This window comes from Acanthochromis polyacanthus, chromosome 11, assembly GCF_021347895.1.
Source record: "Acanthochromis polyacanthus isolate Apoly-LR-REF ecotype Palm Island chromosome 11, KAUST_Apoly_ChrSc, whole genome shotgun sequence".
In the NCBI taxonomy this organism is placed as follows: Eukaryota; Metazoa; Chordata; class Actinopteri; family Pomacentridae; genus Acanthochromis; species Acanthochromis polyacanthus.
Genome location: NC_067123.1, coordinates 36,872,895 through 36,942,427, shown reverse-complemented (window position 1 = coordinate 36,942,427; position 69,533 = coordinate 36,872,895). Strand labels below are relative to the sequence as shown.

The window sequence follows — 69,533 nt, the reverse complement described above, 5'->3', positions numbered from 1 at the left end:
CTTGACAAATCCCACCAGGGTCCTTAATTTAATATATGACACTCATTTTGCCAGAATTGCCCTTCTAGCCTCAAGGTCCCATGTCATGTCTCTCTCAGAGCCATATTTTCATTTTCCTTGACAGTATCAGTCTGAGGCAAATCTGTAAATCACATTAACTAAATTATACATTTAGCGAAATGTATTATTCAAGGATTAATTTGTCACTGACAGTTTGTTGTTTCACAGAATATTAACCTTAGGATGACTTGATTTTTTCTTGTATGCTTTGATAGATTAATCTTATAAATTATTTCATGCTGTTCTAAAATTCATTTTTAGAAAATGATTCTCTGGACAGTCTAATGGAACAATTTTGGGCTCTTTGTTCAATCCGCCGCCTCTCAAACATAAGCCCTCGCTCGTCTCTCGCGTTCTCCATCAAGCTCGGCTTCTTTTAAAGAGGTGTCCCACAGCGCTGATGACACCCAGACATAAATATCCTCCTCACCAGAGCACTTTTCATCTCCCGGATTGACCCCTTTCCTCTCTCTCCTCTCTCTTTCTTTCTCTGACTCTCCCTTTTTGTGTTTCTTTCCCCGTTCACATCTCTCCCTATACCTGCTCCTGTGCAGATCTACCTTTTTTCCTGGGCTTTGCTTTCTTATCTCTTTGTGTCTCACCTCCTTTTTTCAGTGTAAAACTTCCCTCCACTATGCTTAACAGAGCACATCTTCACACCCCGTTGTCCTGCATCACACTTTCCTCCGGCTGTTTTTCATTTTACTTTAAATTATTCATGTACCTGGCTAAACTTAATAACACTTCAGAGCCTTTTTGGAAGATTCCTTTATTGAACGGAGCTAAAATGTGAATTCCTAATACCAACACAGAGGAGTGATACAGAACCAAACTATGGCTCTTTATCATGTGGTATAAATGTTCAAGAACTGACTGTGCTCGTAGCTGTCGGTTTTTGTGGCACACAGGCCACAAAATCAAACATTCAGTGACTTTTTTTATTTAAATAAGGCTTCACAGGATTATGTCACCTATATACAGTCATGGAAAAATGATTAGACCACCCTTGTTTTCTTCAATTTCTTCTTCATTTTAATGCCTGGTACCACTAAAGGTATATCACCTGAAGAATACAATGAACACGACAAAAAATGCAGCTGATTCCATCATACTTTATGTCCTATCTGACATGCTGAAGCTTTATTTTATTCCCAGGGTATATAAGAGGACATTTCATGTAATCAGCAGCACTGCACATGTAAAGGTCTAGAGTGGTTTCCTGCCTAAGAAGCTACAAACCAGCCTGTCTGCCCCTACAGTAAAACATGGGGGTGGATCAGTGACCTTCTGGGGCAGTTTCAGTCTGGGTGGAACAGGACAAATGAACCAGGTCATCTTGAAACAGTCTTCTTCCATCAGCTGGAAAACTCTTTCCTGGATTTTCCAACAAGATAATACCCCTTCCCACATGGCAAAGTCAGTTAAAGCCTGGATGGAGAACCAGAACACTGGAACCATGGCTTGGCTGCTCAATCACCAGATCTAAATCCAAATGAAAACCTGTGGAAAATCCATCAAACGCAAAATGGAGAACCACAAGCCCAAAACAAAGCAAATTAGTTTGAATTAGTGCAACAGGAATGGGCTGCTGTGATCAGAAGCTGGTGGAGAGCATGAAGAGACGCATGGCTGCCGTCATCAGAAACAATGGTTATGAATCAGACTAACTCCTGTGTGGATCATGAGACTAAAACAGACAGAAAAGAAAACATGGAATCCTAAAAGCTGTTTTTGGCAGCACAATGCCATAGCTATTGATGTAAGAACTGAAGTGATTTTAGTTTTTATCAAGAAAACTATGGAAAATGTCTGATATCAGCTCTGAAATTAAACTCTTATGAGCTATTTTTGTTGTTTTCATTATATCTGTCCAAACAAATGCACCTTTAGTTGTACCAGTCATTAAAATGAACAAGAATTTGAAGAAAACAAGGGTGGTCTAATTATTGTTTCCATGACTGTATTCAATATGACTGTACTTGCATCAAAGAACATAATGTCTGTCTGTGCTACATTATTATTATTATTATTATTATTATTAATAAACTTAAAACCAAAGGGGTTCAGCTCACTATGAAGGAAGATTTATGGGTTACTAAAGTATATTGAGCCTAAAATCGGAGCTTTAATGTCACAACCGTGGCTCTCTTAAGCTACTAGATCACCATGGTAACAGATGCTGCATAGCTAGCCCGCTCTGTATGAGGTTCTGATCAGAGTTTCTTTCTTGACCCTCTTTTCCGAGAGCAATATTGATTTCCAGGTGAGTGAATATGTTACATGAGCAAACCTGTTGAACTGTGCATTCGTAATGCCACCGAATGAAACCGTGCAGTCGCAGTCCTGCAAAACATGTTGCCGTGGGAACCGACATGCATTCAGCCGGTGAAGCATAAATGTGTTTCTATGCTCGGTCACGATGTGCTCTAAGTACATTTGACACTCCTGGGACTGCAGCTAATAGAAGACAGATTAGAAAATTGATTAGTCCATTGGTATTTATTACAGAACATAATCAATACTATTAGTCTCATGTGTCCTTCACTATGAGCTTCCTGAGTATCATGTTTAAATGCATGAAGTTTAAAGTTTAAGAGCTATAATGTGCAGCTGTCACATTAGAAATAAGCGACTGCACTGAGTGGACTGAGTAGCAGCATTCCTCTATTGCAGCACTTTTTTCCATTATAAATTTTTATATTCCTCATCGCTCTCCATTATAACAACCTGTTCCTCTTGACTGAAGTAGGAGGCCTGCCATCGCTCCATTTTGTGTGGAAAAAGAGTCAAACGATTCATTAAACGTCCCCTTTTATGGGAACACACACGGAGTCGGGTGGAGAAACGTGGTCATCAGAGAAAGTTGTGATTTCCATTATCTCCGATTGGGGTTTCAGGTTTTATTGAGACAATTAATGCAAAGAAAGTCTGGCTATTTCACATTTGCTTTGCAGCACAGCCCTCAGGATGAAAAATGGTGTTTCACATTACTCTGACGGGGAACGTTTTAGCTCTGACCACAGCCAGCATCATGATGGGGACATTTGGATTTGACTATCAAAACCTCTCAGGTCTACTTTCTGTCCCAAACTCAAACAAAACAAAAAATATGTGCTTTTTTCCAACAACCTTTGTTTAATCTGAGTATTTTTTTTATTTAAATAAACAACTTTTAGGGGCCTGGAGAGCAAAATTCTCCCGTTATTTACTTTAAAAACTGGAATTTTGCATTGCAGGGTGTGTTTTTCTTCATATTTGTGGTGTACACAAACCTCAAAACTAAATCTATTTTATTGCTGTCACCACTTTTTTAATGAATTTTTGTGCACCACATATCTAGAATAAACTCCCAGTTTTTGCAGATCAGCTTCAACTTTCAACAGACTTTTCTGTTAGTCTTTCACTCAGTCAAATCTGAGGCCTTTCAATATCTTACGCTGCAATTTTAACTTTCCATTTGTATTATCTGTTTAGTCTTTTGTGTTGAAATGTATTTCCTATATTTCTTCCATTTATTATTCCTTTAACATTTTATCTTGAAGCTTTTTATGTTTGAGATTTGCTACACAAATAAACCTCCCTGCCTCACCTGTAGCCACGCCCACCAGTGATGTCACAGGTTACTGGAGAACGCCTGTATACCACTGCATCCACAGGAGACCCCTGGAGTGCAGCAAAGACAGGACTTTCAGGGGATGTCGAATTATAATTAAACTAAAAATCACTGGGCTAAAAATGCACCGTGGGTCCATGTAGCTGTAACACATGCGTTACTTCAGTAGCAATGGATTATTTCTATCCTACATTTGGGTTATTTATTACTGTTGGGTACTAAAATGAATATTATTTCACCTACTGTTGTACACCACAAGCTAATATTTTAACATGAAACTGTCACAATTTTTTTTGTGAGTTGTACGAAATGATGCGCAAATAACATTCACAATTGTTAAGAATAAACATATTATTAACAGGCAGTACAGAAATCAGTGTCCGACCTGAGCGCGGAACACGGACGGACATCGGCGCCGATGTCCGTCCGTGTTCCGCGCTCAGGTTGGGTTGGACGGTGATTTCTGTTCCATTGCGCGCTCATTTCCGCTTTTGATGACGTATCGTGCTGAGACGATTACTCGAGGCTTCGTTAGCTGCAGCCCTTAGCAATTTTAGGGCGATCTTTCTGCATGGAGATTGCATGTTCTCTCGATGGATGGATGGATGGATGGATGGATGGATGGATGGATGGTAGAGATAATTATATTTTAAACATCTAGCTTTGAATTTTGCTAGCTGGTAAAAATGTAATTGGTTTGCATGGAGAGAAATCTTTGCGTTTCCGTAACGGGCCATGACAGATGAGATTTGAGAACCACAAACATGAATTATCATTTTATCTTTCTCCCCTTATGAGTATAAAACATCCTACTGTCATATCTAACAGAATGTATAATATAATGATTACTCTACATAATGTGTCCAAACATCTCTGCAATATTTCTGGTTGTGCTGTTGGTCGGAGATAAACTAGCACATTTTATAAACCTAAGGATTAATAAGACAATCAGGAGCTCAAGCCATAATTGAAATGATTACAGGTTGCAGAAATTTCAACCACTCGGTGTTTGTGTCTCGGATTTTAAGTCAGAGTGAAATAATCTCCATTATAAGTGTCCTTTGAAAATGAGCGATTATATTAGTCATAATATTATACAGCGCTGACTGATGGTGTTTCAGTAAAAAGGTCGTCTTCCTGATAAACCGGTTCACCGTTTTATTCGTTAAAATACAGTTTAGGTTACCGTTCACCTTTAAGATTCCAAAAGAGAACCCATTTTCAGCATGATTCACAAATACCTCCGACACAGACTGGCTCAGGCTTCTTTTTTCTTCTTTTTTTCCCCTCCTTAAGGCGTCAAACGTCTTATTCTGCCAACCACACATCTCTGGATCTCAGCAGGAGGCCCAGATTGCTGACCACCACAGCCCAGTGATTACCTTGGCAACACTTTCTCCAGAAATTGTCAGAAATCTCCCTGTGATTCACAAAACATTTTCTTCCCTCCATTACCCGTGACTTCTAAAGTTGTGCAGTTACTACCCACGGCGTCGCCACAAGCTGTTTGCACCCACCGTCGGTCTGCATGCATCTGGAGCACTCGCACTGATGCATTTGCTTTTGAGGAGCACAGCAACAATATATCACAGGAATACTATTATATGATGCGACACGGACAAATAGAGGCTCTAAATGTAACCCTGAGTCAGACATTTCTGTTTACATTTAGTGTTCAGGGAGGCATATATATGCAAAAAAAAGCCAGTCGAGTCAATACAAATGTTTGGCAGCTGTGTTGTACTGCCCTCAACAGTCCAAAGAGTGAAACTATCCACTGTGGAGAGCAGCAGAGACATTTTATGGGGTCGGTGCTATTGATCCGTGACTGTAATAGCAAAGGGGATTTCTTTTTGTTTTGTTTTGTTTAACATTTGATGCTCTGTGAATTAATTACATTTGGTCTCGCTGAGCCTGAGGCAGCTGGACATGCATGCAAACAGGTCAGATTAACATGTTCTATGACACTGACACTAAACATATGGCCCGAGGGCAAAAGTCAGGCCTGTTACAGTGTGTGACATGACCACCAAGCAAATCTGACACAGCTGCACTGTAAATTTGTAAAAAAACAAAAAAACAAAAAGAAGTTTTTTTTTTAGGTAAAATTCGTTTTAACCCTCCTGTTGTCCTCATTTACAGGCACCAAAAAATATTGTTTCCTTAGGGTTAGGAAGGGTTAGGGTTACTAACCCTAATCCAAAAATTCAGCAAAAAATCCCGAAATTTCTGGAAATTTGTAAAACCTTCAGGAAGAAAATTCCAATGATTCCTTAAAAGTTTCAGTGAAAAGTTGTATTTTTTTTTTTAAAAAAATCCCCCAAATTTGGCATAAAAATTCTCCACCCCCATGTTTTACTGTAGGGGCAGACAGTCTGGTTTGTAGCTTCTCCAGGCTTCCTCCTAAACAGTAAGTTGGCTGGAGTGGACATCAAATGAAAATTGGATCCATCCCTGAAGAGAACCTTAGAACAATCATCAACAATCCAATCCTTGTGATCCCAGCAAACAGTAACCGGGCTTTCCTCTGCCTTTCCTTGATGAAGGGCTTCTTCCTGCCCTGTGTGACTTCAGACCAGCTTCAACAAGTCGCTTTCTAACTGTCCTTGCACAAGAAGTCCCATTTCTCCACAGTGTTCACTCATTTTTAAGATAACTGGAGGTCTGATGACGATTCCTGACACAGGAACGGATGAGTGACGGTCATCTGGTGGTAGAAAGACGTTTCCTGACCAGCTAGCAGTTTGGTAGAACCATGTTGGTCTTGTTTTTTCTTGGTGTGATGAACGGCTGTCTTGGAGATCTTCAGTTTTTTTGGCTACCTGTCTCTCACTCAAACCAATTTCCAGCAGTACCAAGATGGCTGCCTTTGTGTCTTCACATAATTCTTTAGTTTTAGGCGTTATGTGAGAGCTGACAACTTGTGAGTTGTGCTACGGCTTGAATGTCAGCAGGAAACCACTCTAGACCTTTACATGTGCTGCTGATGACATGAAATGTCCTCTTAGATACCCTGGAATACAATGAAGCTGAAGCATGTCAGATAGGACATAAAGTATGATGGAATCAGCTGCATTTTTTATCGTGTTTATTGTATTCTTCAGGAAATATACCTTTAGTGGTACCAGGCATTAAAATGAAGAAGAAATTGAAGAAAACAAGGGTGATGTAATATTTTTTCCATGACATTAGAGTACGGTTGATTGCTCAGGATTCAGTAACCCTTCTTTTTAAGAGGACAAGTGGACCTAAAGCATGCCGGCAAAATTCCTTCGAGCGGCATGACAGGACAGAAAAAGAAATCCACTCACTGCAGGAGTCAAGGATTTAGGTTTTTCCTTTAAGTTGTCATCTGTCAGCATCTCCTAATAACAAATCCTGATATCCACCGTGAAATTAGTGGAGTGCACTGTCACTTTTTGGCTTAACGGGGTTCTCCGGCCTCAAGTTCAGTCAATGTGGTACCCGAGCTTCCACTGCATCCATGTTTTATCCAAGCTACAGCAATACGAACTACATGAAAATTTCAAAAATGACAAACACTAGTCCTGAAATATCTCATTGGAAAAGCATTGAAGAACTTAAAAGTGCACTGCTGTGACCCCAGCTTCTCAAATGTTATATTTTTAGATTTTCTTAGTGTTTTAAGATGTTTTTTTTTAATAAATAATAATTGGTCATTTAAAGAAAGTCTTGGCTCTTGCAATCTGGGATGACAATAGAAAGAAAATAAAGAAAAAAGGAATCAGATTGCTTTAGTGAAATGCATTACCATACCAATAACACTCTTATATTATACATGGTGTAATTCGCTGTTTGCGGTCTTAAAAACGTCGTGTTCATCCGTCTGTCGAGGCCTTTGTTCCCTTAATAAGCACCCTTGCTGCTAAAGTTCGTTTGTGAATAGCTGACATAACATTCTCCCTGAATTATCCAGCCCCATTTGAAGCTTTCGTCATTGCCTATTGGTACAAAAACTCCCTGTATAGCAATAATCCACTAATTCTTTACACCGAGTATAACTGCTAAATGTGCACCAGATGCTACGCCTGCCTCTCCCTTTATACCTTCATAACCACAGGCCCATTCAGGGAAGCATTTCCTCCATTACGCTCACAGAGACAGCCAGCAGTAGATGACACCCATATTACACATGAAACGGGTGAAACTGCAAGTGGATTACACGCAACTAATAAGAAAAACAAGAGTCCAGTCACAGCGCCAGACAACAGATGCAGCATTGATGTGCCACCAGATGAACACCAACTGTGTCCCGTAATACCACGCACCATTACATCTTCTGTTTGGCACACAGGTCCGTTCTGTCAGATCAGACTTTAATCCAGCAGGCCTTGTCACATTATACTGCGACAGGTGAGCTGATGTGCAACCAGCACCTGACAACATTACAGCAGTCAGGATTCGCTCGTCTTCCAGCGGCACTCGAGTCGTAATGAAGCCGAGAACAAGCTGCTACTTATTTCTCAGGTGATGCAATAAAGTATGGAGTACTGAGAGTGCCAAATTACAAAAATAAATCTATAAAAGAATAAGCAAATAAAATTGGAACTAGAAACACGAATAAATAAAATACCAAAAATGTGGCGATATAAAGAAACAATCAAAAACGAATCCTTAAAAGAAAAGGCTAATAAAAGTACAAATAAGACAAATAAAATAATTTAAAAAAAATAAATGTGCTTTCCCTTTGCTTTTAAAGCACCATAATGTCGCTTTAAAATATTTATTTTTTAAAATTTTATTTATTTGTTTTCATTTATAAGCACATTTTAAAAAATATTTTATTTGCCTTTATATTTTTACTTTTATTAGCCTTTTCTTCTATGGATTAATTTTATGGTTAATATAGCTTTATATTGCCACATTTTTTATTTTATTTATAAGCACATATATTTTCTTTGTCTTTATATTACTACTTTTATTAGCCTTTTCTTTATGGATTAATTTATGGCAAGTATTTGCTTATACTGACAAATTATTTTAATTCTAAGCACACTTCTTTTAATTATTTTTATTTGTCTATTTATACTTTTATTAGTCTTTTCTTTTATGGACATTTTTGATCATTGCTTTATATTGCCACATTTTTTTTTTACTTCTTGTATTTGTCTTTATATTTATACTTTTATTCATCTTTTTTATGGATTAATTTTTCAATTATTTCTTTATATTGCCTTTTATTTATGAACATTTATTTTTATTATTTCATTTATTTGTCTTTATATTTCCACTTTTATTTTATTCTGACAGATTTATTTTTGTAATTTGGAACTCACTACTTCACAGTAAAGTATATCAGAGGCTAAATATAAAAAGCTGTATGAACAAAGCATTTTGTATTTAAAAAAAAAAAAAAAAAAAACATCAATCATAATTTTTCCAGCAGTTTTATTTTATAGCATTATCAGTGATTGGTACCAGCTTGGTCTGGCCTATGCAAAAAAAAAAAAAGGTACATGACAAAACACGAAGGACTAGCACCATTTGTGAAGCAAGTGTGTCTAAAGCAAGTAAAAGGCAATGTTAAAATAAACATTTGAAAGCAATTTTCCAGTCTGCTGGTTGAAAAGCTCATTGGAATGAACTTACTTCACAGATTATCATTAAATGCTAAATTGAATTTTAATGTTAAATTCAGTGGGTTATGGGATTGTGTTTCAGCCTACGCAGCAGATACACATCATTTTATCCCATGGTGGCTTCATCCACTGCATCTTTTGCAACCTTTCCTTTCTAAAGACATTTATTTCTCACAGATATCACCCGTTGTCTAGCTGCAACACATCTCACCAAATCTAAACATTGGGAAAACATTACTTCAGAACTCAGTCAAAGATTGTGCTTCAGTTTTCAAAAATCACTTACCGGACTAACTTTTACCAATAGGCTGTGTTGGTCAGGTGTGCCACATCTACATAACAAATCCTACAACTCTGGCCTCTTAAATATTCCCCAGTGCAAAACAAAGGCATATGGAGATGGTACATTCTGAAATAGCCTTCCAGACAAGGCCAAAGATTTAGAGCTTTCAGAATTTAAAACTTGTATTCCTGTAGTTTCAAATAATTCACTGCTGTCAGATGGGTCAATATATAATTGCAGGACTTTTTGTAGCATAGTTGACATTTTTACTGCCACATTATTATTGTTTAACCAATTAGAAGGCGGTTGTTATTAAATTTGTACAGTTTGACATTTTAGTGATATCCAATTATTTTTTAAGTGATTGTTTCCATAATAAATCATTTTTGGAATTTGTAAAGACATGATCAAATGGACAAACAGTTTTTTTTACTTTTAATAAAAATGTATGAAAGATACATCCCATAGACTTCAAAAGTCCCTCAATTATATAATGACACAGATGTATTTATTGCTGAATGTCTTACTTTTATTGATGAATCGCTTTGAGTTGCACTTGCTCCATGTGTGATTTTATTACAAAGAGACTAGGGAGTGAGGGGATCATAAGTGGAGGCAACATTTCCTTCATCGGTAAAGTTTTGTGGCATTTTACAGAAAAAGTCAGAAGCAATCATGTAAATTAAAAAAAAAAAAAAAAAAAACACAGCATTGCAGTTTTGCCTGTGTAAGGTTTTGGTAAAATTTACAAGCATTGATTATGGAGTGAAAAAAACAAAACTGTCAAACACTGCTGAGTATATTTTTCCCCTTGTGTTGCACCTCCATAGTGTTTTAATGCATAAATGGGGCATTTATAAACTCCACACGCCATCTGTAATAATTCTAGTGGAACTGACTATCACCAGACAAGGTCAAACCCCATCACACCAAAAGTCAGAGAGGTGCAGGGATGTCAGCAAACATCCTTTCATTTTAATCGTGACTTCACAAATATCGTTTGTTTTTTTGTTTTTTTAAATCTGAAAGACAAACTCTGAGAGCCACACATAAAAACTAATTCTCTCCAAAGAGTTCAACTAAAGCAAACTTCATAAAAAGGCACAAGAGGAAACTTTGGTCTCTGACACGAGAGAAGCTCAGTAAAGAGGACAATAAACCTCAGAGTACATCAGTAGAAACAAGTGCCTCAAATCATTCAGTATTATAATTGGTTTTCCAACAGCTGCAGCAATGATCTGAGTTTATTCAGCGAGAGCATTTTAAGCTGCGTGTGCGCCTGTTTTTGCTTTGATGCATTTGCATGTGTGAAGTGGCTGTGTAGTCGTACAGTAATCGCAAACCCCAAGCAGTGCCAAAACACACTAAAAAGATTTAAAAGTTTTACATTTATTTCAGTACGGGCAACACATTTCATAAATACTGAGCAGCTCACTGGTACAAATCAGACCCATCGAAAAGATTTGTTCTGAAGTAGGTCAAAAATATGCTCTTATGAAAATGGGATCAAAATTAGTTTGTATACGTCTCCTTGATGCGGATTTTCTTGCACATGAAAATATATTGTTAAATGTCAAATTTACAGTGTCATTTAAACCAAGCAGCAACATGTCACGTAAAAACCGCGGGTTCATGTTTCAGAGGCTAACATATTCTAGGATCCAGCTATTCAGTCTGGCCTCTGAGCTTCACCCTGAATGCACTCTGCTAGAATAATCCAAATGTTTGACCAGATTTCACTTCCCAGGTCTTATAGCAATTGTTCTAAAACATCTGGAACATCCAAGCAAGTTCAGTCAAAGGACAGTTTAAGCTGATTTGAATGTTTCTGGCAGACGACGTGTCGCTGTCAACACATGCAGAAGTCTTTTCCCCCCAAGAGAAGGGTCATCAACTCTTTTTTTCCTCTCTTCAACATATACTCCATTCCACAACCACTGTTCGTAAACGTGACAGTCCTTCTCCAGGTCCAACATGATCAGCCCCAATCAGTCACCTACCACACAAGAGCTTGGTAATCTGACAGCGTAATTGTGATGAGTCGATCTGTGGCACACTGGTAGGACTGATCTTCCACGGACCCAGAGAACCTCCCTTATGATTTTGGGTTGGGCAGAGGACGCCGGAATAGTAAGATGTGTGGCTCTGGAGGGGCAAAGAACAAAAATACACAATATATTCAATAAAAAATAATCACACTTAATCGCGATACTCTAATGAGGGGGAACTCCTGTGGGTCCCATTACAGAACTTTTGAATAGAGGGTGCGGCTGAGCTTGACATCTGTTCTCCATATGCTTTTGGCCACCAAATCTATTGCAAGGTTGACCACTAATCAGCTCGACCTCTTTAAAGGATGTAAATGTACCCGTTTAAAAAGACACCTGCCAGGATTATTAAGGGACCAGTTATCTTTGATCTTCATAAGACAAAAGGACAAGAGGGAAAGAGATCCAACTGTCATTTAACTAAACACTGCAGTGGACAAGCTTAGTTACCTTAGAGCAATTTCAACAACATTATGCCTCGACTTATCACTTGCACATTACAATTTACAGATCAGTCTCCAAATGAGCAAAACATCTATTAATCTGGAACTGAACAGCGAAGTATTTTATGATCAAAATGACAAGTCAGACAAAAAACAAGACAAAATATTACAAAAATGAGACAAAACGAAAAAAAAAAAGACAATTAGACACAAAAGTTACAAAATGACAATAAAAAAACAGGGACAAATGGCAAAAAGAAGGCAAGATATTTTGGACAGCTGGATTTTTCTCAGATCAAGCATCAGATATTACTCCTGAGGTAGAAACAAGATTAAGATACCTGGCTGGTGGATCATGTAATGCACCCATCCTTGGCTTTGCTGGACTCCGAGGTTCCTCCACTCGGTCTCCGACATCAAATGCGTCTTGGGTACACGCTTTGCAATATCTTTGGGTAGCATTACATGCCTGTAGGGGGAAATGTTGTTAAAATGCTAATATTACATTCTAAATACTGGTTATGCTTTATTTTACCCAGTTGATATTATGTCCTATACAATGCCATCTTAATAAAATTGAAAACTTAAAAAGATAATGTTGACACGCTGTCAAAGTTAAATCACATGTTATACAAATAAGTATTACCAACCTGTATTCGTATTTGTCATCGTCATATTTGTCAGAGTAGTAGATCTGTTTGTGAGACATGGCGGAAGCCTGGTGACAAGGTTTTAAAGGTTAGTTGTGTGTCAGAATTAGAAGCGAGGCAAATTAGCAAACTATCATCTGTAATGCTAAACGAGCGTGGCTAAGCTAACGTCGCTAAAGTTAGCAGACAACAATTTCGACAAGTTACGGTCACTTAAATCCGAAAAGAGGCATTTCTGCCGCTGTGCGACACAAACAGCAAACTTTTAAAATTACCTTTTGTAAATGACAGGGTACCCCGGTGAAAAACTCAACTACTCCGGGTTTTCTCGTCTAACAACTGCGAGATGTTTGCTCTCTTTGTTTCCCTCTCGAATGTTTGCGAGCCCGCTTTTCACTGTTCAAATAGACCTCGCCTCCTCCGATTGGCCAATCCGGCGGAAGAGCTCTTTTGCCATTGGTCAGTTCCATCTGTCGCAGGAAATCGACGTCCTTCTATGCGGCTTTCTCATTGGTCAGAACGGTGGAACGAACAAATTATCCCTGACCAGCAGTCGCTCCACGACATTAAGGCCAACAATTCAAATGTGACATACTTACATGTGATTGCATAACAAGTGACCCACATCAGCTTTTAAACTGCTGTCATGTGTACATTTAAAGTCCATTGTGGATTTTAACACAATTTAATGTAATGAAGAGGCAGATAAGTGACATGATTCCCCAAGAGCAGCTGGAGTGTGAGCTCTAAGGTACTTAAAGCCACAGAAAACTGACGGCTTTAGAAAGTTTTTCATCGTTTTTATGGCTGATTTCTACATCCCATTAAAAACACCTTCTTTCTAAATGCATCTTTATGATCGAATTAGGTCTAAACATCAGAGGTTATAGCCCCAAATGTTTTAAGAAAAGCTCCAGAGCTCAATAGTTTATTGTTTTCAGAGACTTAGATAATACTCATAACTGATAGGTACAGAAATTTTAAAGGCGGTGGAGAAATGTTTCAGAATACTATATCCTCAGATAAATAAGCACAAATAAAATCCCTAATAAATAAATAAGCTATTTATTAATACTAAAAGGGAGAGAGGTGCATACTGTAAACCAAAGGTAAAAAGAATTATTCATAAGATCAGAAGGAAAACTACAAAAACATCTTCACATAAAGGAAAGCTTTGAGAGCAACTTCTACCATGACACTGGTATCTACAACTAAGGGATGTGTTGAAAACAAGATAATCATCATAGTAACGCCTAATAGTACAGAAGGAGTTTTACACTTCTCAGTGCTCAGCTTTGTCTGTCACGTCTGATCTGATTGTTATTAGTTATCTATTTGGTTTATTGAGTTGTGGGATTTTATGGGAAAACTTTTTGTCTCAACCAGAACTATTAAAAGAGTTGGTCACCCAAAATACTGTCTAATAGATGTTAAAAATTAGAATAAGCATAGTTTATAGCTTATTTTTAATGCTGGTATACGGAGAGTGTTAAACTGATTGTCACTGTTTTCTGTAACAGTGGCAATAAAGATCTGTTCTGTTTTATTGTATTATAACCTACGATGTAGACTACCAGCCTCACTACAGATTTCAGCTGAATATTAGCTACCCTGGTGTAGCTGAGTGGTTTGCAGTGTTTTGTCACTCAACACACCTTTATTCAGGATTATAGCTCTGTAAATAATAATAAATAACTACTATTATTCAATCAATAATAAATCCTTCTAAGACACAAAGTCCGAGAGTCCTGATGTTACTTTGTTATTGGAACATATTGCCTCACACTTAACTTACTTATGATTTACTTACTTATTATTTAGTATTGTCACGGTAAAATCTAAGGATTTTTCGATGAGTTAAGCTAAGCCCTAATGACTCAAGATTCTAACAAAACCTGTGTTCCTTACACGTATGCAGAGAAGTGCACTGAACTCATAGAGGACTTATGTCAGTTTACAATCCGCCAACACCTTTGTCAAAAGGACGTTTTTTGGACAGAAAAGAATTACATTTCTAGCTGAGTTTTAGTCTTCTGATGAATTTTCATCAATGCATTTTATCCATAAATACACCCTGTATAGGTTTAGCTGCAGGGACAGCCAGGTGTGTATTGCGGAATCAGAAAATATATAACTAAGTAAGGCTGAATCATCATTAATATTATTTACACTGACAGCAACACAGCAACACTTGGCATGACCTGAAATACTTACATCAACATCCAGGGCATTCTCAGTGCATCTATAAAAATCTAATAAACACATGTTTGACAGAATCTGTGACTGTGGCCTTACAAAAGAAGGGCACGGAGTTCAAAGAACATCACAAACATTTCATGACACAAATACAGTGAGCTGTAACTGGGTGCTTTTGAACATATTTTTCTGCTGAGAGATCAAACAGCTTATAAAACAGAGAAATGCTCATGAGCTCCAAACACTCAAAGTGAGCTATCCCTAACAACTGTATCGTCTAATACATGCTTGAATGGGGCCATATTGTCATTATAGTTTCAGTGTATTTATTTGCTCTGCACTGGGAATAGTCCAATAAAGTTCTCCCCCCTGTAGCTCTTCTAGTGACACATCATCTCCTTTAAGCTCTTTGTAAGCAATCAAAATTTGCTCCCATAAAACCTCAACAACATAATGTAAAACCGCGTGCTCTCTTTACATCTCTTCCAGATGAATCAACAAGATGTACCACTGTTGTAATACAGCTCATCATGTGTAATAACATAATGTTGGGGTACGATCATCCTACACGTCATACCTGTACATATGTAAACTTATCAACTCACATGTGTACATACCATATGTAAATGTACCATGTCATAGCGGCACTAATCCATATGTAAATTCATAATGTCATATATGAACATATTCATATGTAGATTCATCATGGTTGGTATATTGATTCCCTGGTGAGCAATAGATAAGATCTATTTTATTCAACCAGGAGGAGATTATTTTTTTAATACAATAAACAAATAACAAAGAATACAAAGTACAAAATGCAAATAACAAAATGCAAAGTGTCTAAAAGCGTTTGTATGAAGTGTCTTAAGTGTTTAAAAGTGTCTTGAAAAAATAAGAAGAAAAGTAAAGAAAATAAAATAACACAAGTACAAGATGTAAACTGCAGACTAATAGCAAGAAACAGATTAATAGAAAATGAATTGAAATGAAAGTAAGAGTAAAATAAATCAAGTTTATCTTCTCTCATCTTAAGTTGGAATGTTTTTTTTATTATCCTCAGTGAAGCATCAGAAAACGTCATCAATGGCAGTGTTTTGTGTCGTGTTCAATTTCAGACAAACAGAGATGTAAAAGTAAATGTGCCTATCCCTGACAAAACAGTTAACAGACTAATAATAGTGGAGAAAGAGTCGGATGATGAAATGAATGTCCACACTGGAGCAATACGAGTGAAGGGGTTGTCCACCCCGGTAAGTCCCGCAGTCAAATATAGCCGTGCAGACGTGTCAGAGAGCGGCTGGTCCGAGCAGCCTCTCCCCGCTGTATATATATGTGGACCCGGCACGCATGTTCACATGAAGCCGTATTATTATAAACCAAGGAGAAGCTGACCACCGTCACCTGCCACTTCCACCTGCGGACGTCAATCACGCCGCGTTGCACGTCGCTTCCCCTGACACGACACCCTTTTCTGATTGGCCCGGGCGCGCTCCGGAGGCGGGAGCTCCGCTGCCTTTCCCGAAATCCGATTGGACGACAGGCGCCTTGGCCGACGTGACGCAGCCAGGAATTCCCAAAGTTCCCAAGTTCACGGGAAGAGAGGAGCGTTGTTCCTGCTGACAAACTAAACGTTTTTGGAGGAAAAAAACAGCGAGCGGCTGAAGTGTGAGCCACCGGGGTAAATAACTCGTCTTTCTTGGGTTTTGTTCGACTGCGGGGAGCTTGTGTTTGCGGCGGCTGCTAGCTGCTGGGCCTGAATGGGAACGCGGAAGAGTGGGAATGTTCATCCTACCATCCTTTGTTTACCATCACGAGTGAACCTTGAATTTGGTTGCTACAACAAACGTAGCCATTAAATTTAGCCTCTTATGTGTGCAAAAGTGAGATTTTGTGCGCGTAGTGTTGTCTGCAAGTGAGAATTAGCGTTTGTTTGCTGGTTTGTGGCTCAATGGGCTGCTCGTGCCTGGGGTTTGACCATGTTTGGTAATTTAACAGCAGATTGACTGAATGGATGGATGTGAATGGACGACTGACTGGAAATAGTCAGCGGTGGTGAGCAGAACGAGCAGGTTGCCGTTTTGTTCCCGTCTAGATCTTTTGTTTTAACTGCGCAGTGGTGTATTATGGATGCCACCATACTGTTACATAACTTGAATCAACGACAATCTGGTTGTAATCCCGCCGTGTATGGGCTCTTAAACGGCACCGTTATTGCATAATCCTTTCCTCCTATGCTATAGTCTGCATGTGCACCGTGCAAATCCTGCACAAAATAAAGCATAGTCGGTCATTTATGTGCATTTTCTGCAGCAGAACTATCAGTAACAGTCAGATTCCTGCATGCAAAATCCTGCCGACTCCTCCGAGGCAGATGTGCATTTGGCACGTTCAATGAAAACACGTTGTTTCTGTCGTCACATGCAGGATATCGTGAAGCCGAATCCGTTCCGTGCTGTGCCAAATCGAGCCTGACGAGGGCGATGTCTGACAACAGCAACAGCACCGGCAGCACAGGCTCCTCCACCAACAGCTGGACCCTCCTCTCCCCCGAGGTAAGAACCAGAGAACCGGCTGGGGAGACGCTGCAGAGATCCGTGTGTCTGGATGTCATTTGGAGCCCAGTTATTATCCTGTTTCATGAGTACGAGCTCGTGTAAAATATGTCGTGTCTCAACTTGCAACCCTGAGCCTCCTTAGACGAGAAAATCACAGTGAATGTTTGCAGAGAATCCATTTATGAGTCATAAATTAGATAATAGGTCGAGTCTGAATGAAAACATGGCTTTATTTTTATGCCTAAATTCACTGTTCTCAGGCACTATTTCTGTATTTCTGCAGGCATTGACGTGTATCTATCTCTCTCTCTCTCTCTCTCTCTCTCTCTCTCTCTCTCTATATATATATATATATATATATATATATATATATATATATATATATATATATTAAATCGGTTTGTTGTTTGCATGTTTGTGGAATCAAGAGTGCCTGAATAAAAAAGAAATCTGTTTTTAAAAAAGGATATAATGTGTAAATATAGAGAGGAATAAATGAAAATAAATTTGTTAAAAAATAAGGAAATAAATATGTAAATATCAAGAGGAATACATTTAAAAATATTAATAATAAATTGATAAAATATGGAGATTTAAAATGAAATTTTGTGGGGGGTTTTTTTGTCCCTTGTTCCTTTCTTTTTTCTTTTGTTTTTCCAAACAAGACTGGAATGGAGAAAGCAATGACAAAATGGAAAAATAAAAGGGAAAAGCAAAGACAAAATTTACCTTTTTATTTTCATATTTTTTAATTTATTTTTAATTTAGTCTTCTCTCCACATTTCTTTCTTTATTTTTTAACAGATTCGTTTTTATTTATTCTTTTATTTATTCCCTTTTATATTTATGCATTTATTTCCTTTTTTTTTAACAGTTTTATCTTTTATTTTGGCACTCCCGTAACTCCATACATATCTGCTTTCTATGCATTGTCATGACTCTGTCAGTCTCTACTCAGGCAGACACTTAAGAGGAAAATATTAAGGAGTTCTTATAATATTTTACTTTATTTTGTTGCTTAGTGTTGGGTAAAGTGAACCAATACTGGGTTTTTGCTTTAAATGGACACATTTTTTTTGCAGTGAGTCCTTAAAATTTGGGATCAAACTCTTGTGACAAACACATGTAATAATGGAAAGCTACTTTACAGTTACATACAGAACTTTATTGTCCAAAATGACAGAAAACTTCACAGGGAATGTAATACTTATTTATCACACTATCATTTTAAGCTATCAGTTTGTGCTCAAAATCCCATCTGACAATAATAGATGTTACATTAAAGTCAAGCTAATTGTAATTTGTAGCTGCTATTATCAAGTATTTCAGAAGTCATTATGGAAGAAGTCTGACTCAGTTCCTTGTTTATTATTTATTAAGACAACTAAAGGGCCCACTGCAGAGAAAATTAAAACCCTATGACCCAGTTCCAATAATGGATGACCACTTATTCTGCAGCACGGGTGTTCTGTGTGCACGAGCGAAGGTGCGTGCCTGTACTGGGTGCACTGTAAATGTCAAGGTCATTGTTGCCAATAATGGCGCTATAGGTGTTAATATAAAAGCTCGTGGGAAGATTGATCTTATTGGATCTTCTTTCTCTACAGGAGGCTGCAGTTGAGAATGTGGGGCCCGTGGACGATGGCACCGAGAGCCTGGGCGACGTCCCCAGTCTCTCTGAGGAGCTGGCAGGTAGCGTGGCCAAGTGGCAGAAATAAATCAGGCTGCTTTTAAACTTATTGTTTGCTTCAATATTTTATTGTGTGAATGTTATTTCAGGAGCCACTGCTGAATTCAAACCAGGTGACATACCTGTAGAAACGGTCCTATCTGAGGAGGGCCATCAGGTTGGTACATGTTTAATCATGCAGTAATTTATTTAGGGCAGACCAATGAACCACAATCATCTTACTGCATATTTGTTTTTACCAGTAATGATTTATGAATTATCATTTGACAGATAACACTTTAGACCTGTATTACCAACTTCTATAGATAGATGGATAGATTATTGTGCAAAATTGTTTATTTACAATAAAGTGCGTTTATTTACAGTTTGTTCTACATGTTTCCTTGTCTGAAAAAAATCTGAAAATTCAGCAAAAAAATTCCCCAAATTTCTGAAAATTCAGCAAAACCTTCAGGAAGAAAATTCCAATAATTCCTTAAAAAATTCCCTTAAAAGTTTAATTTTTAAAAAGTCCCCCAAATTTGGCAAGAAAATTCTTGTAAATATTTTCAAAAAATGAGTAAAAATCTTTTAAAATAATCCTAAAAATATCTAAAGTGATTACATTTATGTCAGTAAAACTTGTAATATTCTCTTATGAACATTCACAAAAGAAAATCGACCAAAATCCAGAGAAATTTGCTGGATTTTACTTGATTTTTTTGTAAATGTTCTTAAGAAACATTTTTAACATTTCTTTTTTTCCACCAAAAAATGTTCAAAGATTTCCCAAAAAATGTTGAAAATGTGGATATCAGAAGTTTCACTGTGAAAATCTCTTTTTTTTCCCCCACATTTTTAAACTTTAAACCGGGCCAATATGACCTGCGAACGACGCGAAGGTTAACAACTGTAAGACAACAGTCTAACTATATCAGTGCTTATGCTTGAAATAAATTGAGAAATTGAGACCCGTTCACTTGAAATTCACACACTGCTCTGGGCACAAATTCACAAAATAACAGAGAGCTAACTTAGATAACACAGTTTGAGAAAAAGAATGTGGATTAAAAGTCACAAAATAGCAATGCCAGGTATAAAAAGATGACAAATTTGTTTTTTAAAGTATTTGCAGATAACCGTTTATTCCTTACTGCCCTTATCATTAGGTGTGTCAAGAGACCTCTCCAGAGTCCAGTGAGGGTCCCATCCCTTCTAGTCCATCCCGACTGAGCCCTCTTCCACTGAGCCTCCTCGATCCTCCAGACCTCGACCCGGAGAGTCAGCCTCCAGTCATCCATGACATAGTAACCAGCTCCCCCAGTGACAACGAGACCCAAGGAGCCATGCCGTTCGTCACCAACATTGATTTGGGAGCACAACTTGATATTCCGGTAGTTGAAATCCCCTCAGCTGAGCCCGAGGAGTCCTGCTCTGCTGCCGTCATGACTGAGACCTCTGTGGAACTCGGGCTCGACCCGGCCGCCGATGCTGGACCGATTCCTGCAATTTCTGCTGACGCCGAAGTTAGCGTCCCCACAGAGACCCTGACTGCCGCTGATACTCCGTCTCATGTCGAAGCTGATGTCAGCTTTGTTCCAGAGAGTACAGAGCCATCGAGCTTAGTCCCAGAGAGCCTGGTGACAGAACAATCCAGGGAAGAAAGTCCCGCTCCAGAGACCGTTGGTTCAGCCGAGGCAGAGGAGGAGGCTTCTGCTGCTGAAGAGGACCCAGCAAGGCTATCCGAGACAGAATTCCAAGATGAGAGAGAAGAAGAAGAAGAAGAAGAAGGTATAAAATGATCTTGCAGGAGTATATGAGAAATTTTAAAGGATGACATTTAGTATTCCCATTTTTTTCTACTTTAATTTTACTTTTTGACATTTTTCTAGTGGAAAAGTTTATGTTTTCAACTCACCAGACCTTCAGAAATCCTTCAAATTTAACAAATAGAGACAAAAAAACATCAGCTTGGTTCCACAGGTCAAAACTCATTGCTGTAGAAATTCCACAATCTTTAAATATTTGTAAGCAGAAACGAGAGCCAAATCAAAGAAGTTGGGCAATCCTGCTCTAGTAGATGAAATGATGTTGTCTCAGACTACTTCAAAATGTACTCATGTATTTATTGAACAGACTGAAAATCACTTCCTTCTGGTAGCTGCCCCTCAAGACATCTTTTTTTTTATTAGACTTTTCACGTGTGCCAATCTGACCACTAGTTTTTCAGATATTTTACTCTGCACCAAAGTGCTGGACAGGCTTCAGTCTTTGCTACAAACTGGACAATAACCCAAATAATACTAATTATGATCATTATCATTGTAACAAAAATGAAAGATAGGAAGGTGAAACGAGAAAATATCAAAGAGCAATACAGACAAAAGGAAGAATCTATCATTTCTTCTACTTGTGGATAATGGACAGCAGAGGGCAAATGTGACTCTTATTCATTTTGCTGTGTGTTGTGTACAGTTCTTCACTGCAGGAATAGCACATGGCCGCGTGTTTGTTCATTGTTAAGTAATCTGAGAAATACACAAAATAATACACGCAAAAAATTTTCTTGCTGAAATAAATAATGATCTTTTTAAACTGCAGTTTCCCAGATGGCCACTAGAGGCTGGAGCCAAAAGCGAGTCAATCCCTAAAGACCCCAGTGTTAAAATGGCCACATTTACAGCGGAAATAAACAGATTTTACACCCTGGTACAAAAGTATTTTGGTCTGTGTAGCTACATTCCCCACTGATAACAACCGTACATGTCATTACATTTTTCTAAAAGTTCCTGTTTAAATTGTATTGAGGATTAAAGTTATGTGTAATTAAAGGCATGGGTCCAGAAACATTTGCGTGGCCCAACATAGCTCTACTCATGCTCCTCCTCTTTGCTCAGTTTTGGATGAGATGCAAGTTAGGAAGAGTCAGGACATGCCAAAGGGGCGATGGCTGAAACCACCACACTAGACTTTAAAGTCACTCTTGAGGAAGTCTGTATTTCAGAAGACTTAATTTATCTTAATATACAGTCAATGCTTAAAGCTGTATATTTCCACTCTGACCCTCTTCAAGGCAGGGCCTTAAGATCACTTGACAAAAATGGCATTTAAAGTACCGCAACATGTTAGTCAACACTGTGCTTTGGTAGAGTCTCCTCCCTGACATAGTTACAGTCGATCATATTATCATAAACTTCCACACACTGAAGCCGGGCCTTCTGGGACCCCCACAGAGTCTGAGCCTCCGTGACAGTTAACAGCTTTTCCCAGCTGGTAGTGCAGCCTTGAGGAAAGTTAAGTGCTTTATGGCTCTTTGTAATTAGCACAATTCGATGGAAGGAGAAAATGAAAGTCCTCTTGCAGAAGAATTTGTTAGCATGTTTCTTATCTGTGTCACGCTAGCAGCTGGAAAGCGATTTATCAGAATGACAGGGAGGCCTACACCCTGCCGAGAAAATGAAGAAACCCCCATGCATGAAATGACTGTTGTTGTAATTTAGTGAGAATGTCATCCATTTCCACAACCAGCGCGCTGAGTTTTTTACTTTTTTTGTCAGACATTTTTCACAAGCTGTTTACACACTGTTGTGTTGTGCAGTTCATGTGTATACTTGATTCTGGTATTTTGTGCGAGGAAGTCAGCCAGTAGATAATTATAATTTTGGAAATAATTCCAGTTCTTACACTTGCGTCGCCAAAGATGTCGAGATGATTTGTTGAAGTGACTCGGGGCCGCGGTCGAATACATGTGGTTTAGGTTTATCTGTCAGAAAAATACATTCTAAAATGTGTTTTTCTCCTTCTTCTCTTAGAGCCATCCAGCAGTTTTGATTTGGGCGACTCCAGCAGCATCGATGACGGACTGAGGAGGAGGAATGTGCCCTCCTTTGAGGCACCAAGACCAAAAACCTCCGACGAGGAAGACGAGGAAGAGGAAGTGGAGTTTAAGCTGGCTGAGAAGAAGGAGGAAAAGCCGTGGCTCTCGATGAACAAATGCATTGTGGGTGCTCTGGTCCTGCTCTTCTTAGGTTCCCTGTTTCTCTCAGGTGAGTTCCTCTCATGTGTGACTAATTCTGCTAGCTTGCTTCTGCTTTTAATGAACCAATCAAGTCATTCATGTATGGTGTCCGTTAGCAGAAATATTAAAGCCATTTCTGTAGAACGTCACTGCGGTCACCTCACATTTCCCCACCTGATGCATCACAGGTGACACAGCTATGTATACAATAGAGAATAATAATAACAAAAAAACTGAGGTATTTGTGTAACCGTGGGTTTTACAGGGTTAAGGATTCATTGTAAATATTTTCAAAAAGTTACTTTGCTACACTTTTGCTTATGTGACGATGCCAGTGTTTCCGAATTACATAAGCACGTTTATTTCCAGCCGTCAGCGATAGTTAGATGTCTGTCTTTAGATTTTGTTGACTAAGCTGCACTATGTCAACAGGTTTCCTCTCTGACGTGGATAAGGGGCCTCCAGTGGAGATATTTTTTAAGTGTAAGCTTCTGCGCTCACTGGCTAACGCTCAGTAACCTGTCCAAGCGCTAATCTGGCCTGGCAGTTCATGCAGTGGCAGCAGAAACAGGCAAATAGCATGCACACTAAATTGTGTAATAACGCTCTTTATCACTGTGTTGAAGGACACGCTGGATGTTTGCGGTGCTTATGTCAAGGAGGGAAATGATCTATTGCTGGGAATGTGTTCTTTTTGCTGCTAAATCCATCACATTTATAATGAAAAAGGAAACCTGCATAAATTAACACAACCTGTTGTGCACCAGCAGTGGCCTGAACTCAAAGAATGCACTTTGCAACCTAAGCAACAAAAGCAGCTTATGCTGTTGTAAGATGGCTCGGCACCTGTGTGTCAATAAAAAGTGTCGCAACTCGACGTGTAAAGGTGTTGTTTTGTCGTCTGGCAGGTGACTATGACGACTCTGAACTGGGTGACGGAGAACAAAGCCAGGTCTGTTTCCGCTGCCTCGTAATTCACTCGCACAGTTCTGTTTAAATGAAAAATGCCTTAAAACTTTAAAGGAAAATGCTAAACACGAAAAGACAGGACATTTTAAAATATGTCTTCTATTTATGTGCCAATGATTTTCAATCCAGGACTGGCTTAGCGGTGATCCACAGGATATGAAAGAGCTATTGGATAAACTGACACAGGAAAACCAGCAAATCACTCAGCTAGAGGCTCAACTGAAGGTCAGTGTAGAGTCATATTCATGTTAATTGTTTAGCTTTAGCCTCATGATATTTCAAGTAAACGTTTTTAATTATTGACTAAGTTGAGCTGCGTCTGGATGCGACTGAAGACTTTGAGCTGCTTTATTTCTTAGTCTCAGAAAGAAGAACTGGACTTGGCGTTGAAGGCGGTAGCAGCAAGTGGCGATGAGCAAGGTAAAGCAGATCTGGAGCAAGAAAATGCTAACCTGAAGTTGGAGCTGTCTTCTTTGCCGGAGCTGAGGAAAGAGCTGGAGACTCTGAGAGCCAGAGTGACCGAACTCAGCCAGCTCACAGGTAAATGTCAATGTCTGATACATACACGGTAATATTCAGTGAAATGCAGAAAAGAAAGCAGCTGTGATATAAAATGGATTCGTCAGAGTGCTGAGCTCTAAAATAAATAAGCATTAAAGTCATTTTAACTTTGATATCTTGAATCCTCCACAGCTGATCAGGAAATACTCCCGGATACTTCTAGCTCAGCCTCTCAGCCTGATGACAAAGATAGTCAGAGGAACCAGAAAGCAGCTGCTCCAGAGAGGAGAAAGGACTCAAACGAGAGGGGAAAGCTGAAGGAGGAGCTCCAGCGGCAGAAGGTTCTTTTGGAGGAGAGCAAGAAAAGACTGGACGGGATGAAAAAAGATGGAGGAGACAGAAAACGAGTGAGGGACAACTTGGAGGAGATCCAGAAGAAACTCTCGGAGCAAGTTGAGAGGTGGGGGAAGAAGAAGCCGCAGGAGCACAAATGGAAAGGGAACAAAGGCAAGAAAGAGGGGAAGAAGGAGTGGAGAGGAGAGAAAGACTGGAAGCACAGCAAAGAAGGAGGAGGATGGAGGGACAAAGAGGAGAAGAAGGAGAAGGAGTGGAAGTCCCAGAAGCAAAACTCTCACAAAGAAGCGTGGAGGAAACACCAGGATGAGTGGGAGAGGAAGAAGGACGAGCGTAAGATGGACAGAGAGCAGCGGAGGAAGGAGAAACCGTGGCACAGCAAGCCCGGAAAAAGCTCCCATCATCAGCACCAACAGCACCATCACCAGCCTCGCCAGCCTCATCAGCACCACAACAGCGACTTCTGGAGGGACCAGGAACAGAAGCTCCAGCGCAACGTCCGCCCTCAGCTGGGCTGCACATCCGTGGACGACTGCGCCAGCAAGGAGGGGCTCTACCCGGTGGAGCTGTCCGAGTTCGAGGAGTTGCTGGAGGGCTACCTGAGCAAGCTGGAGGGCTCCTCACCAGAGAGCAAGGACAAGATCAGGAAGCTGACCACGGAGTTCTTCGAGGACGGCGTCTTTATCCACGACAGGGTTCTTTTTAGCGACTTTGCCGAGGACGTGGCGGACATTCTGGAAGACATGGTGGACGTTTTAGAGGACCACGGCAAGAAGGACGACGACTCCCTGGAGGAGGAGATGGAGGAGTTTGAACGAGAAGCCCTGTGGAAGTTTGCCGCCACGGCTTAAAAAAACAGACCGAGAGGAGAGGAGTAAAATCCAACTTGAAGATACAGCACAAGTGGTGGTTTTTCTAGGACATTTCTTGCCTACCTTCTCCTCTTCAGAGCTGTAATTGCAGTAGCTTCTGGTACAGAGTGGTTGTGCCTCTCATAAATGTGTCCCTCTGAGTCTCTAATTATAAGCTAGACTTGTATTTGTCATTTTGGACTTAGTTGTTGTTACCTACCTCTGTCAGGTCATGCCTCCTAAAGCAAAGTCCTTCAGTAACGTGTCGTGTGAATCCTCCTCTGCTACTTAGTGCTTTACATAGTGCATGTTAAAGTTCACGATGTACATTTAAACCGATAATATTCAGATCGCACACAGAAAAACAAGGTCTTAGGTGATGGTATATGCAAATAATTCTGCTTGGCAGCAGCGTGTAGGATGAATCAGGACAGTTTCTATAGTTCACGTCAGTAACAGAAAAAAACCTGTTTAATTGACTGTTAAATGCTTTTCTGTCATTTGATTCGACGTGTTGTGTGGGAAAACCACCGACCTCCTCTCCAAGCAGGTTAAAACAAATGCTAGCACGTTTTTTGCAGATACCATTCGCCTCAAGTCAGGTGTAACTGTCCAATCCCAGAGGATGAGATCCCGGTTCTTTCAGTGATAAGAATCAAATCAGGTCGGACCAGTTTTGTGTCAGCAGCTGACTGCAGACTGTTTGACTTTCTAGACGTGAAAGACTTTTCATCCTCTGACTCCCAACTGTCAGTTGACGGCAGATGTGTGGAACAATCCGGGAGATATTTCGTTTAAAAAATAAAAAAAAAAGTCAGCGCTGCTCAAAATGCAAAAAGCAATAGGACAAAGTGATAGCCATAGTTCAATTGATGACTGCTAAACCACTTTAGCACTTTTCTCAGACATTTGAGGAACAAATTTTCTCACTTTTCATTTCCGTTTTGTTCTTTTTCAACCATTCTTTGATATCTTTTTGTAAAACAGCCATGGGGACCTCTGACACATGATCTGCTTTTAGAGGTGAGGGATCTGTAGGAATCCCTGGAGAGTTTCTTTCGTTCATTTAACTCAGATTGGCAACCAAACCGCTGTTTTCTTTTTTTCTTTGCTTTTGTTGAACAAATATGAATTGATGTGCATGATTTAGATGAATTTATTTGGGTTGAGGAAAAAAGAAAAACAAAAAAAGATGTTGCATTTCACTTCATTTTTCGAGTTTCTCAGTTGAATAAGCCGGGCAGAGGTGAAACAAAAACGGCACAAAGCAAAGTATCGCAGTATTTTTAGTGAAGTTTTTCTTCTTCTTTCCAATTCGATGTTTCCGTCTTTCCGTGGAAGTGAAGTTAAAATAGACAGATTGTGATTGTTGGCTTCCATTTTTCAGTGATTGAAAGAAGCTTTGAAGTGTTTCATGTTTATTTATTCTGTCACTACACTGCAGCTCTTTTCTTATTTTTATCCAGAAGAACCACAGACTTTGTCCCAGGCCGTTGAATGTGAAAAAAACGGTTTTCATTCAGTTTTGGTTTTCAGAATTTTTAGCTCGCCAGCTACTGCTTATGTGCCTTTATTATTCTAAATATCCGAGATTGGACAAGAGGTCTTTGATTTCATTTGCTTGTGCAAGATAAAGAAGTTTACACTACTTGGGGTTTTCCTGCTGCTTATTGGGCAGAGAGTGAATGTCGTAGAGTTTACACGTCAAGTGTTGAACCGATTTTTCGTTAAATCTTTCTCTGCTGTTTGTAGAGGGCGATGTTTTTTTTCTGAAGGTTTCTAGACCAAAGTGATCGAAAGAAGGCATACTGTAATATCTAAACATACGAATCCTTTAACAGAGAGTTGAATCAATATTTGAGAAGTATTTTTGTCTTTGTGGGACAACAGTAGGGCTCTGTGTTTACGGATAGTGTAGGAAGTGGCTGGATGTAATGGATCCCTGAACGATCTCTTATTTCTCCCATCATCAGTTATGTCCTCTTTTAGGGAAGTCAGTGTTAAGTTCAATAAATTTTTCACCATTAAGTATGTAAATAATGCCTTTTTCATTCATTTTTGCATAAGGATGTTTGTCGTATTTAGATTATGATTCATTTTAGGTTGTTGCTAGAGGTACGGACCCGTACCCGTAGCCTGTGGCCTACGGATACGGCACTTTCCATTTGCCAATCAGATACGCGAGATCTGGTCACGTGACTCCCGGTAGACGCTAGCGGTACGGACCCGTAGCATCGGTACTACAGGTACGGACCCTAAACCTAACACTAACCCTAACCTTTGCTTACCTTTCAACAGTTTGCAGTGGTTAGCAACTTCTTGATTCGCGAGACTCGCGTACGGGTCTGTATCTGTCTGGCAAATGGAAAGTGCCGTATCCGTAGGCCACAGGCTACGGGTACGGGTCCGTATCTGTAGACACTACCTTCATTTTAATGCAGAAAATCAAAAAAAGATCACTAAATTTGATGCGTTAGCGCGAAGTAATGATGTGTGTTGACTCCATGTGGGCATTTTAACGCTGAACAATGTGCAGTGATACCTGGCTGTGACTCACTCTCTGAGGGGAAGTGGAAGTGTTGGAATGACAGGCATGCATTGTCAAAGCAGTGATGCCTGGACATATTTACACCCAGATTAAATAGTCGGAGCAGCAGCTTTTACACGTGATGAACGAGAATGTAAGCAATGATCGAGAACAAGTCGGGTCATTATGAAACCACAGGGAGAGCTTGTCATTCTTTAAATTCTACAAACAAGTCACCGTAGAGACATTTCAGTAGGCATTCTTCCTCCTCGCTTCCGGGGAGGGCCGTCTGTGTGGCGTCTTTTCAACGTATGGCGTTATTCAAATGAATTACTGCACTGCAAAAACTCCAAATCTTACCAAGTCTGTTTGTCTCATTTTTAGTCAAAATGTCTCATCCCACTTCAGTTAAGATAAATTCACTTAACAAGCGACATTTCAGCAAGATGGAGGGACTTGTTTTAAGACGACGCATCTGAAATATGTCGTCAAGTCAAACAATCTTGAAATTGTCTTGTTTTGACGCTCGTGTCGTCCTGCGGGTCAAATTGACCGGTTTTAAAGTTTAAAAATGTGGGGAAAAAATCTATATTTTTACAGTAAAAAGTTTCACATTTGCAGAATTTGGGGGGAAATTTTTGGAAAAATTTTGCTGTCAAAAAAATGTTTAAAAATGTTTCTTTCAGAACATTCAGGGGGAAAAAATCAACTAAAATCCAGCGAATTTCGCTGGATTTTGGTCGATTTTTTTCCCCTGAATGTTCTGAAAGAAAATATAAGAACTTATACTATATGTAATCACTTTAAATATTTTTAGTTTTTTTTTGAAGATTTTTACTCATTTTTTAAAATATTTACAATTTTCAGATTGTTTTTATTTCTTGCCAAATTTGGGGATTTTTTTTTTAACAAAGGGAACCTTTTAAGGAATTTTCTTCTTGAAGATTTTTATAAATTTGGGTAAATTTTTGCTGAATTTTCTGGATTTTTTTCAGACAAGGCAACAGTATTTTTGGTGCCATAAATGAGAAGAACAGGATGATTAAGACACCTAAGCTTGACAGTCCTGGTAAAATATAGCTTAAAATAAGTTTCCCCAGCTAATTTTAATCTTATTTCAAGAAATCTTACCGAGCCATTTTTCACTTCCTCTATTGGCAGAGGGTAAAAGTTCTTTGAAATAAGTTTTTTTTTTCTTGTTTTGAGACTGGAGTTTTTTTCCAGTGTGGAGTGCAGATGGGTCAGATAATCATGAAAAATGGGCTGAAATATCCCCCCAAAAAAGCTAAAACGCATCAAACGTATTTCTCTCTGTGGGGTTAGTTGCGTGTTTGTCCTCGTCGCCGTATTATTTGAGTCATGTTTTGTATAAACTGATTACCGCTTAGCCATGCATGATTCCACCTCCTGATTAGAGCGGCCTGATGCCATCTCTAAAGCCCTTGCTCTGCTAAAACACACACAAATGGGTTTTGTGCTATCATCAGTACAAATTTGCCCTTTTGTAGGACACAGTGGCAGTTTTCTGTCTTGTGTATTTATGTGTGCAGTTTTTTTTCTTCTTTTCTTTTTGATGAGTGTCTCCAGAGTGATGGGGGCACCCTGCCGCCGTTTTCCGCTGATGTGTGCACGACTGCCGGAGATGAAGCGTATATATTCAGAGAGGTGGCGGTCAGAGAGGAGGGACGAGGCTCTTGGTACCACACTGTCTTAACACAGCAGGTAAGGAGTGGTTTTTTTGTTGTAAGACTGAATAAATGAGTCTGTGAATGCTGTATTTAGCTGCTTCGTTTCTCCGTTTGTTCACTTTGCAGCACACGTCATCATGGAAGCAGCCATCAAAACTCTGATCGCCCAGTTCAAGACCTACGCCGATGGGCAGGATGGACCCGCCAGCACCCTCAGCAAAGACGAATTCAAAAGTCTGGTGATTGCTCAGCTACCAAACCTGGTCAAGGTGTGTCTCCTGAGCTGCATCTTTGCCCGCTGATTTCTGTCCAGTCTTTAAAATTGTGGCAGCACTGCAATGTTTGGAGCCTCGTGACATTTTACTGCTTTGTTTTCAACCCTTTAAAACCCACTGTTGCAAAAATGCAACATCAGTTTTAGCTGCTATTTTATTATTTTTATTCTATATATACATATATTATTATAATTTTTATTTGCTCATTTTTTTCTATACTTGGATTTTCCAGGGTTACGTCGATTATGCATGAAAAAATAGGTTGTCATCATTTTAAAAAAGAATTGTCCAAATGTGACGTATTGAGGACTTTATTTTTCAGCGTTTTTGGGTCTGAGATGCATCAGAAACAATCAGTCTTTATGTATAATTAACTTAAAAGCTTTTTTGTTTTCATTTTCCTTGAAGGACTTAATTTTTCAATGTTTTCCGGCCTGAGATGCGTCATATTTGCTCATTGTTTTGAAATTATGTAGTAATACTAGAAGGAACAACCTGTTTTATTAATGTACACCCCCTGTCAAAAGTTTTGAGACACTTTCTCATTCAAATAAACCCGTCTCAAAACTTTTGACAGGGGTGTATATTGAACTTAAAAAGTTGCTTTTGTTTTTATTTTTCAGTGTTTTTTGTCTCAGAGTGTTCAGGCCTGAGATAAGTCACATTTCTTGTTAAATTCCATAAAAATAATAGCAGAAACAACCTATTTTTTCATATTTAATCGACATAACCATGTAAGCCCAAATATAGAAAAACATAGCATAGAAAGATAGAATAAAAATAAATAAATCTGATGTTGTATTTTTGCAGCAGTGGGTTTCACAGGGTTAAACTATATCACTCTGAGTTTATCGCTTTTAGCTCCGCTGGTATTTCCCTTCATAACAAATCCAGTTTTTGCCACCACGTGGTTCGGCGGATGTTAAGCAACGCCATAAATACATCATCATTTTATGGGTTGCATATGTGAGAAAAGATCTGCTTTACCATGTAGCAAATTGCACAGTTCAGACACTTTGCTTGTAAAGAAAAGGCAATACTGATGCCTCAAAGATTAAAATTCATTTGCGTTTTGCAGCCCTGCTCTTATGTCTCATCCAAACACTGCATGATTTTAGTGCTATGTGAGGGAACAACATGTGACAAAGTCCATGAGGTACCATTTTTGAATTCATTAAAATAATTAAATCAGCATCTCCAGCAAAGAGTAACGTCTTCCACATGCTGGTTTTGTCTGACTAACGGGATAAGTGCATTTAATTTACAGGGAAGCAAGCAAATACCGTGTTGGTGAAATTGCAGCCATCAGATGTAGTTAATTAGACTTTGATTTAATTCATGCTGAAATGTCAAACCGGTCAAAATGGTGACAAATCTTGTAGGTGTAACATAGGATTGCATCTCTATGAAAGTGGAATGGATTGTGACACAGTATGTTAATATGCAGAACATGTTAGCTGCACATTTCAAAACATACTGAAAGCATGTTTTGTGATGGTAACTGAAGGTAATAGAGCTCTGTTTTCTGCAGTTTTTACCTACAGAACGTGTACATAAACAGAATAAATATGTGCTTTTGATGGCTGTTATCATCAAGAAGCTGTGTGACTGTGAAGAAACTAGTTTTCTGCTTCTATTTATTGCTTTATTTAGCCATTAGGTGGCAGGACAGCCTTTCAGAGAGTGTTTTGTGCTGCAGCTCAGTGACCTCCTAGTGATCTCCTCTCTGTCCTCCCCCACAGAACGCCAATGAGCCCGGAGTGATCGACCAGCTCATGGGCTCGCAGGACGCCGACAAAAACGGCGAGCTGACCTTCGCCGAGTTCTGGGATCTGATTGGGAAACTGGCGAGCAAAGAGGGAGGCTTCAGCCAGTAGAGCTCGCCATCTTCTGTCACTCTGATTGCGCAACGAGCGGCCAATCGACTGGCTCTCCAGCTGTAAACACAGCAGCATTTGAAATTCTTTTATCGCTGCACCAGTGCCACATCTGTAACTCTTTAGTTAACCATTTGTTGAATGCGGGGAACTGTGAATTAAAGGCTTCATTGTCGCTGAACCCTCAACCAATCGACACGCTGTCTCCTGTCATTCATTCACAACGTTATGTGAAGTCCTGCCACACACATTTGAGCAGGAGTGTATTACAGCCTTGATTTAGGGGCCTGTAATCCTATATCCACTACCGCCGCCACAGCCACACCATCCAGACCATATCTGGTTCCATAGAGCTTCATAATGCCTTCACAAAGCTGCCTGTCCAAGCATTAAGCAGGGATGATGCAAAAGCATAGCCTGGTCTTTACTGTGTGCCACTGAGGCCTCGGTTTACAGGGACACGAGGGCCAAATGCATCCCCATTGTGTTTGGGAGGACCTATTGTTGCTTTTTTACTTTTCCAGTTTAATTGCATTGTGCTTCTTTGGCTGCTAATTCTTGCTGTTATGGTCATTTTGTATTAATTCCGACGTCTAGACAGAGTTATGTGCGCTGGCAGGCTCCCCAGCCGTTTTATAGCCTATAGGCCTGTTTTAATTTTGCCAGACAAGAAAAAAAAAGGTGCTGTTATGATTTTGACAACACGGATCTTTGGGTAGATCAGTAAACGTGACCTTTGTATCCAAATCACACACGTTAAGGTGCCAGTCTGGGAGGTGTGGTGACGGGCAAATGAGTCACCAAGCAACAGAGTCGGGGATAAAATCAGAGTGTTAGGACGCCGTCTGGAGAAGAAACTCCCCTCAAGTGTGGAGGCCTGTATCTCTCTCATCCACACAAAGACGCAGCAGCAGCAGAAAGATCTAATCTGAGAAGGGAATTTAAAAAATACAAAGACTTAAAAGATATCTGGAAGAATCCGGCACGACTGCTTCATCCCTTGCACCACAGTTGCCACCCACACTCGTTTTTTTCCTGCAGTATTTTCACTAAAGATTCCTACTCTCAAATTTCCCAAATGCCAGCTTGGAAAAGTCTGATCTTCTGTTGCAGCCAAATTGTTTTTTCTCCCTTTTAACCCTCCTGTTGTCTACATTTACAGGCAACAAAAATTATTGTTTCCCTATCTGAAAAAAATACAAAAATTCAGCAAAAAAAATCTTCAAATTTCTGAAAATTTGCAAAACCTTCAGGAAGTGAATTAAAATAATTCCTTAAAAGTTTTATTTCAATAAATCCCTCAAATTTGGCAAGAAAATTCTTGTAAAAAATGAGTAAAAATCTTCCAAAAAATCCTAAAAATATCTAAAGTGATTACAGATATATATGAGTAAAACTTCTAATATTTTCTTTAAGAACATTCACATAAAAATCAACCAAAATCCAGCGAATTTCGCTGGATTTTGGTTGATTTTTATGTGAATGTTCTTAAACATTTTTAACATTTCTTTTTTTCACCAAAAAATGTTCAAAGATTTTAGAAAAATGTTGAAAATGTGGACATCAGAAGTTTCACTGTGAAAATATTGCTTTCCCCCCCCACCCCCCACATTTTCAAACTTAAAACCGGGTCAGTTTTGACCTGCAGGACAACACGAAGGTTAACTGCATTTTATAGTCGAAGAATTTGATTTAAATCAACTTTTCAAGGCGTGAAACCAAAAGGATGTTGTGGAAACTGAATTCAAGTGTGCTTTCCAAAGACATTCGTGTGTTTTTTTTTTAAAAAACATTTACTCCCTGAAAGGAATCTGGCTTATAGCTCTGCTTTCAGTTTTCTTTCTTTCTCTACATTTAATAAGTTAAATAGTTTTGAAAGCGCCCCAGTCCTTTGCTGATGAAGTAATCCCATCCGCCCTGTCTCCTGTCCCTGCAGATGAAGCCTCTCCAAGCCTCAAGTCTTCCTAGTTGGCGTGAAACTGAGCAAATCACACATGACGTGAAACAGCTGGCCCGTGAGCCAAGGATAATTCCAATAAAAACCGACTTTAAGTGTTTTGATACACTTTCACTCCCTTTTTCATGAGAGTTGGGGTCGCGGCTCTTCCACATTCCCAGCTCTGCCTCTCACTCTTCCAGGTACACGCCCTTTGACTTGTGAAGGGGGAAAAGTTTTAAGGACAGGAAAAAAAAAAACCTAAATCACGGAAGAGATTCTGCAGTCCTACTAGTTTGGCAAGTTCTCTGGGCTCAAAGCAGCGTAGAAAGGCGGAGAAGAGGGCAGAAACTCACATTTGCGCACATTTATACACTTCTCTTGTCGCACAGACTGTAAACGGTGAGTTGAATGCGTCTTTATTGGCTTATTTTGGGTTTATCTTCTGTTTAAGCTGCTTATTTTCTCATCGGGCTTTTTTTTTGCCACGTTTCGATAAACTCTTGCAAGAGCCATCCCATGAAACTTGGCCGCTGTCTGACTGCAGGACGGTTTCAATGACTCCGGCTCCTTCGAAGTTTTAGGGCTCATGTTGCAGTTTGATAAAAGAGTAAATCTTAATAGTTGTTGGCGTTTATTTGCGCTTTTTGGTTCGATCGCCAGGGCGCGATTGCCATATGCTCTCCGTGTCCGTTTCTAGGAAAGATATCTGATATTTTGATGTAGATCAGTTGTCAAGTCGCTGATCAATTGCAAACAGCCTATCAAAAATTGAAGTGACGCCGAGGTGACAGAGTATTTGGGTTTAAACTTACGCAGATGGCACACGGCTCGTGCGTAAAAGCGCATTTTCGAGCAAAACGTGTTTAAACAACATTTTAGGCGCAGTATTTTTTTTAACAAAGAGGCCCACAGGAGTGACAGCCTGTCTTTTAGGGTGGATTTTAGTGTAGCTGACAGCTTCTCTCATTGCTGTGTGTCACAGTTTTAAATGCTGCTGCTGAATCTTGACATAAAAAAACGGACGCTTGTTGATATCGTCTGTATTTTCAAAGCCTGGCGAGGAATTAGATGAAAGACTGTCACTGTGCGTCTGCTCACCGCAATTTACAGCCACAACCTAACTTGTTCCTGTGTTAATATTTTATGCCACACGAGCGGTAGTATTGTCATTACTCTGCGCACATACCGTATCACATTCGCCCATTTGGAAACGCAACACTCAATCTCCTTTGGGCTCTGGAGGGGAAACGGGAAACCTCTGGTTGTAGGCCTGTATATTTAATTATTTGCGCAGTTGTTTTGGGAGCTTTTCAGGCAAATAGCGGGGGATCAGTTGGTCTCCAGAGCTGGAAAAGATGAAGACTCTGACGTGGGAGGACGAATTCATTTGCCTAAAAAAATGGGGCACGTGTCCAGACAATGACACCTCAAGACAGACTCCTTTGTGAATAATGAATGTGAGAATGGATGGGCATAAATGTCAGGCTAAGAATAGAAGAAATATCTTGTTTGTGCGTGTTTTAATAGGACACACTGGCAGCCGTTAAGGCCCTTGTGTACTCAGGCTGCAGAGGGTGTGTCACCAGCAGCTCAGGAAGAAGTCCCCTAAAGTTCCTGCAGAACGCGGGATTTGTTTAGAGCCAATCCAACAAAAAGTGACAAAAAACCAACTTGCTTTGTCAGATCAGTTCTCCTAATGTTCACACCTTTGGTCTGTGGCAGCTGTTTTTACAATCAAATGAGATATGCTCCCTCTCTGCATGCTAACTTCTGGTTTTATTGTGGCGGCAGACCATAAAAGATCACTGGGTCACCTGCAAAATCTGCAAAGTGGGGAGTGAAATGTTAGATTTTATTGACCCTGTGCTGTCAGAGCTCCCTGTCCCTGAAGGTATAATGAGACTAACAGACGCATGCCCTAATTGGCTGGGTGTGCTTGTGGTGGCTGCTGAGGAGAAATCGCCTCTCTTGGACGGTAGTTGAGTGTGACATGAGCTCCAGTAATTCCAATATGCATTTGTTTTGTACAAATTACTGACAACACCAGGCGAAACAAAGAGTCCACAGTGTGTCCTCTCATCAGTGGAACCTGTTTGCTTTCCAGCTGACAGGCGTTTTTTGTGTGTGTGTGTTGTTGCCGTGAACAAATCTTCTCACTGCTTTGGGGCAAACTAGCTCGGAGTTGGCCTGTAAATTCCTGTCTAAGTGATCTCCACAGACAGCAATGAATGGAATTTCGGCAAACATGTGTCACCCAGTGGCATGTTGCACTTTGAGGAGGTTTATCTATACATGTGTCAAGATCTGAATGAGCGATAGTCTCCCTGTCAGAGTGAGGCAGTCTGCATGCATTATTGTCTGAGAATTAGCTACTGAAGTGTAAATAATGAAGGTCACTGGTGTGTTTGCATGCGACAAGGTGAGGAAAAGAAGGGTAGGATGGTGGCAGGTAAGAAGGAAAGAAAGAGGAAGGGAGGGGAAGAAGGAGGACGAGCAGACAGGGACTAGGTAATCCCTTCTGTAATCTGAAGCCCAGTCCCCTCGGTAGCTTCAGCAGATCAGATGACCTATCAAAGATCAGAACTTCCATTGTGCATCACAGCTTGTCTCTCAATCAGACTCCCTCTCACCCTCTCCGCTTATCTCACGTCACCATCCCTCCCTCATCGCAGTTCTCGAATCAACACCTGAAACGAAAGGCCTCGCAGGGACACGAGGAGATCCTCTGTTTTATTTTCCACTGCATGTGCCTGTTACCTCTGTGTGTTTTGAATGAGACGTACAGCACGCGACCACTTTTTAATCACATCTGTCTAATCTATCTAATCTATCTGCACAGACAGGAGTCATGGAGCATGCCATTCAGACCCTGGTGACGGTCTACCTGAAGTCGTCCAAAGGAAAGGAGAGTCTAGGAAAGAAGGAATTCCAGAGCCTCGTCAAATCCCAGCTCGGCAACATCCTTTCGGTTAGGAAATCTCCATTGAACCTCCCTGAATTGATGCCAACACTTACATTATGTAACCGCCTCACAAAAAAGGCACACAGCAGTCTAGTATTAGCTGTCCAGATTTCTAAACACGTGAATTGTGGCCAATTAGTGGTGTAATGTACAGTAGGTGAATAGGAAAAGTGATCCAATATGATAGGGTGACATTCATCAGTATTGTAATGCAAATGGAGCCACTGATGGAGGGGTCATTTACTAATCGTGCACGGTGATTTCACCTGTGACAGTTCAGCTAGAGTTACTCATCATCATGGTTAATGGTTTCATGCTCATGTGTGCCTTACTTCCCAGGATGCAGACAGCAAAGAGGCCATCAACAACATGGGCCAGGGGCTGGATGCTGACCACGACGGCAAGGTGGGCTTCGAGGAGTACCTGAAGCTGGTCGGCTACCTAGCATGTTCGCTCAGCGAGCAGCGCAGCCTCGCCAAAGAGGAGCCTGCACAGAACGCCGCGTCCGAACAAGTGGCCAACAGCGCCAACAACAAAGAGGAAGAGAAGCCGGAAGCAAAGGCAGAGGCAAAGGAGGAGGCAAAGCCAGAGGCAAATGAAGAGCTGAAAGCAGAGGCGGCTGCTGCTGCTGCGAAGGTAGAAGCAAACGCAGACGCAAAGGTGGAGGTGAAGGTAGAAGCAAAGGCGGAAGGCGAGACGCTGCCCAAGCCTGCAGCCTTAGGAGGAGGATTAGCAGGAGCGGCGGGAGGATTAACAGCAGCAGCCGGAGAAGCGGCGGCGGCAGCAACAGAAGCAGCAGCATCGGTGGTAGAGCCGGCCAAGAAGGTCGTAGAAGAGGTGGCGAAAGAAGTACCGAAGGTGGAGGAGACGGTAAAAGTGGATGAAGCTGTGGAGAAGGTGGCTGCTGCTGTGGATGCTGTGGGGGAAGAAGTGGAGAAGAAGATAGAGGAAGCGACCTCATAGGGGACAATAGATTCCTTTGCAAAACATAAAAACCAAAAAGAAAAAAAAAACACACTACACATTTACATTCAACACGAAACAGCATCAATAATGTCAAAATAAGTTGAAAATCCACTGATGATTTTTTTAAAAAAACATCAAATACTCATGTTCAAAGTGCAAAGAAAGTACAGGTAAAAGTTCAAACACTACAGGTCCAGCTCTGATAGAAACACCACTCCTTATATATGAAAAATGATCCATGTACATGACGGTAAATGTATTGCTTTTGTACTACTCATTACCACTATGTTCAAATGTTTAGCATGTGCCTCCCTTAGCACATTTACCTCATTATGATATACTATGATGGCATGCAGACGTACACTATCATGTGCATGCAGAATCCCTGTGAAAACTTTGCTGCAAAGTATGATTTCCCAGCAAATGTGGCCAAAGTATGTTAACACACCACTGCCAACAAGGATTTTAGTCTAAATATCATCCTGGTTGTGTCTCTGTTGCTTCCACAGTCGTGTCCTGCAGCCTTGTATTACAGTCTTTTGGGTCCTGCAGCATCATACATCTCGCTAACACCTTAAAGGGATAATCTGACATTTTGGGAAATACACTAATTAGCTTAATAGCCGAGATTTAAATGAGACAAATGACACAAATCCTGCATGTATCCATTGAATGTGAAGCTACAACCAGCAGAAGGAAACAGCAGTGTGTCTCTTTCCAAAGGTAACAACAACAAACCAACAAAAAAAAGCTCATGAATTACATTGGCACATCCTGTTTGTTTAGTTGGTTATTTGCACTTCAGAGCAAACATGATGTTGTGTGTTAATTAGTGAGCTTTAAGAGGATATGGTTGGAGAGAGACAGGCTTGCTGTTTACACTGTCAGGCAGACATGAGACTCATCTGAATCTTGGCTAAAAAGCTAATAAGCACATTTCTGTATGAGAAAATCTGACACTAAACCTTTCTCCTTTTTACCTTTTTAATTCACAGTGCTTTGGAGCTGATTTAGCATGACAATAAACTAACTGTTTTGCTGAATCTTTGCATTACTTCAGCTCATCTTTAACTGTGTTCTCAATGCCCGCATCACACCCTCTTTCTTTCTTTCTTTTCTTTCTTCTCTGTATATCCCAGAAAAGTTGCCTCCGATATATTCTCTCCGCTTGTAGTCAGCCATGAATTAACTGGAAGATCAGGTGTGACCACTGGCTAAATAATTAAGGTCCAGAGATGGAATCCACACCAAAGGACCCTAAGGGTCAAAAAGGGAGCCCAAAATAGTCCCGTGGGTGCTGGCTGGTGACTAGAGGAGCAGGTCAGAGAAGGTGTGCATGCAACCTAATATACCTGGATTAGAAGAGAGGACAACCGAACAAAGCACCAAGAAAGCCACAACAGATGTCACCTGGTAGAGATGCTTCTTCTCAGTGCCTTTGTTGTAATTGCATGTTCGAAGCCACGGCAGGTTGTGTTTATTGAGCCGTTGCGGGCCGGTACGTTATGAGGAGTGACCCCTAGCAGCTCTGGATGGAGGGGAGAGACGAGAACAGGCCTCAGTAGAAACTTGACCTCTGGTTCCTTAAAAAATTGCTCGTTGTTTGTAGTTTTAGCCGCCAGTTGTTCAGGCTTGTGTGTTTGTCAGTCACACCCTCGTACAGTTTAGAGACCCTGTTTGACCTGCAACTGGATCCTTGTGTACCAGGCATTGGGAAACTACTGGATTAGACATTTGATGGGGTAACACACCCTGGGACTCAAACAATTACATGAAAGTAATCCCGGGCTCCAGTGAACCTACCCATCAGTACGAGGTGGTAGTATAAGAAAAAAGGCATCGTAGTCAGAGGTTGTGCTTTTTTATTTGAATACTGAGCCATCAATATGAATCTTTGTGGTGTGATCTTTTACAACAGCCTTATAATAAGATGTTGCATGCTATCAGAAGCTTATTTGCCAGATATTACCGATGTATTACCATAATCAGGGCCATTATTTAAGTTCTATTTGGCCTCATTTATATTTAACTCTTAAACCTATATCTAACTCTTTGTTCGGACCACTATGGAGATCACTTGAACATGTTCTTCGTCACATTATATGCAATTTGTTAATTACAATTTAATGACGTGTAAATTGTCTGGTCATCAATAATGCAGCCACAAGAAGAAGAAAAAAAAACGACGGCTTGTGTTGCAGGCCCTGCTATGTTATAGGCGCGCGTTTATGCCGGCTGTGAAGGGCGTAAGGCGAACACACATTTTGGGCACGCTACCAAAGTGTGCGCCTCATGCACTGTCACAGCACCTGGCACTTCAAACTGCTCCACGGCAAAATGGGCGAGACAAATAAGCTGGAGTCATGTGATCAGCCTGCCTCACTGTGACACTCCCATTGTAAATACTCTGTCATTTACACTCACTCTGCACCGCTTTTATACTCACAGTGCATTTCCTGCAGTACTAACAAACTTACTGAACACTCTGGGCCTTTTTTAGATTATTTTATTATGTGTTTTATGAAATATATACTATATACTTTAAAATATCAGAATACTTTTTTGGTACTTCCTGTGAATAATGGAAATGTCAGCCTCTTTTGCGCCATTTTTATAGATGGATTGCACTAGAGTAGCTGAGATAAAGCAGTACATTCACTTTACTGATATGTTAAATTACTTAACTTGCACTACCAACACATGCCTGCATTCTAAGTCCTGGGTTAAACATCATCTGGAAGTCATTTTTTGATCAGTTAATCCCGCATTTGAAACGTTTTCTTTCAAAGTGGCTGAACTGTCTGCAGTTTTGTTACTGTCCCTCGGTGTAAACCCCACCCAGCCTTAACTCATGTAGATTAAAAACATGCTGGAACCAAACACAGCAGATTTGCAGCAGGGAGTGTTTCGCAGCCACGTTTTTCTATTGCGACACAATAAGTCTCATTCATCCTGAGACACAGTCGATGGAGATAAAACCGCTGTGTTAGAAATCCTACGTACGAGTGTACTTTTAAGGCTTAAAATGTTTATGATTACGGAATCATTCCCGGGATATTGTGCAGGTTTCCGTCATGTACTCTGTTTATTTCCTGCAAAGTACTAGAAAGTATGTTTATGTTTAGCAGTTGGACTCCTTTCGGTCCACTATCACGTCCAATAAACTTCACCATGCTAATATTTCAACCTTATATGTAATGCTGTATCATTTTTTTGCTCATTCTATGTTAATGGCTAATATTGAATAAAACTGTGACAATAGCACGTTTCTATTTGTGGTTTGCTGAGTTTAAAAATCCATTTCCATGCATGTGTGTGATGAGGGAGAAACACCTGCACAGAGAAAGAGATAGGGGGAGGTAAGAGAATCGGCCTACGTAAGAGGGTGAAGGAGTTTGGTGTGGGGGAGGAAAGGGGGTGGGAGGGGAACAGGTGATATTTAAGCCACTGGCAAACTCTCTCCCCATCCATCTCTGCCTTGGCTCTGTCCCCTGCACCTCTTTAAAGACAAAGGAGGCCCTCCATCAGCACTCAGGTAAGACGGACAACTTGAAAGAGCTGCTGTGCTGGACTTTCTCTTCTGTATCTGATGGTTTCCTTCAGAAAAGAAAGGGTTTTATCAACTGTGCAGCTGCAAGAAATAGCGGTACAATGAAAAATGTCAGCGCAGAAGGACACCGTGTAGTGGGAGCTCAGACTAAACTGTTTTTGTCATGATGTGATGTTTTTTCTTGACGAGGCAGTTCATGCATCAGTAAAACATGGAAACGAGAAAAGCAAGAAGTGTTAATATACCGGCATCAGTGTAGAATATATGGTAGCTACAAGCATGGCATGGATATGCCAAACCACGTTTCCTGCTTCATAAAACTTCTTCTTATTTGCCGTGCCACATGGATCTTGTTCCGTCATTAAGATTGCATCGTGCATATGCATTATTACCATTTGAAATATTGTGTTACTGGTGACATTTTTGTCTCCATGGTTCCCTATTGTATTGTGTCAGTCAGTGAGACAGATGACCCCTATAGATTCTCTACAGCTTTGGTGTCGGCTGACCTCCTCTTTTGTAACCGCTGCTTGTAACTCTGACCTCTCCGGCACAATGCTCTGCAGCATGATGAGAGGCAATAACCAGAGACTGACATTAGCATCCCTGTCTCCTTTTGTATGAGTCAATAGATAATAAATGATGCACGGGGAGGAAACTGGCAGTTTGATTGTGCACATTGGGCGCTTTTGTTGTGGATTAGCCTTGACATAACACCACAGCCTGTTTTCAAATTCCCTGAACTTTAAACCTGAGCATAAAGGCTGAATGTGTCTGAGCAAGCGTGGAAGCGAATGCCCCCATCTGTATGTTAGCGTATATACGTATATACCTCAGGTGTTGGGTTTCACCTCTGGTTTCCATTTTGAATGATAAGACTGTTAGGCGCTCATCAGACCAGAGACAGACATGAAGCCCCTTTTCACTGATGCCACCGTGTTAATCACTACATGCATTACCAATTCAGCTTACAAGAGCGATAACCTGAGGACCAAATAAAACAATGAAGCGCGTGCTGTTTTTTTCTTCTTTACACTCCACCTTTCTTTGCATTGTTGACAGTGACTTATCTGTGTCTGTGTGTGCACAGTCTCCCCACGAGTCCAGCACAAGAAGCTCCACGATGCCGGACACAATGTGTGTAAGATTGTTCGAAAAGCTTTTCCAAAGCTCTCCTCCATCTTTTCCATCCCAAACCTCTGAAATGTAAAACCTAGTAAGGTCTCACACACACATAGTGGCCAGACTACTTGAATTGGGGTCAGTAATAGCCTCTGCATTTCAGAGTGTTATTCAACCCGCTGTGTAGAAATGGGGAAACCTGTCTGGTTTTCTTCCATTCATCAATCTGCCTGTCCAACTATCACTTTGTCTTGGAGGTGGCTTCACCCTCGGTTGCTATGTGACCGCACATGCAGCCGGGGCTGGAGCGGGCATTTTGTGACGGAGCCTGACCCCTGTGACCTGATTACCTTTTCCAGCATGTCCAAGGAGCCCAGTTCCAACCTGGAGAGTGCCATGCAGATGCTCATAAAGACCTTCCACAAGTACTCAGGGAAGGAGGGCGACAAGTACACTCTGAGCAGGGGCGAGCTGAAGGAGCTGCTACTAGAGGAGCTGGGGAGCTACTTAGGGGTAAGATGTGGCTAACACACTAATGCACTTTTGCAAAAAAAAAAAAATGCATCACACAAGCAAAGGTATGCGCTCACATCCTCCACAAGTTGGAACAAGCCTGTGCAGTGATGTATGCCCACACACACACACATACACTGCAGAGCACACACTCTTAACTCTCTCTGTGTTCCCCCACTGACAGAGCTCCAAAGATAATGAAGCAGTCGAGAAAGTGATGAACGACTTGGACGCCAACAACGACGGAGAGGTAGACTTCACCGAGTTCATCATCCTGATGGGCGCCCTCACAGTCGCCTGCAACGACTTCTTCCTGGAGTACAAAACAGATGAAAAACCAAAAGAAGGAGAGTCGGCAGAGAAGAAAGAGTGAATCAGTGCAAGAGAATGGAGGGGGGGGGGGAGAAGGAGGAGCAAGAGGGGGAAAGAAATGTAAATCAGGAGAGATAGAGGACAGAAGAGCGATGGATTTTTGTCTTAAGCAATTTGTAAACACTGCAGCTACACATGAGGGAAGCGGTCCAGCAGTTAGTTTGTGGGTTCACAGAGCAGGAGGGGAGGGAGGGGAGGCCTTCAGCGGGAGTTGTGTTTTCCCTCTGCAACTGTTTTTCATACCACAACTTATCCGGAGCCAGTCGCACTACTCTCATAGCAGCCAGCGACTTCACAGACACAACAGGGTACGTTTCATCTTTGCACTCAAAATTCTGCAGTTTGCTCAGTTTGTTCGATTTCATTTAAAGGCAAGGGGAAGGTTGGGGAGATTTGCAGAAATGGAAGTTGAAGCATTTCTTGCACATAAATGAATAATTTGTGAACATATATTAAGTTACAGATTATCATATTACTGTATGTATTCAGTGTTCAGCAATAGGATATAATTTATCCCCTTTCTTGAGCCTATTTTGTAATCTTATTTTTTTGGTAATAACCAATACTTCTAGAATATTAAACATGGCATTTAATCAACTATTAATCGTTGTGTGTTTGGTTTCCTTTAACTACGCGACAACAGTGGACACGTCTGGCATGAATCACTGCACCTGGAAATCCAGTGTCAGCAAACTGAGAGTGTGTGTTTGTGTGTAAGCATCTTTGTTGCTCTGTGTGTGTGTGTGTGTTTCTGTGTGATTGTGTATTGGGGATTCCCACAGAGTAAACTGCTCCAGCTCACACATCCTGCCAACAATATCCTGCAAGTCTTGTTCCACTAGATATAAGCTGACCCAGATGTTTGACTTGGATCTGCATAGAAAATTCTTCAAAAGAGGAAGACAAAGGGAGGAGAGAGGGTGTGAGGGGGAGATAATGAGTATCCATATGTCCATCTGTGTGTGTGTGGATGAAGAAACAGTGAAGAACAGGGAGTGGATCCAATGTATGAAGTACAGCAGTGAAGTATGTAAGTTGGAGAGCGGTGGTATAATCACAGAGGAATGCTCAAGCTGCTGTGACTGTTAGCACACTTAGTGTCCCTCACATCAGTAAATCAACACGTCCGCTTCCACCTCATTGGCTTTTATAGCTGCTTGTCACTTTTAAAAATGCGGCAGAGGAAGAAATGCGAAGCAGCTGAATCGCAGATCTGTTTCAACCACACTTCTGGGTGTAATTGTGCCTGAACGTTGATGAGCTTAAACACCTCCTCTTCTTACCCCGTCAAGAAGCTGATTCAAGGCCAGCCAGCCTCCAAGGGTGTGGTTTACACTCTCTGCTTTCCTTCCTCGGTGCTCTGAAGGTGTCCTCTGGTTGGCTGGTTTGAATATCCCGCGTGCACAGGTATCCGATTCAAAACAGTGCGCTCAAATGGTAATACTGTTGCGGCCTGAAGGGAAACAAACAAACTGTAGCGTCTGTTAACAGCGTGAGTTCCCTGCCGTCTCATTCCAAAGAGCCAATAAATCAGCTGTCTTCATGTGGGACAAAAGAGGCCTGACAACATGTTCCGAACAGCTTGTAGAAAAATAGGTGAAACGTCTACATTGGTGATCTATAAGTAATGAGTTTTTAATGCAAGGTCAAATTGTTTGATCAAAAAGGGAATATTACAGCTTTTAAAAGCCATTGCAAAACATTTCATCCTTTACTTTAGTAAAATTACCAACTCAATAAAGTCAAAATGTACGGTGGCAAGTATAGAAATTCTGCATTAGCAGCAAAAGAATCAAAAGTACACTGTAAAAGCATGTTAAAAACAACGAAATGAATGGCCAACCAAAATTTAAATGTTACTAATTCAAATGAAATGCAAAAACAATACCTCTACAGACATTTTAATCATGTTTTGCAGAGAAACACTTTTTTCTTACAGTTTTTTACCTAAATTAATACAACAAAACACCTTCAACAAAGTTTGAACAGATGCTCAAGATTACAAAATAATTGTTTTATTTTGAAATACAAAAATTAATGTACACGCCACTACCGTTTCCAACACATTTTTTTTAATAATAATTTGTTCAGATGAAAATTTGAAGTGATATGTTAGAATTCTGCTTTCACAATTTTATTTCAATAAAAAATCTTAAGTAAATATATAGGGCAAAAACTGCAAAAAAAAAAAAAAAAAAAAAAAAGCAGGCCTGAGAACACTGTGAGTTTCAACAATAAGAGCGGTGACAATACAAGACTCAATGAAGACTACGTACCACCCAAAAACTGCAACACAGGAGGACCACAACATGCCTGAAAAATTCAACTAAAAAATGGATGTATTGTGTTCGATGCAATGAGAAAAATTTGCTTAATTTGTGAATCTGAATGTAATTTAAGTAAGCAGAAAAACACATTGTATGAATATTGTTAAGGAATGAGAAAAAAATGTAATTTGGCATGGAATTACAGTTAGAATAACTTTTAGAGTGGTCATTTACATGGGCCAATATATAATTGAGGGACTTTTGAAGTCCACGGGATATATCTAACATACATTTTTATAAAATCTAAAAAAAAAGATGATGTTTTTTGTGTTCATTATGATGATGTCTTTACAAATTCCATAATTATGCATTATGTAAACAATCACTTAATAAAAAATGACTGGATATCATTAACAATTCCAATTTAATAACAACCACCTTCTAATTAGCTAAATGTGACACAAAGAAATGTGTGATCACATTTTTGTGATATGTATTGGTCCTAATGTGTGAATTGTAGGTAAAAATCTGTGAATGGGAGTATTTTTTATTTGAATTTCTGTATGAAGCTTGTCTAGGTATAGTTCCTAGATTACGCCACAAGGGGGCTCAACCTATTGAGTGCGTTTAGCAGCCTCATGATCTTCAGACCGGCAGATGTGAGGGAAGAAGAACAGAAATTATTGTCCATTTCATTGTTTCTCCTGGTTCTCACAGGTTAGTAATCACCATAAAGTTCAAATGAGGTTGGAATAAGTTACATGGTCTGTTGCGCCTAAAATACTCTCATAAGGACGGTATTTTCGATGCGTGCGTGTATTTCGTGTATTGTGACGGCCGCTTTGCCAGATGCTAACAAGCATTAGCCTAGCAGGCTACGTTCAGCTAGGAGTAGCCCGGCGGCGGTATTGTTGTTTTCGCGCTCTTTCTTTTGCTTTTGTTAGCTTTGTGGGGCTCCTTTGATATTCCTTTAAAATATGTAACGTTCAGTGTTCTTTTGTTCTGTATCTGTTTTTGTGTGTAAAAAGGGTTTGTGTCAACTTTGTCGGGCTCGCCAGTGCTTTTATGGGATTATGGGTTCCCATTATCTGTGCCAGTGGCACGTTTTGTGGATTTTGTTTGCGCTGTTGTATAATACATGTTGCATTGTGTACAGTATGAGAAGCCATGGAAGTTTAGTGGACATAGACAAAAAAAAAAAAAAAAGAGTGAACTAAGATGCATTTTAAGCATCATTTACCTACTGGGCCTGTTACATAAACAATAATAAAATGAGCTTATTCAGAAATAGTTTTGTGTTCTTTTATTAAGTTGAGATAATCATGACAGATATTTCTTTTTTTGCAATATAACAAATTTTATATGGAAAATAACTAATTGTATCAGTGTCTGACAAATCACTTTCAACTAAGTTACCTGTTAGAAAAAACACCTCTCAAGGAAGTGTGTTAATTCCAGATCACATGACCTGCTCCACATGATGTCATTTCCTTCTAAAGAAAAGACTGGAAGACTCCAAGGCTTTGAGTCATTTAATATAAAGTAGTGTGTGAGTCAAGTGTCTATCACATATCAACAGGTTTACTACAATATCTTTCTATAAATAACTTTCAATTTTACTCAGTTGTGTATCTAATATTTTAGAAGACTCTTTCTCTATAAATGCCATGTGGTGTTTGGTTATAGGCGTCCGTGTTGATTTTAGGCCTGAAAACAGCAAAAATGTCAACTATGATACCTGTCAACTGTGTTACAAAAAGTCACGCAATTATATACTGACCCTAGAGATAATGTCAAACGCAAAAGCTTTGCTAAAAAAATTAAAAACAGAAAACTCCTGTAAAATGTCAGTTATTTTTTGTAATATTTGTGGGGGTTTTGTACGTGTACTTGTTCTGCCTCGGTGTGCAGTAAAAGAGAGAAGCCTGGTGTTTGTCTAGTAAATTACAGGCCTGCAGCAGAGCTGTATGAGCAGTGAACCAGGGTTCGACAGACGTCCTCCGTGAGCTCACCTCCTCAGCAGTTATTTAATTCTCAGTCACATGTCCTCAGTCAATGGCTCCTGCAAACTGTATCTAAGAGCACGCCTGACCTTACCGAGTGAGCCAATTCGGCCTAAAAGACAAGCGCTCCTGATGATGGATCACACATGGCAGGTGCTGCCAGTGTGAGGAGACGAGCAACACAAAGCCGGCCCATGTTACTGGCACCGAGCCTGAAGCATCTGATAAGGACGGCAGGGACACTTCGGTTACCAACGGGGCAGGTCAAGCGACACCCACATGTCAAGCCGCCACGTCCATCAAACGGAGCCGGGCAGCGATCACGTCAAGCTGTCATGCAAGAATAAGAGTGGGCAACAATCGCATGAGAGTAGGGTGGCACACACGTGAGGGCAAAATGAAATTATTCATTCAGGTATGCAGCAGCATAGGTGGCTCCGGGTCTATATCATCTGATGATTAATTCCTTTCCAGGTGGCTCTGTCTTGGCTAGAATTTGAGAAGGCCTGCTTTCCTCGGGTTCATGAAATCCATCTTGACAGAAGACCGCAGGGAAGCCTTATAGGTGCAGCTCAGTGCCAGAGAGGAGTCAGGAGACAAGCGAACTGCAATGATCTGCCACTCTGAACTCATAAAGAACCGGCTTAGATGGTGGAAAGCCCTTTTCCTCAACTTCTGTACTTAGTTTTCGTCTCGGAGCTCCTTTATCTGTTTTAAATATTTGATGTTTCTTTACACTTTTACTCCACTGCATTAAAGATTAAGACTTAGGATTAAAAAAATATCAGATTAGCTTTAAAAAATACAACACAGTGTCAAAGATCAAATCAGGAGGCCCAAACTTATTTAGCATGTGGACCAACTCAGAGAGCAGTGTGTAGTTGGGTCCTCTTGGCATATTATAGATGTATGAGATCTTTTTCCTCTAAACTTCTCAGATACTTTTATTTCGAATCCATCCATCCCTTCTCCATACACTGTTTTCTAAACTATCCCAGTAGATTTTTTTTCATTCGCAGAACTAGCTAAAATGAAAACACCAAAGAAAGACAGAATTTTTTTTAAAAAAATCATTATATCCCCCATTAATTATCTCACAGCTTTAAAAATGTATCTCACGACCAAGTTGAGTCACAAGGCAAATTTTTCTGCACACTGAGTACTTTTGCTTTTGGGTCAGTATATAATTGCAGGACTTTCTGTAACAGTTGACAGGTATCATAGTCGACATTTCTGCTGTTTTCAGGCCTAAAACCAACATGGCCACCTATAACCAAACACCACATGGCATTTTTACACTAAGATTCTTCTAAATATTATATATACAATTCAGTATAATTGAAAGTTATTTATAAAGATACTGTAGTAAACCTGCTGACATGCCATAAATCCACACTTGACTCACACACTACTTTAAATTAAAAAAGTCAGAAAGCCTTGGAGTCTGTCCAGTCTTTTCTTCAGGAGGAAATGACATCATGTGGAGCAGGTCATGTGATCTGGAATTAACACACTTCCTTAAGAGGTGTTTCTGTGATGGGTAACTGTATATTGTACAATATATAGTTGTTTTTACTTTTAATAAAAATGTATGCAAGATGTATCCCATGGACCTCAAAAGTCCCTCAATTATATATCGACCTTTTTGGTTCTTTTAGTGTATTTTGATGCTGAAACTGTAATCTAAACTATTTTGTGTGTTTTTACAGTTCTATCTAAATTCAAACCGGTGAAAACAGGTTTATTTCTTGTATCTAAGCAGGTAGAAGTGCCTGATCGGTCACCTGACACCTCCTTAAAAAGCTACCTGCAAACGCTTACCCATGAGGTAACACAACATTCGTGAGAAGCCTGAAAGTAATCTGTGGTTTTAGCATAATGAAACCTAACCTGTGGGTGCCTTGCCTTCAAAAATTAAAGCACAAACTCTTGACACCAAACTGAAGCAAACGGTGGCAGCGTCCTAACCGAGAGTCAAGGAGAAACGGCTGATATCCGAGTGAGGAGGGTAAAGGAGAACGATACGTAAGAAAAGAGAGGAAGGAGAGAGGGATGGTGTCAGGTCCTCTTCTTTTTTCCCCCCTTTCACATTAAGCGTCCTTGACATGGGTGTAATGATACTACTCTTACTCTTTGTCTGTTTTTAGTGCTGCATTTACCCCACATCCACAAGCCGGGGTGCTCATTGCAAGCGCGTGAGCTGGTTGTCCTCAACATGATCCTCGGCTGAACCTAATCTCTAGGGCTGGACCTTTGGATCTCACCTTTTTGTACTCAAGCCGGAATAATATTCTATCCCCCTTTAGAGAAAATGGAGCGCTAAACTTTCCAGACGAATTACCAAACTGCCGAAACCACAATCAATCTCTGGAAGTTAAAGATTCATTAGGCTCAAAACAGGAAGAAAAAAAAATGCCCTCATTCAGTCATTCCAGCCTCAGTGAAGAGGCCGCTTCCTCTGGGACCACGAGGCACTTTGATGCTTTGATCATCACTGACACAGATACTCTCACATTTAGCTGTTTATGTTGTTGATTTATTGGGATCAGAGAGAAGCTCAACAGGGGATCTCCAGCGATGAGATTCAGGACCTTTTTTTTTTTTTTTTTTTACGATCATAGTCTGTTTTTGCAGCGTTTGAACAATGGGGCTCCGCATATCAAAAGGCGGTGATAGAAAAATGTATAGCAGGTGTGTCTGCTCAGATTACTGGTGCTTTGAAAGGAAATGATATCCTATAAAATCTGTGAAGAGAATGGCAGACTTCCAGATAAGATAAAGCTGAATTTGGCCTTTGGAAGACTATATTTGGCAGATGAAACCCAAGCATTGATGGTATTGATGTAATTTTTTTCCCTTTTAAACCGTTTTTAGCACTCCTCTAATCAAGAAAATGTGACACATTTTTTAAATTTTGTGGATTTTTTTAGGATTTTGTGAAAACGCTGCAAAATTGCAACAGCGGATCTTAATGTAAACAAATATTAACACTTTATTTTAACAAAGTCCACAGATTATTAGGCACTGATGATTCAAGAATATCAAAATATGTATCTTAAAATTAATTTTCTCGACATGAAATGTTTGCATACGGCACAATAAAATCCAAATTAATTCAACAGGTCAAAGCTGTAATTGCAATTCATGCTAGATTGCAAAGAGAATGATGTTCTAACAATGTTCTTCGTCTTTTTTTTACTTGCAAAAGTGGAATTTTCTTACATCAGTCCTCTGTAATTTCTGTCATATGTACATGTTGGACTTTGTTTGCACATCATAATGATTTCTGATGCCTGAGGACTCTTAACTGGTGGATGGCATTCTGCTTTGCGTCTCATGTGAAACTGAAGAAAGCAGTTTTTTTTATCTGTGAAGCACAAACGAACACTTGTTGCATGCAGCTGATGCACAGTACCTGTTAATCCTACACAAAATTAACAGAGTTAACCTTAACCCTCTAACATATATGTGTATATATATATATATGTATGTATTGTTTTTGTCAGTTTCCGTCTCTTTTTTGTATTTTTTTGTCTCTTTGTCTGACTTTTTTCGCTTTGACCATTGAGTAAAACTACATTGTTCAGTTCCAGATACTTGTGACTAAATGTTTTGTTGCTTTGTAGACTTTGTGTGTGTAAATGATAAACTGAGGCTTAATGGTGTAGAAATTGAATTTATTTATCTTAAGAAATTGCAGGTTATTTACAATGTTTCGCAAAAAGAAAATTCCTTAAATGTGGACTTTATTGCACTAAAACAAAGGCAAAATTTGGAGTTGTGGTCATTTATGGGGTATTATGCTGTGATTTTACTGGTCCGGCCCACTGGAGGTCAGATTGGGTTGAATATGGCATCTGAACTAAAATGAGTTTGACACCGCTGGGTTCAATGACTTCCAGCAAATTAGGAATAAACACACTTTACCAAATGCTGATGAGTTAGATTTAAAATATATATTTTAAAAAACTTCAGTAGATATAACACATTGTCGTCACCACTTCTCACTAAGCACCAGGGGGTATTACTTTTCCCCAACAGGGGTCTGAGTGACTGACATTTCCTTACACAGTGATGTTTAAACTGCTTTTTCTTCCTTTCTTTTCTTGCTCTTTTTTTCTGCGAATGATCTCCACTTGCAGCCCCGCAGAGACATTAATTTTATGTTTTCTTACCACAAATCGCAGGCATTTTCAGGATTGTTTTACAGATGATTCCAAGAAATAACAGGCCGCTTTAGCTGGAAACTAAAGACGAAATGTAGCCTCTGACTGTTAAAGCCATTACTCCTTCCAGCACATTGCATCAGGGTGAATCAGTCACTCTTCACAGTGCAGATAACAATGTCCTTCATTCACAGTAAAACAGAGGAAATCCTCAAGGGGACGGCGGTTTACGGAAAACTGACAAGCATGAGAGCGTGAATTAGAAACACGCTGCAGGACGCTCATGAAACAGATGAAGTTTGTTCAGGTGGAATGATACGCTCATGTGCATGGATTTATTAAGTTTAGTGAGAAAACTCTTTGTGTTGCTGCTGCAGTGTACCAGCACGTCCACCAGAGGGGGAAGTGGAGCCACAATGGTTGAGGATTTCATTCAGTAACAAAAATACCATGTGCAGCTTTTAATGTAGGAATAGTGGCTGATTAAAACATCCGAGTCACATTTAATCAGTAAAAGTGCCTTGTCATCTCCACTGAGCTTGTTCACATGCAAAACAGCAGCTGGGATGTTTTGCATCGGAGTGAAGCAAAGACAGAAAGAGGAAGCCATCCAAAGAGTGACTCACTGACATTTTCATGATCAAATAAAAAGCAACACACAAAGGAGGGTTGCTCAGATAAATAATAAAGCGAGGACAGCGGTGGCAGTACACTTTTCACTGATCAGAGGTGACGTTTTTTCCTCTCCATTCTTGCCCGGAGGTGTGTTTGTTTTGCTCTGCCTAAGCCAGTAGAGTCAGTGGATGCGAGGCACCGGGTGCAGCAGGGTCATGTGCTCGGCGCCGTTGAAAGGCAGACGCTGGGTGCAGTAATGATGCACCACCTTGGGGATGCTGGGGAACACACAGCTGCTCTGGTCCAGGGTGTAGCCGTTCTCTTTTGTCTGGGCGACAATGATGTGAACGCAGCCCTGACTCGTCCTGAATGCAGCAGAGGAGGGGAAAGAAGAGTCAGTCAAGTTCACTCACTTAACCCTCCTGCTGTCTTCATTTACGGGCACCAAAAAATATTGTTTCCTCATCTGAAAAAAATCCAAAACTTCCGCCAAAGAATTCCCCTAATTTCTTAAAATTTGCAAAACCTTCAGGAAGAAAATTCCAATTATTCCTTAAAAGTGTCCCTTAAAAGTTTTATATTTAAAAAAAAAAAAATCAATAAATCCCCCAAATTTGGCAAGAAATATTATAAAAAAAAAGTTTTTTAAAAAATTTGTAAAAATCTTCCAAAAAAATCCTAAAAGTATCTAAAATGATTGCATATATATCAGCTTTAAGAGCATTCAGAAAAAAAAGGTTTCTTTTTTTTAACACCAAAAATGTTCCACTAATGTTAAAAATGTTGATGTTTTCACTGTGAAAATACATCATCAAAAAAAGTTACCCTTAAAAGTATTATTTTAAAAAAAATCTCCCAAATTTGGCAGGAAAATATTTTTTTAAAAATGAGTACAAATATTCAAAAAAAAAATCCTAAAAATATCATTACATACATATCAGTAAAACGTCTATTTTCTTTAAGAACATTCACCAAAAAAAGCAAAACTCACTGGATTTTGATTGATTTTTGTGTGTGAATATTCTTAAGAAACATTTATTTTTTCCCCACCAGAAAATGTTCAAAGATTTCCCAAAAATGTTGAAAATATGGACATCAGAAGACAGAACTTATTTTCATATAAAATTTTCATATCAAATTATATTGCCAAAAAAAGAAATATGTCATGATTATCTCAACTTCATAAAAAGAACACAATCAAAACTATTTTTGAATAAGATCTTTTTTTATTGTTTAGCTAATTATCAGGCGGCTGTTAATAAATTGGGATGATTATTTAGCTGATATTTTACTGATATTAAATCATTTTTTATTAATAAATGCTTGTTTCCATAATAAATAATGATGGAATTTGTAAAGACATGATCATAATGAACATAAAAAACATTCTTTTTTTTTCCACTTGTAATAAAAATGTCTGCAAGATATATCCCATGGACTTCAAAAGTCCCCCAATTATATATTGACCTAATTTATGTTTTGTGCTCTAGTCAGCAGGGGATTAACTAAAAGTAACAATGAACAATGCAGCTCTGGTCCAGAAAAATAAGCTTCATCAGGCTTTGGATAGGTGGGTAGTACAGTATTTTTAGTATAAATTTATTGTTGGGTTTTAGGTTCAAATTAAATATTGAATTTAACACTTTCTGACCTTATGGCTGGACCTATTGTACTTTGATCCTTTCATGCATTACAGTGTATGTGACCATTTACTAATGTAAACTCAGCAACCTGTATATCTCAGCTGTTGTGTACTTTCAGATTAGACTCACTTGAGGGCGATGGAGTACTTGCTGTTGTCCGACTCGCTGTTCCTGACCAGGAAGCTGGCCTCTCTGCAGGACAGCAGCTGAAACTCCGCCTCCTGACGAGTCACACAGCCGTGGTACCAGCTGAGACAGAGGGGTGGGTTACAGGGGACTACATTTCACCGGCCATTCATCAACCGAGTGTAGAATTTTAATGCAACCCTCTTGGAAATGAGCGTTACCCTTACGTAACAGTGAAATTTAATTTAAAAAAAACAGCCCCTGCTACAATACGAAACAGATGCACCCACATTTTCACATTTGAATTCCTTTTAAAATGCTTCAAGTGTTACGACATTAAATACCAAAGTTTTATGTGTCTGCAGGAAATTCCCCACACTGGTGATTTTGCACCATTCATCTGCTGTTTTCTTCAACTATTCTTGTCAGATTTAGCTCAGGATTTGGATTAACTCATCTACTATTCTAGTCCGCCAAGGACAGCAGAAGATTCCTCACCTTTGTTTTTCCAGTGGCAGGGAGGGGTCGACACAGCAGGCCTCGCTCTCAGGGCTGGGAGCGGAGGACGGCGGCATGGTCGGAGGAGAGGACCTCAGGATCTTCTGCGTCCAGCTTTTCTGCCTCAGATGCTGATTCTGCTGCTGCTGGGCTGCTGGATGCTGAGGCTGTCTGGTGAGCGTGGGGTGAGGCGTCTCATCTTTGGCTGGCCGATCAGCGCTGTCAAACTGTGCTGGAGGGGAGAGGAGCGGCAACAGGAGATATATATGTGAAGAAAAAAAAAACTGCTGCCTGGGTTTGAACTGGGTGTTGGAGCCTCCAGTAAATAAAAAATAAGAACGCAGCACTTTGATGTTTCAGTGGAGATGTTATTCGGTACGCTGTTGGTCTGCGCAGGGTATAAAATATGAAGGTTAGAGAAGGCCTGACTGGTTTTTTAAACAAATATATTTCATATTGATCGAAGGCACAGCACAGGCAGGATTGGTGCTGTACTGAAGTAAACACTGGTTACTACTCCAGCAAAACCAGTACGGAAATTCAATTAGTTTTGCTATTTAACGTCTGAAAAGTTAACGCTCCTGCTATTTTCATTTACAGGCAACAAAACGTATTGTTACCTTGTCTGAAAAAATCCAAAAATTCAGCAAAAAAATTCCCCAAATTTCTGAAAAATTTGCAAAACCTTCAGGAAGAAAATTAAAGTAATTCTTTAAAAGTGTATCTTTAAAAAATCCCCCAAATTTGGCAAGAAAATTCTTGTAAATATTTTCAAAAAAAATAGTAAAAATCTTCCAAAAAAAGTCCTAAAATATCTAAAGTGATTACATATATATCAGCAAAACTTCTGATATTTTCTTAAGAAATTCGCTGGATTTTGGTTGATTTTTTTGTATTTTAAACATTTCTTTTTTTTCCACCAAAAAAATGTTCAAAGATTTCTCAAAAATGTTGAAAATGTGGACATCAGAAGCTTCACTGTGAAAATATTTTCTTTTTCCACATTTTCAAACTTTAAACGGATTCAGTTTTGACCTTGCAAGATGACACGAGGGTTTAGGATGTTCAGTTCATGTGTGCTCAGCTTGTGTACAATCACCAGCATACAGTGTCGCGAACTTTTTCCAAACTCCGCCGTACCTGATAGAGTTCTAACGATGTGCTCCTTCTTCCACTCCCAGGGCAGCTCGTACTCAGTGGAGAGTCGAGGGTCCAGCTCAGGCCTGCTGATCACCGTCTTGTCACTGTCGCCGCTGCCCTCATATGGGATGTCATAAATCTGTAAAGGAACAGGCTGGCCGTCCTCCACCGATCCCTCGCTGCCCTCCATCAGCACACACACCTTCAGCAGGTCCTTAGATCCCCGACGTCTGATCTCTGTCAGGAGAAAACAAAGGATTAAAGAACCTCTGCTACATCAAGGAGTCCTGTGCAAGTAAAACAATGACAGCAGTCAGTCATGGAGGTCCTATTATTTAGCATTAATACTATAAATGTTGCTTATCCTTCAATAAATGCTACATAAGTGGATCCATGTTTTTCTCTGGAACAGGTAAGGCTTCTCGCTCACAGAATTTCTTAAAACTTCACATTTCTAATAGGAGCACTTGGTGAGGCGACGTAAAAACAACCGAGAAAAAAAGATGCAGCATTTTTTCTCTATTATTTGGGAACAACTGGGAAAAGACGCTGTAGTTTAGGAAAAAAAAAAGTTCAACCGAAGTTGCAAAAGAGTAGAATTTGATCCAGAAGATCAGTCAAAAGGGATTTTAGCTGGGTCTATATATAATTGAGGGACTTTTGAAGTCTTATATGCAAAATAACTAATTGTATCTGTGTCCCAGAAGTCACTTTCAACCAAGTTACCCATTACAAAAACACCTCTCAAGGAAGTGTGTTGATTCCAGATCACATGACCTGCTCCATGTGATGTCATTTCCTCCTGAAGAAAAGACTGGAAGACTGAGTTATTTAATATAAAAGAGTGTGTGGGTCAAATTTATGACAAATTTATGGCATGTCAACAGGTTTACTACAATATCTTTATAAATAACCTTTAATTATACTAAATTGTATATAAAATATTTACTAGAAGAATCTTTGTGTGAAAATCCCATGTGGTGTTTGGTTGATGTTGATTTTATGCCTGAAAACAGCAAAAATGTCAACTATGATACCTGTCAGCTATGTTACAAAAAGCCCTATAATTATAGATTGACCCAGCTAATGTTACACCATAATGAATGAGTCATTTCCTCCAGTTTCTTTAGTCACTTCCCTCCTGTCATCTGGAAGCATTTGAACTTGAGTGAGGAGGAAAAAAACGGATTCGAGTGCAATAAAAAGGAAATCATAGTGTCGTAGTATAAATTGTTGCACATCAGGCTTAACAAATTTGCACTATTCCTGCAAATCAGCGTGTTGTCATTCTGAACTATCCATTTCATGCTCATTTCTGTAGCTCTAATGTGCTTCTTAGTAGTTTTTGTTCAAATGGTAATCAAATTGTGTTTACCAGAATAATGAAAATAATGAAAAAACTGGGTCAAGAGCAATAATGATGATATTTAAAAAGACATGAAAACACTAAATCAGATGCTGTTCAAGGAAATGTCCTGATACATGGATAAAATGGATTAATCCATATATCAGCAGAAGTTTAATACTTAAACCACACTGTTTCAGATACGGGCTGCACAGTGGTCGGTGGTTTGCATTGTCGCCTTGCAGCTACAGGATCCCTGGTTCCACGCTGGGCCTGGGATCTTTCTGTGTGGAGTTTACATGTTCTCCATGTACATGTGGGGGTTTTCAGTCTAAAAACATGCTGAGGTTAATTGGTGATTCCAAATTGCCCACAGGTGTGAATGTGAGTGACTGTTTGTCTCTATGTGTCATCATCATGTGGTGTCTTCGTCCTGAAGGTTTGCCACCATAGATCTCCATTTGTGTCTGTTCTCTGCAGCTTTCTTCGCTTCAGTGCAGGACTGTGTTGCACTCCACCTCTTGATGTCATCACTCCATTTACCTCTCTGCCTTCCTCTTGAACGTGTTCCTTCCATGGTGCCTTCAAGAATTATGTTATGGATCTTTCAGCACAGAACATGACCAGCAGAACTCATTTTCCTTTGCATTAAATCATACACTAGCCTCGTTTTTGTATCAGCTCCTCCATGCCTGTCACTTTTTCTCTCCAGCTGATTTTTAACGTTCTCCTAATGCACCACATCTCCAAGGATTGTATTCTCTTCTGGAGGTTTTCTGTGAATTGCCATGCCTCACATCCATAAGCTAGTACAGAACACACAGAACATCTCAACAGTCTTGGTTTCACTGAGATGCTGATGTTTCTATGAAGGAATTCTTTGCATTCCCAAAACTTGGTCTTCGCCTTTCCAACTCTTCCTGTAATTTCTTCATCCACTTTCCCATCTTCTGTTGTCATGGTTCCAAAGTACTGCTACTCATGGACACGCATGGTCATTGTCCTTTTGGCATTTAACTCCATCCCATATGCTTTAATTGTGGCGTAGAGTGTGTGTAACCCTGTGATAGACTGTTACCTGTCCAGGTGTGCCCATGCCTTCATCGTATGTCAGCTGGGATAGACTCCAGCCCCCCGTGACCCGAATGAGGATTAAGCAGTGCATAGATGATGGATGGATGTTCCAGATACGGAACTTCCATTGACAAGAAGTGGGAGAATCATCATTTTAATCATTTCAGGATATCCTACACTGGTCGTGCAGTGTGGCAGTAACTGCACAAAAGAAGGTTTTTATCCTTGACCAAACTGTTTTGTTTGATTGTGGTCAAACTTTAAAACTTCTCAGTTTAAAATAACACTGATGATTCCTCTTTGAATCACAGTGAAACAATGGTCACTGATATACAGAGTAACTGATGTCAGCTGATATGTTGAGCGTTATTAATGGTGCTGTCCTGCTCTCGGAGTCACGGTGACATCAGACTCTTGCCGACCTCCTCCGTATGATTTAAGCCTCATAAATTAACTCGGTCTCGTCATCACATCCTCTGCAGACTTCTCAGAGGAGACCTGGAAGCAGCACGGCCGCTCGCTGAAGCAAAACCTACTCGACACCGCGGCAATAAAACATTTTCACATTCACAGCAGGCTATTGTGTAACCCTTTTACTTAAAACAATGGCCTGATGGAAGGAAAGGTCAGAAGAGCATGTGATTGGACAACGGGCCACAAGTCTTCCTTGACGCTGGGAAGTTTTGATTAATGGTCAGTCAGGTCCATATAGGGGGTTCCACAGAGCTGCGTCCGAGATACAGGAGGGGGGCTGAGCAGTGACGGGCAAACTTCCTTTTTAGAGAATAGCACCAGGAAACAGAGACAGGAAAGAGGAAGCAGGGACGGGAAACTGCACCCATTGTACAAATGCACCACAGTTGCTGTAGCAACCCCATGGGGCACCGGGAGCACTAAGGGAGTGAGTTCATGTTCTCACTGCTCTGCCTGGAGACAACTGAAGTCCTGTCATTCACACAAACTTTACAGGTGTTGACTTTGTGTCTGACGCTCGCCTGCCAGCCACAGATGAGGGAGTTAAAAGCATTCTCACCTGTGATCATCTGCTGTGCGTCGTAAGGCTCCATGTAGCCGTCGTTCTCCCCGACTCTCTCTGCCTCCCGTTGCTCTCTGGTCTTCTGAGCATCAAACGGATCTGCGTAGTCCTCCAGAATGATCACCTGCGTCAAAAAATACAGGGAAATCAGGAGTTAATTAGACACTCTAAAGCTGTCAAGAGTGGGAAGAGGGAAGAAAAGCAAAGGATTCCCAACCAGAGTCTCAAATATATGTGGAGAAGCTGCAGTGTGGCTCAGCTAATTTAAAAAAAAATTTTAAACAGAAACTCCACATATTTGTGTTTTGGAGGAAATTAAACCGGTAGATAGGTATATTTAAGTGATTCTGGTCTTCTTATATATGTATAATGAGCAACTACCATTCAGTGAACTACCAGCTACAACAGGCCGACTGCACAGGACTCAGAAACTTGAGGTTGCAACAACTAAACCTACTAATTCTGCAATGACACTGCATTAAAAGTAGTCAGTAAGTGAGCTGGTAAGCTGAAAAAGAACTTCTGCAATTCAGAAAGATATCAATCAAACTTACTATAAACAAAGAAAAAGACACAATTCCATTAACTTTGAAATAGGGCTTTAAAATATTCTTCTGTTTTAACCATTTCCTCTTTATTTTGTCAATAAAATTGCAAATAAAAGTGACAAATAACCAATATATTCTCCCAGAGCCCTACATAGTGTTTTATTTGTTGGAAGACATTTGGATTAGAGGCAGCAGACTCTCTCATTTGAAGAGCTGGAGACACCAAATGTTTAGCATTTTTATCTAATTTGTGATTAATCGTCTCAGTTCCTTCTGAGGGCTGCAGGAGAAAAATCATACAAACAAGATATTAAATGAACAGCAGTCAACAAGCAGACAGGCTTCAGCTGGTTAGAGGAGCTGCTGACACTTCGTTTTGCATTTCGTCTTAGAGTACTTTATTGTAAAGTGTCGTCGCATTCTGCTCGATCAGTCATGCCTGACTGTCCTGTAATCTTATCAGTGACTCATCATTTCTTGTTTACTTTACGGGCCTTTAGACAAGAGACAACAGCAGGCTGTAAAAGTTGTAGTTCCAGTTGTATTGCTGTGCCTTTGTAACATAAAAACAAACATAAATGAGCCCAGAGTTGAAATGTTTGGCTTAGAATTATCAATGAAACATAAAATATGATATTATATCTGTGGAAACAACACCAGATTCCTCATCAAAGCATGGTAAAAGTAAAAATATAACACTTGAACTCAACTGGGGGCTGCTGCAAACTTAAATTTGGATTTTAAAAAAGGGGGGATTCACTCTCATGTTGAAATATAAAACTTCCATTTTATTCTTCCTCTCTTTTATCTGCCTTTTTTCTCACCATCACCTCCCTCACTTCTGTTTTTTTTTTTTGTTTCAAAGCTGAGCTGGGGGGGACTTGGGTTAGCGCCTGAGTGTCAAATAGCATGAAGCTTTTTATAACATGATAGCCATCACCAGGGGGGCCGAGTGCAGAGAATGAGAGGGAGGGGCTGAGAATAGAGAACCAGATTACATGCAGGAAGAGGAGGAAGGTGAAGACCTTGCGTCTGACCACAGCTTTGTATTCGAGGTGGGGAAGATGGGCGTGAGGGGAGAGGAAGAGAAAGAGAGATAGAAAAGGAGAGACTGGGAGGAAACAATGGAGAGCAGAACAAAAAAAGAGGAGGGGGAGGGAGAAAACGAAACAATAATATCAATTTTCAGAGCTTGGATTGGATCCTGGCGACTTCGTTTTCATGACTTGTCATGTATTTGCTTGTTTGGTAGAGTTTGTTGCACTAATGCCAGAATTAAAGAAAGAAAACAGATTCAACAACAAACCCACAAATTATGAGTAGTGATGGAAGAAGTATTTGCGTTTTTTACTCAAACAGTAATCCACAGTGTTTCCAGAGAATTACAGAAGTTTTAGCAAAAAAAAAAAGAAAAAAGATCTTATTAGATGATTATTGGATGTTATATTTTAGAATATAGTGGGCATTGATGGAGTATCACACAGGCAGTAAGTTAGTGATTTTTGGTAAAAATGTAACTATTGATACTTCGTTTTTTTTTTTACTACTCAAAGAATGCTGTTTTTTTACCCACTAAAGACTTTTTGGGTGAAATCTTACACTGAAAACAAACTATAACTACAACATAGTGTCATATAATATATTATTACATCATAGTAGTAGTAGTATAGTAGAAATTCAATATTCTTCCTATGTAAAATTAACTAAACTACTTCCGCATAATTTACCTGAAAAATACATGATTTTTTTAATAAATGTATTTAAACTTTGTGACTTTCTACTAATGTCAACAGGAAGACTGTAGTAGCAGTAATAGTAGTAGAAATTCAACATCTATCTATGTGTGATATTAACTAAATAAAAAGGATCTCAAAATTTACATTAAAAATGCATTAAAATCTGTTTTTAAATAGATGTATTTAAACTTTATGATTTTCTGCTGATGTTAACAGAAAAACTTCCACTTAATTAAGCTGTATAATATTTAATAGTAACAGAAGACAATTAGTCTCGATATTTTCAAAATAAGACTCAAATGTGAACACAGAAAAACTAAGTTTATACAAAAAATACAATTTGGGATCTATAAGAGCAAAAATCTGACTAAAATGACTGATGAAGTGCCTTTTATTTGCCTGATGTGACACTTTAAAGTGGAAAAACTCCACAACATCTGGATATTACATCTGGATTCAATGTTAAAGTGATGTTTGGAGGCTGATGCTGTAACTCACTGTTTCTGTTTTGCTCTGGGCTTGTTTCTCAGCCTCTGGTACCACTGGACCGGGGATGGTTCCGCTGTTGAAGTTGGGGCTCTTGTCCTGCTTGTCCACTCTGATCAGCCGGCTGATGTAGGCACTGGCGGACGGAGAAGTCTTCAGGGTTCGTTGCTGCTCCTCGAACACCGGCTCCGCTTTGGAGTTTTTGCGACTTTTCCCAGACAGAAGAGTGTCCCAAACTTTCCCATCTTTCGGTGAACTCCCTTTTGCCAACTCTGCAGCCGAGTTCTTTCGGTTCCTGCCGGACAGGAGCGACCCAACCCCTCCTCCACCTCCTCCGGTATCAGAAGAGGAGTTCTTGCGCTGGCCCGGTTTGGAGGCCGGAGCTTTGGACACCAGTCCGGCCTTGTTGGATCTCGGTTGGGAGCCGGACTCGGAGGCTGAGCGGATCCTGTCGGTACCGTTCTTCAGATTCATGGGGAACTCCTTGAACCACTTTGCCATGTTGGACTCCGGTGAATCTGTGCTGTTGCTCCGCTACCTTCCAGCTCCATACACCCCAGAGACGCACCTTTAGAAACTGCTGCCTTTCTAACAAAAGATTTCCGCTGCTTTATTCTAGGATGCAGCCTGTGTTGACAGGATCTCCACACCTCCGTTTAAAGCATGTCATAAATACTTTTAAAACAGTCTGTGGCTCTGTTCTTCTAAGCTGATTTAAAACAAATCCAGTGCCTGTTTGGCAAAAGTAAAAATAACAAATACTTTATCCCATTTGTGAGTATTTTTTTTCTTACACCTGCTCCTTGCTCTGGTTTATTCCCTTTGGATGAAGAGGTGTCTCCGGAGTGGGATGATCCTAAAAAAGGCAAAGTTTTTCTTACTTCTGATTTGTGCTCCCATTCCCACAGTGGCTTATCTGTCTTTTAACAAGCGTCCACTGTCGCACCGAGGCTCCGGACTGCGCCTGGAGGATACAGGGGAGGAAGGGGGTGTCTGGAGCTGGGAGAGGGGAGGCAGGACCTGGTGGGCGGTGATAAGCGTCTGGAACCATTTAGTGAGTGTAGAATTCAAATTTAGACTGATCTATGCCAGCATAACCCACCAATAATAAATTATCCCTTATAGCCCTAATTAATACAGCCTCCATTTAAACTGTAGTATGCTTGTTTTTAAAGACACTCATGTTAGAAAAGTAGGCATATAAGAAGGAGTTAATCCAGTATGGCGTTGTTGATAAAAATACACTCCTGCTGCTGTCTGTTTTGGCTTCATATAAGTCAAGAAACCAGGTTATAAGTACATGTACAGTAGACAATAAATTGGATATATATAAATAGCCAACTATCCAGTATAAAATATATAATAATCATATAGGAATCAGGCAATAGAGAAAGTTTTTGAAGGTAAAAATCGCTATATGGGCATCTTTAAATGCAGGTATTTCAATACATGTTGCTTATGCTCAGGTGCATCTACTCATTCATACAAAACTTTTTCTTTTTTTCTTTTTTGTTGTTGCTGCAGATACCAACTTAGATTAAAGTTGACAGTCCTATTACAAATGTGATGCTGAATATTAATTATTCAATATGAATCATAATGTGTTTAATTGGCTGTCTAACTGATGTCCACCACTTCTTTAATTGTGCAGGGCATCGTTGGGAAATGGTCCGTTCTGAGCCGCTCCACATTTACTAGTCAAAGGTGTGACACTAATTCTATAAGTTAATAAAACACGGTTGGTGGAAGCGATGCAAGTAGATATTCAAAATATAGCGTCACTGTTTGAAATTTTATGTAATACAAGCAGTATTTCAGCGACATTTCAAACAAATGCTTTTAGTAGTTTTTACGGATACCTTTCGACACCCCCATTTCGGAGATGAGATGTAGCCTTCCATGGTGCGCGATACTCCTGCTTATCCCTCTTTGTCCGGTGGCGACAGAAGGCCATAATAATTATGGCAAAATTTGCGTTTTTGAATGAATTATAGTTGAATGGTGGATCAACAAGCATACACCGTGTGAGGACCGGTTTGCTGGCAATGACACACCAGAGAGTTTCAATTTAAAGGACAGCCGAGCAAGCAACGGAGAAAGGGTACAGTTTGCTTCCAAGACAGTCTGCAAGATGGCTAGTGGCATGCTAACGTTAGCTAGCAAGCTAATGTTAGCATAGTAAACAACAGTTTTCAAAACGTAATCGATTGCTTTATGTCATTACTGCTATGATAAGTGGAATTAGGTGCATATTTGTCACCTCTGACCGTAGAAGGGTAAATCACAGTGTCGGATTAATGTTCCGGTGTTGCGGCTCCTGGGTGAAATCTCAACGCTGCTAGCTAGCCACATTGAGTAACGTGGCTAGCTGGTTAGCCAAGGTAGTAACTAGCTTGCGTTTGCTAGCTGGTCGAGTTCTTAGCCACACATCTGTAAGTGATCACTTTAGAGAGGGAGGGGGTGCTCTCTAACTTGCTTGTACTGGCAGTCAAGCCAGGTAGCAAGCGACCAGTTTCACTCAGCTAGCAGAAACTGGCTTGCAACAGGACGAACTTGTGCTAATTAACCTGCTCGGTTTTACCTCACGTTTATTTGGTGACCAAATCCCGGCGTGACAGACACCGTGGCCAAAGATTTGCAGCTGGAAAGGAGTTTGCAGACCTGGGCCGGCGTTGTAATCTAATTTAGCTGTTAGTTAATGCTTAATGGTAACATTTTTAGCGTTTCTGACATGACCTGAAGGCAGATTTCCACCTAGTCGGCATTTAGCCTTCAAGACGTCGTCATTTTTAACTTTTTTTTCTTGCATATGAACGGTGATATGCCACTTCACCGACAGTCATATTAGCTAATGGCTGCCGAATCGGGGAGACTACTGGCGGGACAAGGAAAACGAAGCAAAGGTAGGAATTAATTTCACCCATCTCCCAATCAGATCGGAATCATCCATTACTGCGCTGCAATGGGCTGCACTGGTGCTGTTAGCAAACCCCTTCTCGCCTCCCCCATATGTAAACTTCACGACTGTCTCCGGTGGTGGCTGTTTCTCACAGAGTGGATCTGTGAACGGGGTTCATGTCTATCTTGCTATCAATGTACCTTCAATTCCGTTTCCTCGTTCTCATGTCTTCGTCTTCTCCTGTCTCCCTCATTGACCTTACCTCTTCTGCCTCTGTTTGCGGCCTCTCTCCCTCTTGCCTGGGTCATTTGGTCTGCCTGGGTCATTTGCGATTCAAGGCTTCATAACCTTGGTGATGATAACGCCTGGATGTTCAGCATCTTGTCCTCATGCCAGTCTATGTCCCATCATTGAATCCATCTCAACTGTTGGACTTGAGAAAGAGGCCCTAGGTCTAAAGCTGCTCCACTCTGTCACTAAGGGGTATTGGCCAATCCAAATGTGATGCCGCACCTGATTGGTGGTGGACCAATAGCATGAAACACTGAGGCTGTGTTTGTAGTGACTTATGTTATATTTCCCTTTTCCTCCATATTCTATTGTTTCAGCTTCACAGATGAAGAGCCCGGAGAAGAAAAAGGCGAGGAAATCCACAACTCAGGTAAAAAAAACGGACTCCTTTTATACATAGAACAAACATTTATTACAGTAAAAATTTCAACTCAAAGGTAAAAGTTTTACAAAAGCACTAAGAAACTCTCTTCTGTTTTGTTTTAGGCGGCGGGGTTCTCCCACCTCACTGAGTTTGCACCCCCTCCTACCCCCATGGTGGACCATCTTGTCGCCTCCAACCCGTTTGACGATGACTTTGGGCCTCCATCCAGACCAAGTGGGGCAGGCGGACCAGGTAGTGCTCCGTTTATTCCCAGCCCAGGTGCCGGTGGAGGAGGTGGATATGGAGGAGGAGGCAGAATGGGTGGAGGCATGAACTTCATGGGAGGGCCCGGAGGACCAGGCGGCGGCCAGCCCGGACGGAGGCCACCATTTGGACCCCCATCCAACGCTGGACCCCACCACCAGCTAGGCTTTGGAGGAATGCCCGGCTTTGGAGGTGGTGGTGGGGGTGGCGGTAGTGGGGGAGGTGGAGGAGGTGGTGGATTCCCTCCTGGTGGCCCTTCTCAGTTCAACATGCCACCGAGCTTCAGTCCACCCATGCATCCCGGGCCAGGATTCAATCCCATGTTGTCTCCAGGGGGTATGGGAGGTCCTGGTGGAGGGGGACCACCCCACCCTCGGTTCGGCATGCCTCCACAGCAGCAGCACGGACAGGGTGGGCACCCGTTCAACAGTCCTCCATTACCTGGTGGTGGAGGTCCGAGGGGGCCCTTGCCTCCGATGGGAGGAGGCATGGGTCCGGGGATGAACATGATGGGTGGGGGCCCCGGCGGCAACATGGTGGGAGCGCTGCCAGGCATGCCTCCTCAAGGACAGTTCCCTCCCTCACAGGATGGCCCCTACCCCGGCCCCAGTCCCCCAGGACCAGGCAACGAGGATGGAAAGAACTTTGGTGGAGGGGGGGCACCACCTGGGCCTCAGCAGCAACAACAGCAGCAGCAACAGCAGCTTAATCTAAATCCAAATGGCCCTCCACCTAATAACACTACTCCCGGCCCCCCTCCTAACTCCGGCCCTCCACAGCCTGGTGGAGGATTCCCCGGCCACCCTGACGTCCAGCAACCCAACGCCAACACACCTGGTCAGCCTCCGTCAGCACCACCACAGCCTAACCCCAACTCTTCTCCGACTGGTCCTCTGAATGGATCAGGCCAGCCCCAGCATCCACCACCCAGCCAGCTACAGCCCCCCAGCAACACAAACACCCCCAATTCTAACAACTCTACCCAGCAGCAGCAGCAACAATCCACTCCGCCTAACTCTGCACCGGGCTCCACCCCTTACAACCAACAGAACAACACTCCTGGTGCCGGTGGTCCCATGCCAAATGCTGCCACCAATTCAGGTCAGAACAACATGACCAACAACAACGGAGGCAACACCCCCGGCAGCAACCCCAACCCACCCTCCAACTCCACCTCGACTCCCAACACTCAGTCTCCGCTGCCTCCGGGCCCTGCTGCACCCTCAACCGGCCCCGGGTCCGGCCCTGGAAAACTCGGTGGCCCCGGGATGGTCTTCCCTTGTGGCCTCTGCATGGCGGAGGTGCACGACGACCAAGACGCCATCCTCTGCGAGGCGTCCTGCCAGCGCTGGTTCCACCGGGACTGCACGGGCCTGACAGAACCGGCGTACGGGCTGCTGACTCGAGAGAGCGCTGCTGTTTGGGCTTGTGACTTCTGCATCAAGACCAAGGACATCCAGGCGGTGTTTGTGCGCCAGGGGTTAGGCCAGCTGGTGGCAGCTAACGAGAGTTGAGGAGGGTGTGAGGAAGAGCAGCGTTGAGGTGTGGCGCGTACGGACAAACAGACTCTGATTGAACTGAGTGGCCTGTGTGTCATGTCAGCTACTTGCCCAACTTTGTCTTGACTAGCCCTTTACTTGTTCACTACACAGAGAAACACGCTCATTGACTTTCATGCTTATGTATAGCACTTTGAGTGACTCTAGGCAAATGATCCCCCCCTCGCCTCCCCATTCTCTCCCAATAGGAGTCAAACAACGATGAATGTTAAACTTACACGGTCCTTCAGATATCTAGCCTGCCAACCAGCAAAGCACTGACACCAACACACTACCTCACACAGTTTGACTGACTGGCACGGAAGCTCCCGCACTGACCGACTGTGATCGACTCGCTACCCTCATGTGTCACGTGTGTGTGGTATTACTTCACACACTCACAAATTCACATTTAAATCAAAGAAAAAAATACAAATTGGAAGAAAAATTCCAAGAGTACCTTAAAGAGTCCCATTCATTGATTTCCAGCTTGATGTGCTCCCACAACGCTTCAGTCTAGCACTGCCCTGTCATGTTGTTCCTGCAAGCAAGTGAGAGAAAAATGAAAAAAACCCGTCACCATTTTCTAATATAGAAATCTCAGTATCAAATGTATTGTGAAGCATAAATGCCAGCTGGGCTAAGAATCAGCTTTTAAGTTCTTTTTACAATCCCTGCACCTCCACACATGCACACACACACACACACACACACACACTTTGACTCTTGTATGATTTTGTATCCAGTGCTGATTAATCCAAAGGAGACCAGGGCTGAGATTTTATCCACACCTCACAGAGAGGATCTTACACCGAAACAGTTGTAAATATCAAGACAAAACTTTTTGTCTGTAACTTCCATCTGTCGTGAACACGCCACAGAGTCAACCAATGAACAAAAGCGATGATTTGAACCTATGTGTCTTGGTTGTATACGGTATGACGTTTTTGGTTTTTATACAGTACATTTGAGTCCACCGTTTCTTTTTATCTCTGCAGAATTGTGAAATCAGTGCTTTTGGATGGTGTTGGCATAGCAAGTAGTGACATCATGTCATATCAGATGTGCATAGTACTTTTTAAAAAAGAGGAGGAAAAAAAAAATCACAGAAAAAACCTGGGGAGGGGGGTGCATGTGAACCAATGCAGTAACTGTCTGATCTGTTGATGTTTATATTCTGGTTTCTGCACCGCAAGAGACCTTGAAGTAGACCAAATAACTAAAGAGCGAAAAAAAAGCCCATTTTTTTTTCCCATTTCTGTCGCGGTATGAGGTGTTTATAACTATTCTTCCCTCTTCTCTTTCCTCATTTTTCTTTACTCAATGTCCAAGTTGCCTTTCTTTTCTTGCTCTCAGCTGTTCCTTTTGATTTTGTACTGGTATTTGTGCTGTGCTCTTGCTCTGCTCTGGTGCCTCCTGGTGGAACCCGGAGGAACCTGTGATCCCCACATCGGGTGGGGAAGGGAAAGGTACTGAACTCTGAAGTAAAGACAGACTTTTTTTTGTACACGTCCATGTCTCTTTTTATTCCCATTTTTTAAAAGATTTGTTTGCTTATCGTTGTATTAAAATGAGGGTTGGGAAAACCCGTTGAAACAGATGCAAGTTCTTTGTCATAATGCTCAAAATTTCAAGTGAACATACCTTTTTTTATTGACTTAATGTGGAAGTTTTATTGTATGATTGTTAAGGAAGATTTTCTGTGTAGCTGATGGTGAAATGATTTTTAGGAACATAAGACATTTTGCAGGTTATTTTGTGAAGCTTTCATCAGCGGCATAACATAAATTCTTAGTACTATTAGTAAAATAATTATATGGGTCTGTATTCCTAATTACAACTACAGTGTAGGGAAAATAATACTCAAAGATTCTTCAAAATCTTTTGCCC

General features: G+C 40.7%; 7 protein-coding genes across 10 annotated transcripts; 5 read left to right on the top strand and 2 right to left on the bottom strand.

The window, feature by feature from the left end:
• Positions 1-10,925: 10,925 nt before the first annotated feature.
• On the bottom strand, positions 10,926-13,106 carry cks1b (CDC28 protein kinase regulatory subunit 1B). The gene is made up of 4 exons (XM_022208420.2): positions 12,973-13,106; positions 12,698-12,765; positions 12,389-12,516; positions 10,926-11,701 (listed from the first exon to the last, which is right to left on the bottom strand). The coding sequence occupies exons 2-4, from the start codon at positions 12,754-12,756 to the stop codon at positions 11,652-11,654; spliced, it is 237 nt and encodes a 78-aa protein (XP_022064112.1). The 5' UTR covers positions 12,757-12,765; positions 12,973-13,106; the 3' UTR covers positions 10,926-11,651.
• A 3,301-nt stretch (positions 13,107-16,407) lies between these two features.
• Positions 16,408-27,841, top strand: pbxip1a (pre-B-cell leukemia homeobox interacting protein 1a). The gene is made up of 10 exons (XM_022208425.2): positions 16,408-16,574; positions 17,321-17,448; positions 19,059-19,143; positions 19,231-19,298; positions 20,290-20,911; positions 22,933-23,166; positions 24,047-24,090; positions 24,237-24,332; positions 24,467-24,647; positions 24,801-27,841. Exons 2-10 carry the CDS (start codon positions 17,377-17,379, stop codon positions 25,811-25,813), a joined length of 2,415 nt encoding a protein of 804 aa, XP_022064117.2. The 5' UTR covers positions 16,408-16,574; positions 17,321-17,376; the 3' UTR covers positions 25,814-27,841.
• Positions 27,842-29,134: 1,293 nt separating this feature from the next.
• s100a11 (S100 calcium binding protein A11) lies at positions 29,135-32,376 on the top strand. Its single transcript, XM_022208419.2, has 3 exons — positions 29,135-30,062; positions 30,155-30,297; positions 32,046-32,376. Exons 2-3 carry the CDS (start codon positions 30,166-30,168, stop codon positions 32,178-32,180), a joined length of 267 nt encoding a protein of 88 aa, XP_022064111.1. The 5' UTR covers positions 29,135-30,062; positions 30,155-30,165; the 3' UTR covers positions 32,181-32,376.
• A 1,898-nt stretch (positions 32,377-34,274) lies between these two features.
• Positions 34,275-41,308, top strand: s100u (S100 calcium binding protein U). The gene is made up of 3 exons (XM_022208427.2): positions 34,275-34,518; positions 36,959-37,087; positions 37,421-41,308. The coding sequence occupies exons 2-3, from the start codon at positions 36,968-36,970 to the stop codon at positions 38,042-38,044; spliced, it is 744 nt and encodes a 247-aa protein (XP_022064119.1). The 5' UTR covers positions 34,275-34,518; positions 36,959-36,967; the 3' UTR covers positions 38,045-41,308.
• Positions 41,309-41,479: 171 nt separating this feature from the next.
• s100s (S100 calcium binding protein S) lies at positions 41,480-44,208 on the top strand. 2 transcript variants are annotated; one of them, XM_022208421.2, is made up of 4 exons: positions 41,500-41,582; positions 42,688-42,734; positions 43,079-43,232; positions 43,417-44,208. In XM_022208421.2, the coding sequence occupies exons 2-4, from the start codon at positions 42,721-42,723 to the stop codon at positions 43,603-43,605; spliced, it is 357 nt and encodes a 118-aa protein (XP_022064113.1). In that variant the 5' UTR covers positions 41,500-41,582; positions 42,688-42,720; the 3' UTR covers positions 43,606-44,208. The 2 variants fall into 2 exon arrangements, with proteins under 2 accessions (XP_022064114.1, XP_022064113.1); XM_022208422.2 differs by lacking the exon at positions 42,688-42,734 and having other exon boundaries at positions 41,480-41,582.
• A 7,326-nt stretch (positions 44,209-51,534) lies between these two features.
• Positions 51,535-63,606, bottom strand: LOC110960988 (SH2 domain-containing adapter protein E-like). The gene is made up of 6 exons (XM_022208431.2): positions 62,300-63,606; positions 59,515-59,641; positions 56,063-56,299; positions 54,923-55,154; positions 54,428-54,547; positions 51,535-53,020 (listed from the first exon to the last, which is right to left on the bottom strand). The coding sequence occupies exons 1-6, from the start codon at positions 62,786-62,788 to the stop codon at positions 52,837-52,839; spliced, it is 1,389 nt and encodes a 462-aa protein (XP_022064123.2). The 5' UTR covers positions 62,789-63,606; the 3' UTR covers positions 51,535-52,836.
• Positions 63,607-64,164: 558 nt separating this feature from the next.
• On the top strand, positions 64,165-69,243 carry pygo2 (pygopus homolog 2 (Drosophila)). Of its 3 annotated transcripts, XM_022208429.2 has the most exons (4): positions 64,165-64,388; positions 65,127-65,190; positions 65,795-65,847; positions 65,964-69,243. In XM_022208429.2, the coding sequence occupies exons 2-4, from the start codon at positions 65,139-65,141 to the stop codon at positions 67,617-67,619; spliced, it is 1,761 nt and encodes a 586-aa protein (XP_022064121.1). In that variant the 5' UTR covers positions 64,165-64,388; positions 65,127-65,138; the 3' UTR covers positions 67,620-69,243. The 3 variants fall into 3 exon arrangements, with proteins under 3 accessions (XP_022064121.1, XP_022064122.1, XP_022064120.1); XM_022208430.2 differs by lacking the exon at positions 65,127-65,190; XM_022208428.2 differs by having other exon boundaries at positions 64,165-65,190.
• The last annotated feature ends 290 nt before the right edge of the window (positions 69,244-69,533 follow it).

Bases quoted from the DNA above. Each gene is read 5' to 3' on its own strand.
- cks1b (XM_022208420.2), bottom strand. From the start codon at position 12,756: ATGTCTCACAAACAGATCTACTACTCTGACAAATATGACGATGACAAA. The intron at 12,517-12,697 runs GTTGGTAATACT...TTCCCCCTACAG, and splicing joins GATGACAAATACGAATACAG to GCATGTAATGCTACCCAAAG. The intron at 11,702-12,388 runs GTATCTTAATCT...TTGCCCCTCCAG, and splicing joins TTACATGATCCACCAGCCAG to AGCCACACATCTTACTATTC.
- pbxip1a (XM_022208425.2), top strand. From the start codon at position 17,377: ATGTCTGACAACAGCAACAGCACCGGCAGCACAGGCTCCTCCACCAAC. The intron at 20,912-22,932 runs GTATAAAATGAT...TTCTTCTCTTAG, and splicing joins AGAAGAAGAAGAAGAAGAAG to AGCCATCCAGCAGTTTTGAT. The intron at 23,167-24,046 runs GTGAGTTCCTCT...GTCGTCTGGCAG, and splicing joins AGGTTCCCTGTTTCTCTCAG to GTGACTATGACGACTCTGAA.
- s100a11 (XM_022208419.2), top strand. From the start codon at position 30,166: ATGGAAGCAGCCATCAAAACTCTGATCGCCCAGTTCAAGACCTACGCC. The intron at 30,298-32,045 runs GTGTGTCTCCTG...CCTCCCCCACAG, and splicing joins AGCTACCAAACCTGGTCAAG to AACGCCAATGAGCCCGGAGT.
- s100u (XM_022208427.2), top strand. From the start codon at position 36,968: ATGGAGCATGCCATTCAGACCCTGGTGACGGTCTACCTGAAGTCGTCC. The intron at 37,088-37,420 runs GTTAGGAAATCT...CTTACTTCCCAG, and splicing joins AGCTCGGCAACATCCTTTCG to GATGCAGACAGCAAAGAGGC.
- s100s (XM_022208421.2), top strand. The intron at 43,233-43,416 runs GTAAGATGTGGC...CCCCACTGACAG, and splicing joins AGCTGGGGAGCTACTTAGGG to AGCTCCAAAGATAATGAAGC.
- LOC110960988 (XM_022208431.2), bottom strand. From the start codon at position 62,788: ATGGCAAAGTGGTTCAAGGAGTTCCCCATGAATCTGAAGAACGGTACC. The intron at 54,548-54,922 runs GTGAGGAATCTT...CCTCTGTCTCAG, and splicing joins CTGCCACTGGAAAAACAAAG to CTGGTACCACGGCTGTGTGA. The intron at 53,021-54,427 runs GTGAGTCTAATC...TGCTGCATTCAG, and splicing joins AAGTACTCCATCGCCCTCAA to GACGAGTCAGGGCTGCGTTC.
- pygo2 (XM_022208429.2), top strand. From the start codon at position 65,139: ATGGCTGCCGAATCGGGGAGACTACTGGCGGGACAAGGAAAACGAAGC. The intron at 65,191-65,794 runs GTAGGAATTAAT...CTATTGTTTCAG, and splicing joins ACAAGGAAAACGAAGCAAAG to CTTCACAGATGAAGAGCCCG. The intron at 65,848-65,963 runs GTAAAAAAAACG...GTTTTGTTTTAG, and splicing joins CGAGGAAATCCACAACTCAG to GCGGCGGGGTTCTCCCACCT.